Below are 51,752 nucleotides of genomic sequence, written 5' to 3' on the forward strand. Positions count from 1 at the left end.
CAAACACACTTTTACCCTGGAATGCAAATAATTTATAGGAACCCGGAGCAGCGAGGAACAGCTGGTATCCTATACTGTAGGTGCTTTTACATTCAATGAAGCTGCTATCATCAGTGAGTCCTGTTTATTAATTTCATATGGCTTCACATCTGCCTCTTGTGCAAAACTACACAATACTGAGCCAACCTGGATATAAATACAACTGGACAAAAGGACAACTAGCATTTTTTCTTTTGAGTTCAACGGTGAGGGCAAAACTGTGAGGCAACGGGGACTTTTGTCCTTTAAACACGCCATCAGTCTTGTCACAAATGAGCCCTCAGGAAACATGTCCACTAATTTAGGTCTCAACCCACTGAAGAAGCAGAGGGTTATATTAAGCATGTATACTGTGTGGTTGTGTGTGGTGTGTGTGTGTGTGTGTGTTTGTGTGTGGTCAAAGTGTCGAGAGAAAGAGGCAGACAGATGGGTCACACAGTTTTCCCTCTGTGGGTCTGGAGCTGGAACAGCTAATTAAATCTTAATTAAATATGACCTGCCTGTCCCTGCACGTCCCCGCCCAGGAAAGACATGTATGTGTTTATATGTGTGATGAAGACACACTAACAGAGAGGTCGAGGGTGGGTGTAAAGGATATTTTCTTATTTACTGGTTTGAAGTCAAGAGTTGTAGTAGGTTCCATGGCGTTTGTGCTTAAATGATGCATTTCAGTGTCTTTTGAGGCTGCTGTGTGTTTGAGAATGATGGTCTGCCACAGTCAGTGTTAAACTTTGTTCAAATCCTTCCAGTTAATCCAGCTCTTTGTTTCTGAGTCTCTTGGGCATACTTATAATTTAGAGGGTACATGTCAGGGAGCTCTTGCAATTTTTTTTAGAAGTGATCTACTATTATTTGAAAACATATAAATTACAACTTGGATAACAATGATTAGCTAAACTCAAAGGATAACAGTTGACACTGTAAATTAATTTTTTTGAGAGACAAAAAATATAGAATCTCATAAATTATCTACTGCCATAATTTATTTGCAACTATGTCAAACTGTTTGTTTAACTGTTTAAAAGATCTGATTGATCTGGATACTGTAAGGATCTGGACAATACAGGTCCTCCAGAAAACTCTCATTATTTAGTGTAAATTATTGCAATATTGAAAAAGAAAAGCAAACCTACTATGCTCATTCCCAGCTCTGTATTTCTATTGTTGAACGCAACAAGGGCAGTAGTTCAAAATAATTCTTATTTAGTTCATCCACTGTCTGAAACAAGCTCCTCTTTCTCTGATTGGCTGCCCCTTGAAAGCATAATGTTTCAACAGCTAGAGCTGTGTGCCTGAGATGACAGTACCTTACAGTATCATGCGGAGCCAGAGGTGCTGCTTTCCACCAGGTAAGTCAGGCAACAGTTTGGGACCCCAGTCCAGTAGGTGGGGGCTCCAAGGGCTGACAAACTTTAAATTACAGCAGTGGCAATGTGCAAAGTTTGCAGTGACAGCAGAGAGATCTGACCTCCCTAATGGGGTTCCACCTGACTCCACTCACTTTGTTCACAAGTGGCAAATATGGTTCTGTTTAAACAAACCCAATGACAACAGTGAAAGCCACTTAACAAAAATGAAGAGCAGTAAAAAAAACAAAAAAAACCCTACCCACAGAACAAATAAATTAACCTAACCTAACCCATCAGAGTTAGGACACTGGCATCAACTTGTTAGTGTAGCTAGCTTGCTATGCTAACTGGAAAGCTAGTAGTTACAGTATTAAGACTTCACAACTGTGTCAGTATTGTTTAGGCATTGTTACCAAATAAACATGGTCTCTGCCATTTTCTACTGTAATGAGTTACCTGTCAACTGTTATGTTGCTGGTGTCATATTATTTATATAAAATGAGGGTGGTGGGAGGGATCCCCTGTGAATTTTTGCCCAGGGCCCAACAACCCCTAGAATCACCACTGTAGAGCCAAATGCAGAAAAACTGAAGTCTGAAGCCAGAACGTTTGACTCAAGCTTCAGACTTAGGGGTTACAGTGCACAACTCTGACCTCATTATTTAAAACTATGGCCATGTTTAATATTAACATCCACCACTGTAACAGTAAAAAAATAAGGAAAAAACACTTTTTCATGTAAGTAAGTGAAAAAAAAAAGACCTTCAGTGCTTTGGTTATTTCTTTGGGGCCTCTGTCTGGTAATGGCATGCTATTATAAACATATCAAACACATCAGGAATCACTACAGGAATCACTAATAGAGACAATTTAAAGTATAGACAAATAGTTGAAATACCACAAATGTAGAAATTATTGCCAAATTAGTAAAATTTAACTGGTAAAGGTTTTAGCTTAAGCTGAGCTTGATAGCTCCACAATCATCTGTTGTCAGCGCAGTTTGCTTGCATGGTAACTCATACGTGCCAAAAACCAGAACTTGCCATTGTTGGAGCGTAGTGCCCTGGCAGAGATACCATTTGTCCCTATAGGATGATGAACACCAGTACCATCCACTGCTCCTCCCTCCCCGGGCTGCTCAGAAGCTCTGTCAAAGTCCTGGAGGGAAGAAGAAAAACAACATTTACACACTTTGAGAATCCTGCACACAATCTGAAAAACAGACAAACAAATTGTCTAACGAGCTTTCACAAGTGCACTCATGCATAGCCACAAAAAAGGGACGAGGAGAGGAGAAGAGTGTGATATAAGGCAAAGATAAGAGAGAGAGCGAGTGCTGAAACAAAGAGGACCAGAGGGAGAGTGTTTAAAAGATTGCTTAGTTGGGACCGTCAGAAAGATAATAAACAATAGAAAAAAAAAAACAAAACATGTTGATGTGGATAAAATATGAACTGCCATTGTTTAAAAAGAAATAGCACAGCAACCTTTATCTCAATAGTTTTACCTGAGGATAAAGATTATTTACATCAATAAAACAGAAAATGCTCTGAATTAAACTCAAGCTAGTGGAAGTGAGGATAAAAAGGATGAGTCTCTGGTTGTTTGCCAGTTGGGAGCGTCAATCATTTATAAGAAATAAGACAACTTCCCCTCTTGCTGTCTTTTACTGTTTGATGCCTTTGAACAAGTTCTGATGCCGCTTGAAAACTGGAACACAGGCAGGAAAAGGCCTGCAGATTTAACTCTTTAGGAGCACACAGAACTTGCAGCTGTAAACAAGCACTTGGACCGACTATTATATGTGATGCACAGCACGACGTTACTTGAATCTCGAAACTAATTAGTGGCCATGTGGGTGTACTGCTCCTTGGGGTATTCTTTACTTGCTGTAGGGTGCATGTAAAGACTGTGAACAGCACAGCTGATTTGAAAAAAAGAAAAGAAAAACAGAAACAAAACAAACGTCTTGATTCAGCTGTAACAGCTGGGTCTTCATTTATACAAGTGGGTTTTATATTTGAAGGTTATTCTCGGTGGTATGCATACATTTAATTAAAAATGCTGAGCTTAACAAAAGCTGGCTAACCAGATTCTAAATACCTGGTTAGGCAAATATGTAACATGGACACCTGCCAATGAATCTCAAACATACTTAAATTAATGACCTTTACGCATCATAATGTCAGCACAAATTTTACATGTTTAGTTCAGAGTAAGTAAAATGGACCAAACAGGCTGAGAAAGAGAAAGCCAAACTTTTTTGGAGAGGAGATCACAGCAAATGGCAGAGGAAATGGAAGCCAGGCAACATGTTTTTATTATCTGGAATAAACAGTGGATTGACAAACAAAGCCAAATATTCAGTTTGGGGAGAGCGACTGCAGTGAAAGAGGTGCAGCAGACAGAAGGAACTGCAAAGTTAAACGCAGGCTTGGACACGTATGAGTCCCAAACTGCATCACTCCTACACAACCAGGTACATAGATAACTTATTAGCTCATGCATGGTTTCTGCTTAAGTCATACTTGATATCAAACTGATTGTAACACCGCAGTGTGTGTGTGTGTGTGTGTGTGTGTGTACTTTTACTTTGCATTGTTTATCTACTGCAGATGAAGAAATCATTTGCTGTTTTCTGTGATGTGTTGACAGGATTATTTATTTTTAAACTGTGAGGTTTGAAAGTCATGTCTTTATTCTGCAAGACTGCAAAGAACAAAGATTGTTTTTAATACAAACGATGGTTTCAAAACTGCGACCCTTGCCACATGTAATCGCGGGTTAATTGCTAAACTTAAAAACAATGGTGAGAACACCAAAGTCTCATTGCCACTATTTCCTTTTAATAAGGCAAGAGAAGAAAAACACTTGCTGATTATTATATTGACACATATATTTCTACTGTTGACTTCAGTCTATAATTGGTTCTTGCCAGCTTTCTAGTGTTTCTGCACATGATGACAGAAATCACGCCATCAACGTGTCGTTTTTGACAAGGAAATTACAGTAACATAGTCGACAAATCAGCTGTGACCTCAGAGCTGACAGCCATGAATATTTCCTCACTGTTAATCTCACTGTTGAAACCTTTGCACAGCCTCCCAAAATGCATTAAAACAATTGTCTTTTTATTATCCTGCTGTGAAATGGTTGCCTGTGGTCATGAGAGCAGTGAGCATGAAAACATGAACATCAGCACAATATAGTGCAATTAAACACAATACACATGTAAGAGGCAATGAATGTTGCAAGCTTCCGTGTCTTATGGGTCATTCCATCTCAGTTCTTTAAATTTATGCGAAATTTCAGGTTTGCATAAAAAAGAATAAAGAAAAGTTTTATAAGCACTCTTTGTTTGAGCTCAGGCCTTCAAATTCTTTTGGGGTAAATACCTGGATCTATGGCTCTATGATCATGAACTCAACAACACAGAGTGATGGATGCTTGAAGTCCCTGAACTATTTGGATGCTCGCTCTCTGCCAGTGGCTTTAGAGTCCTGGAGAAATATTTTGATTGCAGCTTCTCATATACAAGGCAATCTTCTTTAAAAGTCAACCCAAATGAGGTGCATAGTTTCACAGACATCAACGCTTGAATAATATAAACAAATTAATCTTGTCTATACATGTGCTGTGTGTCTCCGTCTCCTCTCTAGTAGCCTGCACTAGCAACTTACATGTCTAGTTGGATTTCAACAGTACTGTTTCAGGTCAAACACGGCAAATTGTGCACTTATTAGAAACACCATTTGCTGTGATCGCGGTGCTAGCTACTGCACTTTGAGAACCTGCAGTGACTGAAGAAAATCTGCTGCTGTTAGCCAGCTGGCATTGTCAGTGCTGCTGTTGAATCTTTTATCAACTGGATGAAAACTGTTTGCTGCCATCAGAAAGGAAGGAAAGTGAGGACTCGGGGCAGTAAGTGTAGAGTAGCCATCACTCAACTTTATGACTGTTGTGAGTGCTCTTGGAGCACTTGACAGAGGGAACACACTTATGTACTCAAAGCATAAATGTGATTTAAGACACAGCAATAGTCTTTCTTGTGTATTTGACTTGTTTGCTGTGGCTTTGCGTTCCAGTGTTTAAGTATTCCTTTCTGATTTTTATCCTGTTTTTCCTTTTAGATTTAATGTTGTTACATTTTTTGTTGGATTTTGCCATCCTATTCAGCACTACTTCTCTGCCAGCCTTTGCACACCTCTAGTAAGTTTTATTAATTCTGTTTATACATCCTGGTTCAGCATCTGGTGTCCCGGGTTTGGTCCTGAAGTCTTTAGGACTCTTATACTATTAATGTAGAATAAAATTACCTCTGTATATAGTGTAGCTTATTATCTATACAATATTTATCCTAATAGTCTTTGCACTACTTGTAACACAGTCCTTTATGTGCAAAACACACCTTCTGTTATCCAGCGCTTGCCATTATATTACAACTGTATGGATAAAGTATTTATTATTGCCTAAGGTGAAAGTTTGATTATATTATATATTATATACCTTATGAGCACCTTGAGGCGACTGTTTGCTGTGATTTGCCGCTACTTACATAAAACTGAACTGAACTGAATTTCTTTAACTTATAATATCAGTAGTTTTTGGTTTGCTGTCTGTTGGCTGCAGCGAGTCAACATTCATGGCCAGTAATATTGATTCTTGATCTGACTCTGCCATGCAGTGTGTAGCTATGGAACTGATATTCTTCCTGCAACATTCCCTTGAGGAAATACAGAAAATACAACCTTCAGTTTCTGTCTATTTACTTTTTAATCTTAAGCAAACTCTATTGTGCCAAAAATCTTAATTTCACTTAAATGTACCGTATTTTTCGGACTATACGTCGCTCCGGAGTATAGGTCGCACCAGCCAAAAAATGCATAATAAAGAAGAAAAAAACATATATAGGTCGCACTGGACTATAAGTCGCACTTTTTTTGGGGGGGGGGGTTGATAGAATCCGAGACCCAGAGCAGAAATTCCATCTTGAACGGCAATTTAAAATAATAATGGATTAAAGAACAGGACGAACACGGTTACGCCTACGTTATGCTAACGTAGCACATTCAGCTACATGACGCACAACGAACACGTGTTCGGTATGTTAACGTAACATTAAGTTATTCAGATAACCATAGCATAAAGAACATACTAACAAGTTAACCAAACCATCAATCCATTGAATTCTTCATCCTCGGTGTCACTTCTAAACAATTCCGTACACTCCGTAGACGAAGCGCCGCTTCCTCTTCTGTGTCGCGTTAGTCAGACTCGTCGTCAGCTGCAGTTCCAATTATTCCAGCCTTTCTGAATCCCAACAGGATGGTTTGTCACTGAAGCCCATGTTTTCTTGATCCATCCAATGACTTCCAGGAAAGTTGGGTGGCGCATTCTCCCAGTTGCCGTTAAGCTGTGCTCTCCATCCACTGCGCCCACAGGTTACGCAAGACTGCCTTAAAGCTGCAGTTCACGGAGACGTCAAGTGGCTGGAGTATTTTGGTTCATGTGTTATAAATGTCACATATACGTCGCTCCGGAGTATAGGTCGCACCCCCAGCCAAACTATGAAAAAAAGTGCGACTTATACTCCGGAAAATACGGTAATCAAATTAAAATTCACTCATTTGCTTTTGTAGTAAAGAAGAACATGAAACACACAAAAGCGGTGTGTAATGTCATGGCTCAACAGGTTAAACAGAGGACTTGGCCCTTGGACAATATGGTTCAAGTCTTTAGTGAAGCCGAAGTGTAGCACAGGTGTCTTTTAAGAGGCATGTTCTCGTTTAGTGGGAGGGGCTTAGAACAGAGGTGACAGCTGTCAGTTTTTAAATTTGTTGCATTTCAAGATTGCTGCCTACTACACCTTCAAACAGTTATCTGCTGCTCCAGTGGCGCTACATAGCAACAGGCTGAGGTTGTACAAGGCTGCTCCCTTGAATATAATACCATTTTAGCTCTAGTACTTTCCTTTTGAAACTAGCATGGCCAAAACAAATTTAGAAAACAAAAATGTGATTTTCACAGGGATATTAGTAACTAAAAGGACCTGGAAGCATAATAAATGCCCGTAAACTATATCTACAGACTGGATAGCGTATGCCATATACTGTACCCACACATGAATCTCAATTGGCCTTTGATTTTCCGCTTGCTAGCTAATACATTTTCTGCTCCTCATCTCATTAATATGTGTCCACTTCCAATCCATTACTCCATTTGTCTTCCTCTCTTATCCTCCTCTTTCATTCTTGATGGCAATAAAGCAAACTGAAGCAGCCCCCCCCCCCCCCCCCCCCCCCCCCCCTACACACACACATATGCACACATACTGTCTCTTTCTTCGGCCCTGTCCAGAATGCTTAAGAGGGCTACTGTTGAGTATTTGTTGTTCTCTGCATCCTCTATCTCCCTGGAAACATCTTTTCTTTCTTTCTCTTCTCTTCTAATCCTGTCTTATCTCCTCAACTTTCTGGGTCTCTGCCCCCCTCTCCTCCTGTTATCTCTCCCATGTCTTTATTTTCATTGCTACAAGCCTTTTATCTCTCCCTGTATCACGTCCTCAACCCATCGTCTCCATCTTCCTTCCCCTTGCAGCCATCTGATTCTGCTTGTCTTGCACTCTCTCACCGTTGTGTCTGCTCTCTCAGCCTCTCACCCTTTGGCCCACTTTCTTTTCCAGCCTCTTCCCTCTTTCTTCCCCTTTAGTATTCTTAGCCCTTCCTCTCTTGCTTCTCTTCCCTGGGGAAATAGTCAAAAACTATACCAACTTGCATTATTAGCACTGTTGAAATGATACAGAGTGATATGAGGACATCGGAGCTTCATATTCACATTCACAAAATGGCTCAAACAGTGACAGATCTTTGCATTAATGGCACATGTTTTACCTCATGGATCTGCTGGCACACTGACTTTCTCTACATTGTTGTACGAGGTACGTCACAGTTGCATGGCAAAAATATATAGAGAAAATGCTTTAGTTCTGAAAAAAATCATATACCGTGTAAACCTCCTATCAGAAGAGAATCCCCCCAGTCTAAATGCTGAGGGAAATCTGGCCCTTTCATGCTAAGGGGGAAAGTGGTAAGTGTTAACATACTGGACTTCAAACAACACCACACATTGCAGGAAGCAGATGCAGCAAACTGTAGACCTACACACATGACACAGCATTAAGTAGACATGATATAGTGTGCCTGCCTCAGATTGTTTTTCCACAAACTGGACATATAAAGTGACCCATTCTGAAGGTTAAGCCAATATTCTCTATGAAATTTGTGTTTTATTCTGCTAGCATCATGTTGGTGAATGCACCTGTGTTTATATTGTGCTTTTCTAGTTTTACTGACCACTAAAAGTGTTTTACACTACAAGCTACTTTCACAAATGTAAATACACTCATACACAGTGATATAGAACTTTACGGCATGCTTTTATGTATCATGCATACACTTAAACAGTGATGGAAAATTGGAATTGAGTTACAAGCAAGAACAAGCAGGCTGGAGAAGCCACTGAGCTTCGAATTAGTAGACCTGTTACCTCTGTGCTATGTTCATAGTCATCCAGCATGACACTGATGCCTCTGAACTCTCCCCAAAAAACCTTTAATCTAGCCGTATGGTGTTTGTAAAAGGGCTGCCATGGCGGTTTTGGTTTGAACTCCACAGTGTATTTTCTATGTTGTTATATTTAATGCATATAGAATAGAATAGAATAGAATAGAATGCTTTTATTGTCATTATACAGGTTGTACAATGAGATTGGAGGACCACTCCTGTTCAGTGCCATGCAATAGAAAGTCAAACTTTCTAAGATTTTCTAAAATAAAAATAGTCTAATATAATCTAAAAATATACAGAACATAAAACGGTATGTATAAAATATACAGAAAATGTATAAAATATGCACCACTTTGTTAGGTACACCTGTTAAACTGCTCATTAATGCAAATATCTAATCAGCCAATCACATGGCAGCAACTCAGTGCATTTAGGCATGTAGACGTGGTCAAGACAACCTGCTGAAATTCAAACTGAGCATCAGAATGGAGAAGGAAGCTGATTTAGTTGTTGGTGCCAGATGGGCTGGTCTGAGTATTTCAGAAACTGCTGATTTACTTGGATTTTCCCACACAACCAGCATTTCTCTGGTCAAAAATGTTTTGTTGATGCCAGAGGTCAGAGGTATGCTTCCCAGTAAGGCTCATTTCCAGTAAAATTGTTCCTCTGTTACACAAGGTGTTATATAACCTGAATAATGAACAAAAGTTGATGCACATACTGTAGTTTCCCAAACTTATTAAAAAATTCAGCAGAAGGCAGGAAATATCTGCCACCGAGGATTTTATTCCCGTGAGGTTTGGTGGAACTTCTGGAAAACTCCACAGAAACATCTCCGGGCAGTCTGATAGGCTCGGAGCACCACATGCTCAGTTGTGTCCTGAACAAAACTTGCTAAACACTGCAGAGTAAGACAACACCAAATATTACAAGCTACTTCTGTTTTCTCACAAAATTATATTTGATAAAACATAATCAACTTCAAAAACCTTGCAGCCGTGGAGCTGTTCAAACTGATAACAGCGACAAATTAAAAGCCCTTATGAGCCCACCAACTGAGCATGAGTGTGTTTTCCAGTCAAGCAGTTTAATATGTGTGGTAATTGCTTCAAATGGAGTCAGCCATCTACCGTCGTGGAATCCTTTCAGTCGTGCGCAATTAGTGATCATTCAGACGTTTGTAGGGAAAAGGATTAGTCTCTTGAAATTGCGCTGATATTCACGCAGCATGAACCTTCTCAAGGGTGAAACATGTGGCGCTTGATTAGACTGTGTGTTTGACAGTGTGCTTCTTAAGTTTTTTCCCTTTAATTTTATTCACACTAAAGCAGAGACGATAGATAAAACTGTTAAAAGCTTCCTTTTTTTAAATAGAGAAATGTGTAATGTGCTTTTTTATAGGCTGTTGTTCTTCAGAATCAAAAGGACCACAGAAGTCTTGTGTGTTTTTGTATTTGAAAGATTGAGTAGTCATTTCTTATGTTAAGATATTGTTGCTTTTTTTAAAGCTAAACACATGCAGGCGTTAGTATAAGTCATACCAAGAGGCTGATGAGAGGTTTGCACTGAAAGTCATGCCATAATCTGGGTTTTAATTAAATGTGTAATTTTATTAGGTTAACACTTCTGAAACTAAAGTCGTTAATAAAGTAGCACATGGGTGTTAAAAACAACATGAACAACAAAAAAAGCAAACAAACTCTCAAACAGTACTCTTATTTGACCTCACTGGTGGAGAGGACTACTTTTCCTGTCCCTGTGATGTCCATTTCCACTGCAGTAATTACATCAGGAAACAGTTATGAAAGGTGTTCCACTTTGATTTTTACTTGAAACAGCAATAAGCTGCTATTGATTAACATCATCTCATCATCCCGATTTTTTACATTTTGAGATCAGTTCGATAGTGTGTTCTTAAAAAAAATGAGGAAACTGGTTAAGTGGAGAACAAAAGAAGATGTGGCAGGCCTAAAAAAGAAAAAAAATCTGCAGCAGATGAACAGTATCTGAAAGTCATGTCCTTAATAAATAGAAAAAAAAAATCAAGAGCTGGCACAGGACCTAAGAGATGCATCTGGACCTCCAGCTGAGCCATCTACCCTCAGTGAAAGGGTGGCTGTCTTTAAAACGCGGTGGAGGCTCTGCTGTGGTTTGGGGCTGAATTTCAGCCAATGGTGTTGGAGGTCTCAGAATTGATGGAATTATGAAAAAAAAAAGCATCATTTTTGATCCACCATGCAACACCATCTGTAACGCGTCTGATTGGCAACGGCTTCATTTTTCAGCATGACAATGGCTCCCAAACACACTGCCAATGCATTAAAACCAAACCTGGATGGAAAAACACACAATGGAACACTATCAGTCATGGATTGGCCTCCCCAGAGCCCTGACCTCAACTTTATTGAGGCAGTGTGGGATCATCTTGACAGAGAACAGAACAAAAGGCAGAAACATTAGAAGAAGAGCTTTGAATGTCCTTCAAGAAGCCTGGAGAGGTGTTCCTTAAGAAAATGGCAGGAAAGTTGCCTTAGAGCATTCAGACTTTCAAACTCATCAGTTGTACAAAGCCTGTTTTTGCCTTATACTGTATTTTCACATATGTTTACACATATTCAATAAATTATTGCAGCTCTTTCCAGTTTTTCTAAGAATATATAAAGAAATAAGCTGTGGCTGAGGACTATTGTACAAATTCTATCAGCTGTATTGATGGATTTATTGCAGGAATGTGTTACTGAGCATGTGTGTTGTTGTAGTTGACTACATTTCTGTTACCTGGACTTTATTAGTGATAAACATTGATTTGTTCATATTCTCCAATCTTCTTGCTGGTCATAACTACTGGCTTTTATTTGATCACTTAGTGTATGGCTGTTTCCCTGATGTATGTGACACATGCATGTGACACATTTATATTAAGATGTCTGAAAACAGGCAAACATTATATCCATCAAGTGCTGCAGTAGAGCAGCTAAAGGCTATCTTTATGAGCTCTTGTAAGCACTTATTGTTTTGCTGTTGTGACATGAAAGAAAATTCACACGGGTGAGTAAAAGTCCAAAACGATTAAGTCACACCTCACTTGTTTGCACGCTCACGCAGCTGCATGCACGTGTGCATTTGTGATGTCACCTTAACAAGTGGATTGTGATGGAATGCAATTTGCAAATATTAAAGAAAAGAAATATCAAAGACGCACAGTTTCTGTGTGTAATTTGAGCAAAACCACACAGCTCTTGCTTCCAGGAAAACATTGTTTTTCCTCCATGGAGAGGAGAAGGCCAGTTTTGTTTTTTTTTGTTTTTTCATGGTTAAATTGCATATCAAACAGGGCTATGGAGTCAAACACTGTGAAACTAATTCAGTGCATCCGTACAGTTGTGTTTCACAACCTTGCAGTGGCCCGGTCCTGGTTGTGTAACTAAATGTGCACTATTGTTTTCAATTGTCAAAGAGTGTTTGATGCTAAAAATAAAGTGAGAAAAATACCCCACAGTCATGTAATAAGACATTCAGTATTGTTCCACACACACACAAATACACACACAAACACATTTACTCCCCTGGGTCTTTACCACAGCATTTGTAGCTGAATCACTCTTCACTGTCACAGCAGGTTAGTTTATATTACAAGGGCCCCCCATAGATGATTCCAGGGGCAAATAACCTAGCATGAAACTGAGCATGGAGCCGAAACCCTGCTGTTTCTAACGACTGTATGGTGTATAATCGTGTGTGATGGTGCTTGCCACCTACAGTTGTGCCACCCAACTAACCTACACAAACACTGACTGTGTCCACGCACATGCACACGCAGGCAGACGCAAACACACATGCATAGCTGCCAGTCTCCCACGTACAGTTGTGCCTAGGGGGAGTTAATTGATGCCACATAGGAGTGACTCATCCCTAATTCTCATGGGTGGTAATTTAGCGAGGTTACAGTAGGCGGGAATTGTTAGCAAAAAAAAATAAAAAAATCTTCCAGGGTGCAGAAAGGAAACTTTAAAACTTAAAAAAAATAGAGGATTTGCTCACATTTATGACCCCATGTGAGGTCTGTTTTTTTTTTCTTTTATATATAACTCATTATTAATTAAAACCTCAAAACTAAACAAACAAATCGCTTCTTAATCTTGGCCTCATGACTCAATAAGCTGGTTTGTTTTTATATTCAGGAACACGACTTCACTAGCAATATGATTACAGTACACATGATTTTCACTCTACTTCACATTTGTTTCAGTTTTTTTCAGCAGCTGATTGTTATGTTAATTAAAGTTCAAAGTGATTGTTTCAAAACTGCTGCCTTTGAATGGGCTGTTTAAAGCAGCAAAGTGCAAAATGAAACCTTTGAAAGTAACAGGAGAAGGCAGAAATTTAGATTTAGTGGAATTCAAACCTAGCTCTGTGTGTGTGTGTGTGTGTGTGTGTGTGTGTGTGTGTGTGTGTGTGTGTGTGTGTGTGTGTGTGTGTGTGTGTGTGTGTGTGTGTGTGTGTTTCTGCAAGCGCACTATTTGAATTTATCTGCCTCTTCATCTCTTCTTCCTTCTTTTTGTCTTGTAGTGTTTTGAAATGACAGAGTCAACACTTGAAGTCTCTTTTCATCAGTTCTTCACAGCACTTTATCCCACTACTGCTGTCAGAGGAAGACAAAACACACACACATGCACGCACACGCACACACAGACACACGTGCACACACACACAGAGGACAAGATCCCCCACATAAATGCCACTGTAGTGGGATAAATGGTAGCATGCATCATATCGCAGGGGTGTTTGATACCCCAGTACCTTTGACACATAGACAGCCATGCACAGATACATGTATACAGCAGACGTGCAACTATGCCATAGCTGCCAGATAGTGCGCCATTGTAGGCTTGGTACAGAGCCTGGATCTGTCTCCCACCCTGCTATATTCCTATTAGAGCTGACAGCTGCCAAATAATGTCCCTTGGCATGGCTGAGTGCCTGATGTGCCAGGGCCTGTTTGCATTCATGCACACTCTCTCATCCACTTACATGAGTGTGTGTGTAGATTTGGATGACCTCACACTGGTCATTGGTCCACTTAGGTTTTTGTATGTATGGGTATCATTTTTTGAATAGAAAATCCATCTAATCAAGAATTCAGTTTGTTCGGGGAGCCACAGTGTGGAGATGCACACGCCAGCTTCAGATGTTGTTCTTCAGCTGAACAAATAGATTTAAACTTTCTGAATGAAGAGCTGAAGTGAGAGGTAAAGAAGTGAGCTGACTGAAATGACCCCTTAAACCAGCATCTTACTTCAATATGAGCTTCACTTCTAGTTAACAAAGCTTAGGGCAGTCTTATAGTCAGATATATCATCAGACTATTAAATCTCAGCAACAAATGATAAAGCTAATCCTGTTATCGGAGACAGAACTCGTAACACAGCATGGTCCCCCCTCTCAGCTCACCATATGGCGTGTGCTGGACAGAACCTGGTGGCTTCAGAATATTAGTGTCATTTGTCAATGTGCAGGTTCATCTGTCAGAGTTCAGTAGGAGTCCCTGAATGCTTGAAACAGATGTGATGAGCCCGCGTGCAATCTATCCATCCATCCATCCATCCATCCTGCTTTCATATGGCAGGATAGACTGCCAGTCTATTACAGGGAACACTCAAATTAAAAAGCTTTTAGCAAAAAAAAAAAAACTATCATTCCAAAATGTGTGAGACTTTATTTGAAATGTAAATTCTTCTTGTTTCTGAAGATGTGCAAAGACCAACCCTAACCCTAAATGACTTGCTAGTGTCCTGGTGGATGTTCAGAAGTTAATGTCTAATTTAGTACCTAAACCTATCCAAACAGTTACAGAAGAGAAAACATAGAGTCAAAGTAAAATGAGTAAAATAAAGTGCAAATAAAAGAGGCTCCAGAAAGAACTGGAACTCCTGTTTTCTCGTTTAAAAAATCTGGGCATGCCTCTACTGTTCTCACCCAATTTGATGTCCTTGTATGAGGTGCTTTTTAATTGCAACTTGATTCAAAAAGTGCTGCAATGACTTCAAATAAAGCTGCTTCATATCATCACCTTTCGGTTCTCTGAAAATTCCACAGTGATACATAGATATTCCTGGTAGCTACATATGAATGAATTTAATGTGTTGACATAGTTGGATAAGGCAACAAAAAGAAACTGTGAAAAAAGTGAAAACTGTGAAAAAAAGAAAGTGGGAAAAAAAAAAAAAAATCAAAGCCAGTATGCTGGAAGCTGCATGAACCAATTGCTGGCAGGATCTCAATCCTGAGACTGTGGTGTTGCTAAAGATGATGTCACAGAAAATACCATATGTCAGCCTCTGAGTCACTGCCTGCACTCATTATTTTGGGCCATCTTTATTTTAGAAACAACAAAACGCACACATGCACACACACATACATACACACACACATGCACACACACACACACACACACACACACACACACACACACACACACACACACACACACACACACACACACACACACGTACATATACACGCATGCACGCACAAAGATTCATTCTCCTCAAGGGATTTGTTCTCAAACATTCATCAGTGTGACGCACACATAACCCACGCATGAATACACCTCCACACACAGACGCACGTTTGTCAGCAGAACACCTATCATCCTGTGAAGCTTTAATATTATTGACGATATACAGGTACTTAGTGCGCTATCAACTCAACACCAGCCATCTTTACATGGAAATAGACATATTGATCTTTTCTACCACATTTCTGTCTGAACATCTTGAACCTCTCATTGCAGGAGCCTCTAACATATGCATTCATTACTGGATTTTTTTTTTTTTTGTCTCTTATATAATATTTAGACTTGCATGCATATACTAGAGGTTCAGTTATGCGTCTCGCTTTGAGGAGTTTTTCAGAACGCGTTTTAGGACTCGTGATGTGAATACTGTTTTGGGGATGAAATGTAATAGTACATTTTTCCTGCAGCTGTACAAAACTGCCACTTGAGTTCTCTATCCACCCTTTAAATTTGGACAAAGGGATAAATTCACTTCTTTATCCATTCTTTTAACGCAACCCCCCATCTGTTCATGTCATGTACTGTAAATATGACATGGCTAAGGCAGCACTGATGAATTAGAACTGCTATAGCATGCCCTCATCTATTCACAATGGCAGGATGTAGTAAATGCTGATAGTGGCATGTGAATTGTGGAGCTAAGTGACCTTGGATTACAACCTCAGGCACAGACACATGGCACTGGCATGGCCAGTTTGCCCAGAGCGCTGTAGGCTTTGTTCAGGAAGGTGAGATACACACAATTCAAAGAACACAACAGGACGGATGGATGAATGGCAAATCTTAACTCTGCTCATTTTTGAATGCACTTTGCATGAGCAATGAGATGTAGCAGCACTGTGCCTCCCAGATGGGCGCTATTTGTGGGTGAGGGGATGCAGCTGGTTAGCCAGCAATGTGAACTATCAATGGGCATGCACACAGCACACTCTAATCAACATGCTTGATGCTTGGATCCAGATATACAGAGGCTTCTTCCAGATTCATGCCCTCTCACAAATGCTTCAGTTACTGCTTATGCTTTTTCAATTAACAATAATTAAGAAATCTTTCAACTAAAGTTTGACACAATGCTACTGCCAGAACAGCACGGTCGCGAGGCAGTTTGTGAAGTTATCATAAAGTTTAATCTATTGATCTGTTTTCATGGATATGGAATTTCCTTTTTTCCACATGTGCAAGCACATGAACAATGCCTGCTGCACAGTCTGAGGGCGGTATGTGAAATAACCACAAAATCTCGAAGCCATCTGCAGCAGATGTGGCTGAGAGCTGCCTGCTAGGCTTCACCTCCCCTAACTTGACTCACTGAACTAGTCCTCTTGACTATTTTTGTGCTTTTGGTGCCTTTTGAAGCATTTGTAATGGAATTATCTCACAAATATCATTGCCTAATGTGAAATATAGCGCATCCTGTAGGTTTGTGCTTCAGGTTTGGTGATTGAAATTCTAGTATTTTAATAGTCTTTTCTTTTTTTTAGCAGAAACCAGCATCTGTTCATTGGACCCATGCTGTTATCACTTATGGACTAAGCTTTGTACACCCTAGAAAACATTAAGTGTACACCAGAAGCCTCACCAGTAATCTGGTTATAACACCTTTATGAACCACTTTTTCCTGTTTTGTTGCCTTCATTCTCCAGAGACTAAATTAACCTTGTCTGTTCACTGCAGCCATGTTGCTCACACAGTGAAAAACAAGCTCCGTGCTCTATTGATGCAGTTCAATATATTTGATGCAATTCGATGTAATACACTAGAAATCAACACTGCGAAAAAAGCTTTGCAATGCAGCACAACAAAAGTAGGAGTCAGCAGTCAACCTGTTTTTTTTTTTTTTGCTCATAACATATTCACACACACAGATATTTCCTTCACAACTCAAAGTTCAGCCTTGTACACACACACTTCAAAGCCACGCGCAATACATAGTTAGTCACAGGCTTTACGCACACACCTACAAAGAGTGCAAGGACACTCTGACAGTGTTGTATAATATATGAAAATGGATAAGCAAGTCTCACAGCCAGTACTTGCCCCTAATTTGTCATTAATCAAACATCCACTTACACATACACACACACACATACATGCACAACAAACATGTCTGTAAATCTGATCTTGACTTTTCCCTTCACATGACTGAGTGCGTACCTACAGGGTGGGTCACATCAATGACTCTAATCTATCAACCTGTCTAGCTTGACTGCTTTTAATTCCATCCACACACATCTTCCTCTGTCTCTGCACCACTGTACTCTACCTGTCTTTGTCTCAGGTGTTGAGGCATTCCCATTTCTGCTGTTTCTGTTTTTCTCTTTTGAGCCATCAGCATTTAACCCGGCACTATTCTTCTCTTCCGTCCACCTTTTTTAGTTTTTCCTCCCCCCTCTCATATTATGGAAGATAAGACATCAACCTGCTTCTACAACACCACTTTGCCTCAGTTCTCATGGTTTTACAAAATTGTTTCAAAAATACAATTTCAAATTGAACAAAGCCCCAAACAATGTCTGATTGTATTTCTGGCAGCGAGCAACTTGAAACATTTTTACCTTGAAATACTGAATATTCTGTAACCTTCATTACATGATTAAAGCTTCTCAGCATGTATTTATAACTCAAAACTTTTCTGCCTTTATTTCTCATTAAAAACTTGCTGATTAAAAATCATATTATTTCTTGCCATTTAATAAATCTGTTCCTACATTTACAATAGCACAAATAAGGGGAAGTGGAGAGAAGAAAAGAGGAAAACATTAAAATGGAGAGGTAGGGAGCTATATTAATGGAGCAAGGCTATGAAAAATTAACTCACCCAGTTATTTCTTTTGAAAAAAATGCCAATTAACCAATCTCTTTCACCAGTTAATCTCAATTCTGGCCTCTTCCAGTTTTTCTGATTTGCTCCAATTCACTCTCCCTCACTCACTTTCTCTGCCTGCTCACTGTTTTTCTGCCTGTTTCTCTTTTTAATGGCTCTCTAACTCTGATGACTATCACCCCATTCCTCTATTTCTCACACTTACTTTATGTCATCCCTCTTTCCTCATCTCCCACACTCTCGGTCCAGTTCTCCATTTATTTGGCTGTTGGACTTTCCTTTCATTTTCTTGCTGTCTCTCTCTCTCTCTCTCTCTGCGCTTAGCTTCACCTGTCAGCTTGGATCAAGGCTCTGGAGCAGCAACATGAAAAACTGCCCTCTGATTCACTTATACAAACACACAGATACACACACATACACACACACAGAGGCACAAACATATAAGCGCACACACTTGTAGCGTCTTCTCAGAGCCCCACCCCACTCTAACCACCTACTATCTCTCTCTCTCTCTCTGCCTTGTGATGATGCACAGACGTAGCTTCATATGGCTGTGGGATCAACAAACATACACACAATAAAATTGTTGCACATAATTCCCAGCTTATTTTTGGTGTCCACTTCAGAAAGTGGTCTTGAGAAATTTCTATGTTTACTGCTCCTGAATCAGTGAACTGAAACATGTGCCCTTGTAGTAGTCTTGTACTGCTGTGCTGCCAAAAAATGTACTTTATTTAGTAGGCTGAGGTCACATAGTCACGTGTTCTAAAACTGAAATCTGTCCTTCACAGTGGATATAAGTATACAAAAAAGATTGTTTTCGTGTTATTCCTGTTTTGGAGCTGGTTTGTGTGTTGTATAGTTTCACACACATCGCAATTCATTCATTAATCTGCATGTTTTTAAATCACTCATCTTTTTCCTTTCATTTTAATCTCCCCATCTTAGTTGATATTAGAATAAAATCTTTCAAATCCTTGTTCAGCCTTTGGAACAATTTTCATTTAATGAATCAGTGTGTTCATTAAACAATCGTTTATTCAGGAAACAGCTTACATTGAATTTAGATCATTTTTCTCAAGTCAACATTTATGGCTGTATATGGTACTGTGCTGTGCTCACCTCATTAAAGGTTGCTCCTCTCTTTTGAAAAATCAGCTATATACTGTATATGCAGGGGATTGATTAAAAGTCGTAGTAAAGGTCCTATAGATGTCAGAGCAAAGGACGGACATAAATCTGCTTAATGGCTGAAGCTATTAGCATGAACTAATGCTTATCTCTTAAACAGAAGTAGTGATGGATTAAGGGAGATAGATTAGATAGACAGAGAAACACCTTTATGAAGATCCTCACTAATGTAAATGAATTTTCCTTACCCTAACATCAACCATCAGCTACAGTGAAAAAGTATTTGCCCCTTTCCTGATTTCTTTTCTTTTTTTTTTGCATATTTGTCACACTTACATGTTTCAGATTATCATTATTTCAGGCCATCATTTAATATTAGACAAAGATAACATGAGTAAATACAAAAGACAGTTTATCAATAATCATTTCAAATTATGGAAAAACCTTATCCAAACCTGCCTTGTGTGAAAAAGTAATTGCTCCCGGGTGCCTGGGTGGCTTAGTGGTGAAGCCGATGACCACATACATAAGCCGCGTTGCGGTGCGGGTGGTGCAGGTGGCGCGGGTTCGCATCCCGGCCCGTTGCCAGTTTGCCCATGTGTCTTCCCCTGTATCTTTCCCCCATTTCCTGTCTCTCTCCACTGTCACAAAAAAAAAGCTGCTGTGGCCAAAAATGCAAAAGAAAAAAAAAAGTAATTGCTCCCTCATCCCTCAGATGCTCAGCGGGTACTAAGGGGCCAAAAGGGTGCCAAGAAATTATTCCCATATCTTTACACCACCACCAACCTGAATTGTTGATATGAGGTAAACTATATGCATTCATGTTGTTTGCACCAAATTCTGACCCTACCATCTGAATGTTGCAGCAGAAATCAGGCAACATTTTCCCAATCCTCTGCTGTCCAATTTTTGTGAGCCTGTGGGAATTGTAGCCTCATTTCCCTCATGTTCTTAGCTGACAGCAGTGGCACCCAGTGTGGTCTTCTGCTGCTGTAGCCCATCTGCTTCAAAGTTTGATACATTGTGTGTTCAGAGATGCTCTTCTGTATACCTTAGTTGTAATGAAAGGTTACAGTATATGAGTTATTGTTGCCTTCCTTTCAGCTTGAAGCAGTCTGGCCATTCTCCTCTGACCTCTGACAAGGCATTTTCATACAAAACCCTAGAGATGGTTGTGTGGGAAAATCTCAGCAGATCAGCAGTTTCTGAAATAGTCTGATCTGCACATTTGGCACCAAGAACCACGCCCTGTTCAAAGTCACTTAAATCACCTTTCCTCCACGTCATGTCTACGCATCTAATTGTGTTGCTGCCCTGATTGGATGTTTGCATTAACAAGCAGGTGAACAGTAGTGTTGTAGTCAAGACCACCTAACCCGAGACCGAGACAAGACCAAGACCAGAGGGTATCGAGACCGAGACAAGACCAAGACTTTTAGGGTCCGAGACCAGTCGAGACCAAGACCGAGGGGGGGCGAGACCGAGACAAGACCAAGACCAGTGCCTGACACTACATGACACAATAAAATGTGAAACATGATCAAAATCACTTCTCAAATTGATCTGAAAGATCCGCATTCCCATAAAATTACCCTGATATTAAACACTCACAGCTCAAATAAATATAACCATCTTTATTTAATACTCCTGGGTGACTTCCATCATTTATCACAGAATGTAAAACAATTATTCATAGTTCATCACAATAGTCTTAACTTTTCTCTGCCTTTCATAAACAATACATAAAGTTGTGTTGTTTTTAAACCAACAACCTTTGTAAAAATGGGTGCTTTTTCAAAACCACATAGCTAAATGTGTAAAACTGAAAAAATGGCAAACACTCATCAACAGTAAGAACTAAAGCCTTTAATCTTATACAGATTAAGCTGCAGGATGTAACTTTTATAAAAAATCTGGTTTTTACATATTTGTTAAAACTGTCACCATGTCAGACAGTATGAGACCGATAATCTGCGAAAAAAATGGAGCTCCTCCACCTCCTCCCTGAACCGCTCCCAGTCAAAAACAACCAGTCAGAGCCAGGAGGAGGGTCTTAGCACTGTCAATCACTCCTGGTGTATGCTGCTCAATGTAGTTGTGTGCAACACTTCATAATTTGGTATCGATCCTATGCCACAGGGCCATTATCACCGATACTGATACCAATACTTTTTAATAATTATGAAGAATTTCCATGAAGTTTAACTGGTTTGAGATTTTTTTCCTTTGGATCATTAATTAGTTAAAACCCAGGATAGAATTGGGCAAAGTTTATATGTAAGTAGAAAATACTTTATCAAAATAAAAGTTATTGTTCTGAAACAATAGAACAAAACAATTTTCCCCATACATTGATGTCTGGAATTTTTTTTCATAAATTAAGTGTACAAAATCATCACTCAAGAACAAATGCAAACTTTTTTCCAGGTAGATTTTTCAGAAAGTATAATAAAAAAATTTAATAAAAATGTTCCTTCATTCACTAATTTTCTACAAATTTACATTTAAATTTGATTTAAATGTTTCATAGCAAAATCCTTTTTTTTTCCCAAATAAAATATGTTATGCATCACATGACAGTATAACAAAACACTGTGGGGAGGGGAGGAGCAAAGTGCTCTGTGCTGTGACAGGAGCGACACTTAGACAGTCAGCTCGCATCTTTGATGAAACCGCAGCACTGCATACAGGAGAGAAACTGAAGCCAAAGTATCGATCTCATTAGACTGATATTGATCAATACCAATACAACGTTGGCATCCATATTATCGATATTAGGATCAATCTGCCCACCACTAGCTCAATGTACTAATGGCGGAGAAACAACTTACTTACTTCTCTGCTGTTACCATTGGTGGTGGCCATGGTAACTTCCGGGTTCTAGCAAGAAATATTTCTCACCCCAGCACTAATGCTAATGCTAATTAGTAAGCTAATACTAACCACCAAATGCCGCTCCCACTTGTTAATTGAGTGATGGGGCCTAAGACATAACCAGAAAGCAGTAATCAGTTTTTTTGGACGTGTAGTTACATTTCTCGAGGTGCATGTCAGGTTTGCTTCAGAGAGGATTTTCAGTTATACACAAAGGATCAATGCAGAACTCTAAATCAGGCCTTATCAGATCGATAGAATGATCATTTTTGCATATAATCCAGAAAAGTTACATTTATACATCAAGCATTTAATGTGTCCCAGAGTGCCGTTTCCTTCCACTGTGTTTGCAGAAATCACATAAAAAAATACACAACAAAAACATAATCCAGATTCCTCAGCTGCTAATAGCATTTCCTACATTTGAATATCAGCCACCATATTGTGAGCATAAACTATCACGTTTTTAATGCAACAATAGGAAGTGACATCATCTTGCTGGGAACTGTAGTATTTTATTCTTGAAGGCCTCTCATAGCTCTACTGGTGCTGAAAACTAATGTTTGACTATGGCTTTCTGAATAAAAGTAGGGCTGCAACTATCAATTATTTTAGTAATCAAGTATTTAATTGATTACTCCGTCAATTAATCAAGTAATTGGATAAGAAATAATTTTTCATTTTAACAATTCATCAGCATATTTTAACTTCCGTACTGCAGATGTTTCTCTGTGTGAAACAAACAGGGTGGATGGAGCAGCTACAAAGTTCTCTGTTCTTCATGTTGCTGATCAGGTGGTTGATAAAAACATTTTGAAGGAGCCCCTCTGTACTGAAGGGGGTGGAGGGGGCACCGAACGATTGCTAGTGCTAATGGCAGCCCCCCTTTCCCCAGTACACTGTGGTTATAGATCTGTTCTGGTGGCTACAGCTGACGTAAAGAAAAAAATAACAGCTGACATCCTCTGCACAACACGCGCGCACATTCAAACATGCGCACTCACAGCACAGAGAAGTAGGGGCGTGAAAAAACATCTCAGCCATCCACTCGTGTTAAAGGGTCGTTTTTGTTTTTTTGGAAATGCTCCGCTTACACGGAGACACCTGAGCTGCAGAGCTGAAACCAAACATCAAAGCAACAAATTTGTGTCGAGGATTTTTAATAATCGAATTGCGTTATTCCAAGAATCGTTGCAGCCCTAAAACTTGCATTAAATTTTAGTTTGTGTATCAAAATACATGAAGGTTGGTATTTACCTTTCATGCTGGGATTTTTTTGTTGAATCGGAAGCCTGAAATTTTCCTTTGATCTTCATTTTCCCTCTTACTTCTCCTCATGTTCATGCCGGTTGTTATTTCGATTTATGCAGCACACGCGTGACCATAGTGAGATCAAACGTACACACTGTGAATGAAACTGTCCGTGCTCTGTGGTAGATTGCAAACTGCTGTGAAATGATACAGGCGTAAGCAGCGATAATAGCAGCGACCTAGCCGGGGCGGAGTCTGTGAGGTGCGCTCCTTTGAGAGGCAGAGGAGCGCAATCTTTGTGGGATTTGAATCAGTACGTTTTGCATCCAATAAAAGCAAAGATGTTAACAAATAAATTGGACAGTATTCTGACAATTTAGTGATATTTCCACAGCTGTGGTCTTGACTGGTCTTGAAATAAAATCCCGAGTCCGCAAGGTCCGAGTCCATGACAAGACCGAGACCAAATGCGGTCGAGTCCATGACAAGCCCGAGACCATCAAAAAGCGGTCTCGAGACCGGTCTCGAGACCAAGACCAATCTCGAGTACTACAACACTAGTGAACAGGTGTACTTAATGTAGTGGATGGCTCCACTGGACTTGAGGTGTCATGACTAAGATCTAGAAAAAAAAGTCTTGTAGCTGCACAAGCGTGCTAGAGGTGAATAGAGAGAGAGAGATCAGATTGGGTGCACCATAATACAGAAAAAGACCACCATGAAAATATAATATGGGTAAAAGCTACAAATCTCTGATTAATTATTGCTTTTGTCATTTGTTTTTATTTTGTTCTGTATTTAGGTTTTTTTTCACCCTGACAGTTTATAATGTTTGCGTGTTGTGCAGCATGCTGGCTGCTCTGCTCTTTTCCCTTCCAAGCTCTTGGAAGTATTGGAGGGTTGTCAACGGGGTGGAAGAGCCTTTGAAATTGCCTTTTTTAAAGTATCTCCCACTGCCGGAGATGGAAGAAAGAAGAGTGAAGAGGAAAAGGCAAGTCAGTGAGGCAGGGAGGCGACAGATCCATTCATACTGTAGCCTAACTAGCAAGTGACCAGGCACTTTTTTTTTAGGGGAGGTTGTGTAACGCACACAAAATCAATAACTCAAATACCTAAATGAACAGTAAATGCAGAGGAAAGAAAATCAATCCAGGATAACTTAATTCAGTCTGAGAGAATATTTATATTTTGACCCCATAAAGGTGGCAGTTTTTCATCTTTGTCTCCACTTAAAAATCCAAAAAAGCTTTCTACTACCTTTTTTTCCCCCCTTTTCACCGCAATACCTATGCAGCACACATATTGCACCTCTTTTCTCTTAAGATTTATTGCACTCATTTGTTCCAAAGTAAGGAAGAGTGGGAACATGCAGCTGGAATGTAAATGTCTCAACACATTTCACGCTGACAAACGCTGAGTAACCAGGGGGTTACAAAAGTGGTGAATAGAGGAGAAAAGTCACATGAGGCTGACTGTTCATCAAAGATCATGAGAGCAAGAGAGGATCTAGCCCAAAAATAATCTGTCCATCTATCTATCTATCTATCTATCTATCTATCTATCTATCTATCTATCTATCTATCTATCTATCTATCTATCTATCTATCTATCTATCTATCTATCTATCTATCTATCTATCTATCTATCTATCTATAGATAGATAGATAGATAGATAGATAGATAGATAGATAGATAGATAGATATTTTGATCTAACTTTGTTATCATTTTTGCCTTGGTTATGATTAGTGGACGTGTATTTATATAGCACTTTTCTACACTAACATAGAACTCAAAGCACTTTTTACTACAAGCCTCATTCACCCATTTGTGCATCACTTTATTCTATGCCTTTAAGTGCTTTCTATCTATCGTGCACATGCTCGCGCTCACGCCCCAATGGATTCATCGGGGGCAGTGTGGGGTTTAGTATCTTGCCTTCTGATTAGTAGATGACTTCGACTTCTTCTTGAGCCACATGCACCTCATATTAACTTGCCTTTTTTTAAAAAATTTTTATTAGAGCAGGAATCTGTTCAGGATGTATCAGCTCAATCAAACTCTTTTTGATTGGTAAAAACAAAACAAAAGACCTGATTTGTCAAAATGACGGCTTGTTGGGCAAATGTCATAAATATACATTGCACACACATGCAACCTTAAATTTACAATTAATTAAAAAGAACACACACACACACACACTACACGTTTTTCAAATGGTGATCCTTTTTTTTCTCAGCATGTGCCTCTCACTCTGCATCTACTTTTCTTTTCTTTCTATGCTCCTCTCTATATTAGCTTATGTCTGTCACTTCTACTAACCAGCTCCCTCGTTCTCACATTCTCCTCCCACTGATATCATGGCTCTGTTGCTCTCTTTTCCCTATAAAGCTCCCTGTTTTTGTTTTCTCCAAAGTCTCACACTCTCTTACACCCTTGTTGCCTGTCCTGGGTTATGTAACTGCGTTTCTTCACCTTTGTGCTCCACTTCCATCAAGATTGCAACGACCCGGTACATTTAAACAATGAAGCTGACTACTCGGAGACAGGGGAGGCTTTATTGGTTATGGGGACTAGCATTATATTTATTCCTTCCCTGAAGACAAAGGAGTCTGTATAAAGTGTCTTTGTTTGCTGGAGCATTGCAGTTGCACTCAAGAGTGCTTTTTACACATTAGTTTCTGCAAAACCCAATAGACAGTCATAGTATTAAGGGCTTTTTCGTAGATTTCATACCTTTGTGGATCTAATATCTGCCAAGATTCCTACCACAGTAGAGTGCCATTAGAAGTTTAATAGTTAAATTGTGAGTGATGCACTGGTGCTTCATATTTTTGCTCATAGTGAATGGAAAATAAAAAGGAGAGTAAACTATTAATTATTTCACCAACATGCAGTTGTGCCAATTTTTGTGTTTTTGGATCCATCATGTAGAGAATTTCAGTTTTTTAAATTATTATTATTAGAGATAGCATCCCCTTGGACAAATATTTTCCTCTCTGCTTGCCAGTTCCTTTCAAATGACTTAACACACAGCAGCCTGAGTATGTCCCAGACATGCTTTTTAGGAGTATGCACCTCATTCTGTCCTCCAGCGTTTTGGATGTTACCAGGACCTGGAACAGAGAAAGCATTTCAAATCTCTGTTTCCAGCCCTCAGCAGAGGCTGCCAGAGAGCCTGCAGCCACTAATGCTTGTTAATGATCTGATAAAAGTGTTTTTTCTATTCAGCAGGTGCTTCATTTTAGTTAGCTATATACAGCTGCAATATACACTCAATGGCCACTTTGTTAGGTATGCCTGCTCAGCTGCTTGTTAATGCAAACATCTAATCAGCCAATCACATGGCAGCAACTCAATGCATTTAGACATTTAGACATGGTCAATACAAGCAGCTGAAGTTCAAATTGATCATCAGAATAGGGAAGAAAGATAATTTAAGTGACTTTGAACATGGTTGTTGGTGCCAAATGGGCTGGTCTGATCTGCTGGGATTTTTCCACACAACCATGTTTAGGGTTTACAGAGAACCAGGGTTATTATAGTTAACGAAAACGAACGAAATAACGAAAACTGAAATTGAAAAAACATTGTCGTTAACTGAAATAAATAAAAACTATAATTAAAAGGAAAAAACGATAACTAATTAAAACTGAATTGTGAGTTTACAAAACTAACTAAAACTAACTGAAATAATCGATAAACTTACTTTCATTTACTTGTTTTTTTGGGGGGTTTTTTAAGCCTTGTGGATTGATATAAAATCATTGTTTCCGCTCTCCGAGTTTAAGCTGGGAGCGCCACAGGACAACTGTGTGAGTGCGCATGTGCGTGCGCTCACCGCGCTGGTCCGCAAAGTAATGGCTGCGGTCTGCCGAGAAAGCGGCAGAGTCCCGTATGGAGGTTCTTTGAGTACAAACACCTGCACACGACCACAAGGTAATTAACACACACAATCCAGCTACACAAGCATAAATGCGGACATGAGGTCGGCAACTTCTGTAGGTTGTGTACAGAGGCCGCAAAGACCCTGCAGGTTTAATTAGCGAGCATCTAACCAAGCTAGCTCCAAAACAGAAGCAGCTTCAGGTGGTGAGAACATCAGGATGCAGCTGGATTTGAGCTTTGACTCCTTCAAAGAGTTTGTTTTTGTTTAACACCACATGTAGGCGTTATTAATCTGCTGCACTGATGCTGAAGTTTATTGTGGAGTTTATTGTAGAATTTATTGAGTTTGGGAGTTCATGTTTTTCTTTGTTTCTCCCTGATTATGCTCATGTGTGTCCTTAATATTACACAAATTTAGCATGTCTTGTGAACAGTTGGTTGTTGACTATATTTCTTTAAACTGTATCTTTTGTCAAGTTTTCATTACACAATAGTCACTTTTGCGCCTTGAATCTTGCACCTGATTAGGTATGAAAATACTAAAACTAATACTGAAACTAACTGAAACTAAGCATGAAACCAAAAATAAAAACTAATAAAAACGAGCAAAACCACTCTGAAAACTAATTAAAACTAACTGAATTAGAGAAAAAAAAGTAAAAACTAACTAAAACTAAACTATAATGTAAAATCCAAAACTATTATAACCCTGCAGAGAACAAGTCGAAAAGGAGAAAATATCCCGCAAGCAGTGGCTCTCTGGGTGAAAATGCCTTGTTTATTTAAGAGGAGAATGGCCAGGAGACAGGAAGGCAACAGTAACTCAAATAATTCAATTCAATTCAGTTCAATTGTCCATCCCTTTATGACCACAGTGCACCCATCTTTTGATGGCTGCTTTCAGTCGAATAATGTGCCACATCCCAAAGCTCAAATCATCTCAAACTGGTTCCTTGAATATTACATTGAGCTCACTGTACTCAAATGGCCTCCACAGTCACCAGTTCTCAATCCAATAGCGCACCTTTGGGATGTAGTGGAATGGGAGATTCACACCATGGATGTGCAGCAGACAAATCTGCAGCAACTGTCTGATAAATATATGTGCAAATATTGTCCTTATTTATATTAAATTAGTGCTTTTATGCATATTTGGTTCACCTAACAATTTGTGCTTATTTTTATGAATATGGAAGAATTCCCATTAGAAACTGCAAAGATTCATTAATGTTTAAGCTTTGATTCTTGTGGCTGTGTGATGTCTTGAGTGTATGGCTGAGAACAATGTTTAGGGTTAAGGAAAAATATCCACTGTGTTACAGGTAAGTTTTCAACAGGCCACCATGACTGAGAATCCTGTACAGATGAATGACTTCACATTCAGTGCTGTGTAAAGGTTAATAACAGGAGTGCTCCAATGGCTTAACTTAAGGCTAAATTTACTGTATGTGTATTAACTGCATTAAGTATATATACTGCTAAAAAAAAAATAAAGGAACATTTTTTTAATCACAGTATAGCATCAAGTCAGTTAAACTTCTGTGGTATTGATCTGGTCAGTTAAGTAGCAGAGGAGGTTGTTAATCAGTTTCAGCTGCTTTGGTGTTAATGAAATTAACAACAGGTGCACCAGTGCACCAACAATGAGACAACCCCTAAAACAGAAATAGTTTTACAGGTGGAGGTCACTGACATTTTCCCTCCTAATCTGTTTTTTCAGTAGTTTTGCATTCGGCTAAAGTCAGTGTCACTACTGGTAGCATGAGGCTATACCTGGACCCTACAGAGGTTACACAGGTTTGTCCAATCCCTCCAGGATGACACATCAATACGTGCCATTGCCTGAAGGGTTGCTGTGTCTCCCAGTACAGTCTCAAGAGCATGGAGGAGATTCCAGGAGACAGGCAATCACTCTAGGAGAGCTGGATAGGGCCGTAGGAGGTCCTTAAACCATCAGCAGGACCAGTACCTGCTCCTTTGTTCAAAGAGGAACAGGATGAGCACTGCCAGAGCCCTACAAAAAAGCCACTCGTGTGAATATCTCTGACCAAATAATCAGAAGCACACTTCATCTGGGTGGCCTGAAGGCCCAATGTCCTCTAGTGGGCCCTGTGCTCACTGCCCAGCACCGTGGAGCCCAATTGGCATTTACCATAGAATACCAGAATTTGCAGGTCCATTGGTGCCCTGTGCTTTTCACAACAGGGTCACTCATGTGACAGATGCTAGTGAAGCCGTGGAGAACGTTGCCTGCAACACTGGCTTGGTGGTGGGTCAGTGATGGTCTGGGAAGGAATGTGTATGGAGGGACACACAGACATCTACAGTAGGGTTTAATCCCGGGATCCGGGATTCCCGGGAAATACGATCAGAACCATTTCCCGTTTCCCGGGAAACGTTAGACGGGAAACCGGGAAAAAAGTCGCGCGCGTCGATTTGACTTTCAGAAAGAAAAGAAAGCTTCAGAAAGTTAAATTTAAGGAAGTATTGAGAGAAGGGTTCGTTTAATGCGAAAAGCTTTACTCTTCATTTCAGGCACGTTCAGCCTCCGTTTAAGGCTTCAGCTTCATCTCAAGCGTTTTAATAGAGGTATTACACAGTTGTACTTTTTTCCTCTTTAATTTGTTGAAATCGTAGGCAATGTGTTTACCCTAAGGTATTTTGTATTATATAATTTTATATTATTATATATTGTTATATTGCATTATATAGCCTATAAAATATGCCTGCCCTGAACAATAAAGAAATATCTGTTTAACTTCGAGTGTTTCTTTTCCTCGTTTGCAGCCGCTTACTAACAATCATGAATTAGGATACGGGCCTAATGTGTGAAGAAATTATCATGAAATAGATTGCTTTAACATATTTCGCTTTTAAAATGGAGTTGAGTAAAATGTATATTTTTTTAGGCTATAAGGATTGGCCAGTTTTTCAAAAGACGATTCACAGCGAACCTACTTTAACCCTCAGACACGGTGTTATAAATTTGCTGTTGCCAGAATGGCAATGACCAAGTCGTAGTGCATTACTCAAGGCCCTGTGTTATGTCATATTATAGTGTAGTACGGTAGTTAACTTTTCAATGACTATTACAGCGTTCCACTGGTGGAGATATAGCGCAACAGATGTCGCCACGACAGCGTGGCTGAGCCTTTATCAATGCTGTGGAGATGAACCGTATTGTTTTGTACCAGCAGTTGTAAAATATCTTGGTATAATTCCATGTACAATGGAGGAATATTCGAATTATATTTGTTAAGGGAGTGTTGAGGAACGATACAACACCGCATAGCTCGAGCACTCGAATGTCGAGATGTAGGTTTTATTGCGTTAATCAAGACGACGTTGCCCCCTACTGGGCATAACAGGACATAGCTGGAAAGCTACCTCTACAATATCACAATAGGTTAAGGCCGACACAGGCTACAGAAGGCCTAATTAAAATAAAAAAATAAATAAACTTTTTCCCGGGATTCCCGGGAAATGGCTCGTCATTTCCCGGGATTTGATCCATGTCATTTTCGGGAAAAATATTAAACCCTAATCTACAGGCTAGGAAATGGCACCCTGATATCTAATGGCACTCAGGGTGCCATTAGATATCAGGATAAAATCCTTGGGCCCAGTGTCAGCCCCTACACTGGTGCAGGTGGTCCTGGGTTCCTCCTGGTGCACAACAATGCTCAGCCTCATGTGATGAGAGTATGCAGGCAGTTCCTGGAGGAATTGATACCACTGACTGGCCCCCACACTCTCCTGACCCAAACCCAATAGACCACCTCTGGGACATTATGTTTCAGTCCATCCAACATTGCCAGCTTGCACCTCAGACTGTCCAGGAGCTCAGTGATGCCCTGGTCCAGATTGGTCATCTCATTAGGAGCATGCTCCGACATTGTCAGGCGTGCATACAAGCATCTGGGGGGGCCATACAAACTACTGAACACAATTTTAAGTTGCTGCAATTAAATTTCAGCTAAATGTTCTAGCCGGTCGCATCATTTTTTCACTTTAATTTTTGTGGTGTCTTTAAATTCAGCCCTCTGTAGGTTGATAATTTTCATTGCCATCAAACAATGTGGAATCCTTTTATTCCCAACACATAACCCAGTCCATATCAGTATAGATATCCAGCATGATTTTTTTTTTTTTCCCATTGAGATCTGATACGTTTTCAAAGTGTTCCTTTAATTTTTTCTGAGCAGTATCTTTTATTCGGTGATTGTACTACTATTATTACTGCAACTTATGTTAACTGTACTTGATATATCCGAGGTAATTAATCGGCATCTTTTTAATTAAAATCAACTGTTTATGTTTTACACTGTGGAAAATTCTCTTTATTTTGGCATTTAAGACAAAACATATTAAAACATAACGACACTGTACGGTCACCGACTTTGAGGCGCAGCTGCAGCTGTAGATTTAAAGATTACCGATCATTATACGAGTTCAGTGTTGACATTCTAGTAAGCAGACACCTGAGAGGGCAGACAGTTTATGAGAAAGATAACGGGGGGTGGGGGGGTGAAAAAGCATAAAATAGGGAAGAAGGTGATGAATTGAAAAATAGATGACTGAAGAAAGGATTTGAGGGATTGATAAGGTGAATTATATTTTGACCATCAAGGCTGTCATGTAGAGACGAGAATTCTCAGTTACCCTGTCATTTTCCATTGACTCTGTGTTATTTCACTGTTGCCCATGGGGAGTATTATATTGTTTTCACTCCAGCTCAAGGGCAAGACATCCTAATCTCTTTTCCTCTCTCATTCTTCCCTTATCTATCTAAATGCCAATATGCACTCTTTTCTTTCTTTCTTTCTTTCTTTCTTTCTTTCTTTCTTTCTTTCTTTCTTTCTTTCTTTCTTTCTTTCTTTCTTTCTTTCTTTCTTTCTTTCTTTCTTTCTTTCTTTCTTTCTTTCTTCTTTCCACTGTACTCTACTCCCCACTCTATTCACAGTGCCAGGTTTCCCTTGGCCAGCAGCACCAGTGTTGCATCATGCTGACATTGAAATGTTGATACAACATCAGTATAATTAGAACACGTATATCAATTGTTTCACCGTTGCCAAATATGACTGTGCAATTGTATGCTTTTTACATGTCTGCAAAACAGTCATGTTCACGCTAACATAAGTTTTTGACTCGTCTTGATGCAGCACTTTTGAAGGCAGTCATTTGGTTAAGCAATAAATTCATCACACTTTTAAGCTTTTCACAAGCTTGGCTATCATTGGGACCAAAATAGAAATAAAATGGGGGATGGAGTTTTAGAGAACCGGGCATGTCTCCAGTGATGATGGGAGACTTCCAAATAGCCAGGTAACATACTGAATTTAATATGTGGCTCGTTAGACAGAGCAGAGACACGACAGCGCCTGCACACAGTGGCTCTTGTGGATTATGACAGTGTCGTCATGTGCTGTAACTGCAGGGCACAGTCCTGATTGATTTTCATTATAGCTCAGTGTTGTTATTCCTGAGTGCAAAGAACACATGCAGTCCTGGTCAGTAGAGTGTAGAGATGCTGCGCTTCTGCTTTCTCACACTTGTTATGCGAAGTGCTTTTGATGTCTTATGAAAAAACATATATCTCTGTTGGTTGAACACTTTTGTGTCTTTTTTGGTTGAAAATGCAGCATAAACCGAACCAGTGTTCTTCCTGGGAAGTGCGCTTTAGTGCGTTTGTGTATGCATGTGTGACAGAAGTGGGGCGTAACAAACAATGAGAGGCGGGGTAGACGGAGCAGGCATATTATTCTTTTGAGGGAAAAACAAGGGCTTGTTAAAACAAATTCAGTTTTAAGGCATATTGAAAGGCTGAGCATACTTGTGTGTCTGTGTGTCTTAGAGAGGCAGAGGAGGCATGTGAGCAAGGAAAAGAGGTTGAGTGTGTTAATCAGATACATGTTTGTTAGTTTCCAAAGGCATCAATTCCCTGGAAAACAGCTTGTATTCTTCCAGTCTGTTTTTTGAACAAAGTGCTGCCTTTAGTAAACAGGAAACTTCTATTTGGAGACAGCAACTGTGCAAATGGTAAACACACAGCTCTGCGCTGTCTGTGTTACTGTTGATCTGATTTGTTCAACACTGTATTGTTTTCTTATGAGTATGTGTGAATGGGTATGAGGAAGAAGGGAGTGGAGGCTGGGGTGGTTAAAGGGAGTGAGCAGAAGACAAAATTGATGTAGGAGTGGTATCGACTGTAAGCTTCGAAACTCTGTGGACTCATCAATCACATGACATGTTACACCTCCAATATACAGAGTAAACCATACAAAAATAACATGCCGTATAAAGAAAAACCAGCCTGAACAGGACTCGTGTGATTCTGATACTGTTATGATTAAGTGTCTCTTTACTTCTTCTTTTCTATCAATGAATGGTTATTTAACACACCAATGACCTCTAGCTGAATTCTTATTAAGCTACTTAAAGATAATTGAACAGATCCATAACCTTTGCCGATGAAGAGGAAGCTTCATATCTGAATAATACATTGATTATTATGTATCATGTATATTTATGTATACGGTTCATTTTATAGCTGATTTCAACCCCCTAAGCACTCCTTTTAAAGAAAAATATCAGGGCGCAGGTGTTGCTCTGGCAAGGTTTCACCTTTATTAACAGACAAAGCTGGAAGACCTTTCCTTTAGGATCAGCGCTAACAAGGCTTCCTGTTTCGGGGAACCGATAATGTTCTGAAAATATTATGAGAGCCCCACAGCACCTCAGGTGGCAGACAGGTCACTCGCAGTACCCTGTGTTGTTTCCTTTCTTTGGATTTCACTTCATCATTAAAGTTTTCACGGCTTTTAAAGGTCTTGAAGATGTTCTTCGTGAGATATTTTAAGAAAGCGATGTCACACTCCCCTACCGCCAAAGATCCAATCAGCAGCAGACTCTGGAAATGTATGAAGTTGCATTGATGCATGTGCACAGCAGAGATTCATGAGCAGTGTAGTGGCATGTGTGTCTACTTCTTATCACTGTAAAGATGTAGGTGGGTGTAGTTTGTGCTTTTGTTTGTTTTGTGTGTGTATATAGAAGTATAACATGCAGTGAAAGAAGCTTTTCTAACCGTTTTTTTTAATCTGGTGATTCTTCATAGCTTTTATGTGACCATTCAAATTAAACTAATGGCTCTCTCTGTTGCAATAACTGCATGGATCTGTTACCAAGATTGGTTCCAGGTGGAGAGACTTGCTTCTACAAGGATTCAGCATAACAATTTTTCTTTCTAAAGCTGATTCTGCCCTCATTTTTAGATATCCAACCATCTAGCTTCATACAAACTCATGAACAACAATCCAAAGTACACCAACATTAGGCATCTTGCACAAAAATGTGCTTAAAAAAAGCAGACTGAGGCGTGTCATTATTTTTGTGGGACACAGTCTCGGTCAGCACTTTCAGTTAATTCGTTTCTGCATTCTAGGCCAGTTCTTCGTGATTTAGGAAGCCGCAATGTTTTGTTTCTGATTACAGCAACGAAGCAGCCTGAATTGGATATTACACAGATTTATTCATATCTTCCTGATAGTTACAGCATGTTTTCTTGAGCTGCAGTAAATACCAGGAAACTGCAGCACTGGAAAAACGTAGGAACTTTCCACTTTTACCCTACCTCTTTCTCTCTCTGTCTGAGTGTATTTGAGGCACTATGGGAGGAAGATGGATGACCCTGCTTTTCAGCAAAAAACATGAAATACGACTGGTAAGATTGGTCACAACTCTTACTGGCACAGGACTCTACAGCCTGTAACAACATGTTTGTGTCTGTTATTGTGCATGCAAGTGCACCTGTATAACTCGTGCTGTGGAAAATAAATCTGTTTGCATGCTCACTTTGTGGTAGACCAAAGCAAGTTTACAGAAAAGAAATAATAAAATTATAAAGGTTGGGACTGGCCAAGTGTGTAAGTGTTTGCTACTGCTGGTAAGAAATGATAAAGCACATCCATTAACCTTAAAACACATTAAAAAACAACACACTCTGCAATACTGCTCTCTAGACCAAGGCATAATAGTTCAGTAAGACTAATTTCAATGTGTTTTGATTCTGCTAAAATGTTAAGATAATCACTATTAAATGATGACTGCACTGACGTCTTATTTGCTCTGACATCATACATTATACGTGTGTTATTGTATCATACCAAAAAAAAAAAAAAATGGCAAAAGAAATGACGTGAATGAGGAAGAAGAAAAAATAAAAAAGTAAAAAGCAACAAGACTGCGATGAACAGAGCACAGTGGAATGAAACGAGAACGTCCATACAAACGAAGAGCAAACAGAACATGAACAAGAAGGGGATGAATGTAGAGAATAAAGTAAAGAGGTGAATTCCTCCCTGCTGCGTTATCCCATTCCTCCTTTTGAGGTTCCCCTCCGTGGCAGTCATCTTCCTCTTATTTCCTCTCTGTTCCTGTACGATGCTGAAACTGCATGATGATTAGGAGTAAGGTATTTTATGGACTATGAAGCAAAGAGATCGATATAGATGGAAAAGTGGAAGCTTTATGTAGGAGAATGATGAATTCCATAGAGGATGGGTCTTTCTCACTTTTTTTTTTTATCCTGTGTAACGTTTAAGCTTTCTTGTAGGATTGATGATGTTTGTAGATAAGAGCTGAAAGTTGACTACTGAGAAGGCCATGGGCCTTCAAAGCGAGGAAGATAGAATGGGAAAGAAAGGCACCCACACCAACCTGCTAGAACTGAGTATTTTGTAAAGTATTCAATAAAAAGAAACTTATAGATTTTCTTACAGTGAAAATATTCACAGCCAATGTTATTCAGTCAGTTTTATTCCTTATGAGTAATAGCTAATGATAAATAAATCTTTGACCTGAGATTTATATTGCCTTATTCATATTAGTAAATTAGCAATTACTTACACAGCACATTGGAGTCAATACACAATTTATTAACAGCATTTGATCCCTAATGTTATCCAAATTAAGTTAGGATTTTCCTCTCTCTGGTCTGGATGTCCCTGCCTCTTCTCACTTATTTGGATCCCCAGGATAACAAACATCTTCAAACAGCCTGAACAACAGTAACAGAAACTGAATTCACTTTCAGCAGTCATAATCCTGTTACAGTAGAGATGAGCGAGAGATCCATATCTCTTCTTTTCATAAGCCACTATGCACCACTGTTTAAAAGTGAAAACTACTGTTAACTAAATAAATAAGAAATTAATTGTATATATAATTAACTATAAATGTTACTTTAACAGCAGTAATAAATACTCAAACAGGCTTCAGAGTTTATTGGACTATTACATTTTACAAACCACATCATACATTCATTCATTCATTCATTCATTCATTCATAGATAGATAGATAGATAGATAGAGTACAGGGTGCAGTGATTAATGCTTGCTATTTTGTGCGCTTCAGCCAACAACTACACGTAAGCAGTTGATTTTCTGTCAGGTGACTTGGAGCCAGCGTCAGTCTACACTGTGATAAGACCATTACTAGGATCACTGGAGTGAAAATAGAGCCCATGCTGGATGATGTTCTCAAACTCCATGTAGAATGTACACAGACAATACCCATACAAATTTACACACTCAAAAAAACAGGTCACAGACACACAATGTGACTCACACAGTCGATAGAGTTTAACTGGAGATAGCAGAGTACTGTTAGACAAAATATAGACGTAAATATATCCACACACTTTAACAATTGTGCCTCCACAAACCTCCTACAGAGCCTCCAAATTACAAAGTCAAAAGTGACACAGATTGTTGTTAACAGCCCACAGCTAGGCTCAAAAATAAACCTCTCATTATGAAGCGATCACACTTCATTTATTTGTATGTGTTTTCTCTTTGAACATACAGTCGACTGCGGTGCTTTAGCTCCTTATGGTAAACATGCTGTAAAACCTAGTAATTTGGGTGAGCTTATTTTAATGACAATCTGATTTGCAAATTAAGTAGGATGATGAGAAGGAATATTTTTAAGCAGTTATGACTATTTGGCAGCTAACAAAAAGTAAGAGCGGAGAGGAGAGCAGAGATTTGACATTTAAGTCACTGTGAAGATAGGGAAGCTGTAGGAAAGGTTAAAAAATATGTAATCTATGAAATATCACTGATTACCTTTACAGTGAGCAGTGACGACTGCACAGTGACACATGAAGTCTGTAAGACTGAAGCTTTCTTAGCAGGTATTTACTCAAACATAGATAAATTGGTATTCCTTTTTTATCAACCACCAACCTTGACCAATAAGAAAGAGCACAGAGTGCACAACCTAAAACTCAATGCCCGGGGGGGGGGCTGCCAGGGACTCGCCACACCACTAAGCTTAAAGAGCTTAGAGTAAAAATAACTGAGTGCAGCTGAAATTAGTATATCAACATTTTATCATCTTATATCCTCTGTGCTGGTCAGTAAGAAAATAATGTTTAGAGAAGCTTAGGAGACATGAACATCAACCTAAAGTAAAAGGTAGAAATCATACCTTTTAACATGCACAAGTCTTGCATATCATCCTCTTATCTCTCCCACATATATTGGTTGTAATATATTAAATGATGTTATGCTGCATGTGTCATCTTACACCACATTTTTTAAAACATATTTGTTAAAATGATCTAACCTGTTCTTTCATCAGTTTCACTGCTCTGACAGTGTGCATGATGTACCCACTGGTACTGTATATCGATTATCGTGCACATTTCTCTACTCAGTTTTTTGAGAAGAGACAGGAAGGGGGTTTAAGATTCGGAAAAAGTCTAAAAATCAGATGATGTGGCTCGGAGCCACTGCAGCAACAGTTGAGCTTAGGAACTTCAGTGCTCTGCAGCAATCTGTCTCACTGCTGCACTGAGGTGTGGTGTGGAGTTACAATCACAATACAACTGATAGAGCCAGCTCTGTGTATGCAACGCTTCACACCATATAAGCAGAAATGCAAAGTATTTATACGCATGTCCAGAAAGATGCATTGAACAAGAGTAGCAGTGATTAAACAAACTAATATTAATGTGTCAGTCTAGTTTATGGATGAAACACGTGGAGCTGACATCCTACAGAGCAGTACAATATCTCTGTTTATAGAAATATTTTTAAGCTTTACTTACGTGCATTTCTATCACTAAAATACATGAAAGAAAACTTCAAGCCTGGCACATAAAAGTCAGCAGTCAGCTAAGAGCAAAGTGTGTTTAGTGCTATTTATGTATATGTGTTTTACTGCTTTTAGAGTTCCAGCTGCTAGAGATCACTTTGGCATTGTTGTGCATTTTAAACAGTGGATTTAGAGGCAAAGAGAAGACCAGAAACATAAAGTGAAAGTAATGAACAGTGATGGCACAAGCAAGACTAAGGTTGAAAATATCAGCAGTTATAACATCTCCTTAAATGCACAAAGAAGCCGATAAAAGGGATAAACAATACTTCCTTGCTGATTTGAGATAGCTGTGCACTTTGGGAAAGGCAAAGTCTATTTTTCATACTGCAGCATCAAAGAATTTATTTTCAGATTAAGCTTTGAGGGAGACGTGTGTTTAACAAGGCAACTGAGTCTTGCCGATTTTATGTTAATGAACGGTGAGAATAGCAACAGCGTTAACAACAGAGGCGATATTAGCATTAGAGCCTAAAAACGTGCTTTGCATCAGTGATGAGGTTTTCAGACAAGTCAATTTGAAGAATCTGCTTTTAATTTCTTTATTTTTTTTAGTTTTGTCACAACACATCTCCATGCCACCTCCTTTATAACATTTCTTATCCTTTTTTTTTTTTTTAATTTTGTTGTTTTCCCCTATTGCTGTGCTGAGTGGCAGCCTGTTGCAGCAGGTTTTATTGTTGTTGTTTGCACTTTAGTGACTTTATCATGGTGCATCATGAAGTGTCATGGAGTGTTGCAGTGAGACATTGTGCTCACGTTTGTTGAGGGAATTTGTCATTGCTGTTAAATCCAGTGAATCAACACACTGTTCGGATTTCTCCATCAGCCGATGCAGAGATCACTGAAAATGACTGTAACTGTGGTGAATGGCTATAGATAATTAATGGATCCCAACCAACCCTACAGCACTTACCTGACTTGCAGCTGAACATTTTACAGATTTTTCAAAACACTTTTTACAGCTACAGAAACCTTTACCATCTCATTGCACAAAACTTGCATTAATTTCAGATTTAGCTTCATTGAGCACTTCACTTTTTAAAATTTTCTATTAATTGAGTACCTTCTTAGTGTATTTTTACCTTTCTGAGCTGTTTTGTTCTGTGATATTTTATTTATTGAGTGAAATTTCTTTTCTTATCTTTAAAACACTTCTAGGTCTAATCATCAGGTCACATCACCCTGCAGTCTTAGGAACAAACTAATTACATGCATAAAAAAATTAATAAAAAAAAATTTAATTTGCACTCACCAACCCACTAAGTGTTCATGGCCACTGCTATAACTATTTCAGGAAAAGCAGGGGAAAATTGGAGCTGTGTGCACATATTTATCTATTGACTCTAAACACCTGCCAGGCGGTGATGAAAAGTGGCATGGTGCCTGAACAATAAATGAAATTGAAAGCACTGTTGATGAAACACAATACTGTAAAGGAGTAGAATGGCCGAAGGAAACATTTGTTTTGATCCCCAGTGTGTCATTCAATCACCCGTAACCTTGAACACACGGCCCTCCAGTGGAACAACTTCTGATAAGTGGCATATTGTGCATTGTATGTATGTGTAAGCACATCCAGCATCCTTCAAATCTGGGTTCAAGATGTTTCTACTTTTTTTTATTGCACTTGTCAAAAAATTCATGTCTGCACCTCAAGCACTCTTGTGTCATCATAGGGTTGAGGTTAAAAATGAGACAACACTTGATTCATTTTTATGATATTCACCAAAATAGATGAGCAAAAGTTTGATTATTAATTTCAAAAGCATTGATTGGTTGTAGCCAATCATATCTCACATCATTTTTTGTGACAAAACAGCTCTAAGAGACAATGTAATATTTATATTTTAAAAAAAACAGACGTTTTGCCAAATAGCTGTTAATGTTTGAACTTGAATCAAATAACCCCTGTCTCCCAAGGCTGAGCCAACCTAATTAATGCAACTTGGACTTTGGCACAGATGATCTTCCTCACAAGTTATAAGCAAGTGCTGAAAATGTACATATCCTACGGTACCATAATGGCCTATTTATTTTTTATAAACATAATCTGTAAAACATTATTAATTGTTATGAGAGTCCACAAGTTTCAGTAGACTTTCTTTGACCTGTTTTCATGCTGTGTTTATCCTGCTAACTCTGGCATTAATTCACAACATGCACGAAGATTCTTTATGCTGTTGCTTGTTAACTATTGTTTTATGATAATTGCTTAATGCACCACTGTGTTTTGATTAATGCTATACAAATAAACTGACTACAATATGCAAGGTGGGCTTACAATGATCCCATTACAAGTGCATGCTAATTTTTGGCACTATCAGCATGTTAGCCAAGATGATTTCTTCATTTATTTCTTCTTTATTTGGGGACTTTCTGATAGACTGCCATCTTTAGGCTTCTTTGGTATGTGAACTTGTGCAAGCCTATGAACAGCCATTATGTACAGCTACTTTTGTTTTCCTCCAACACCTTCAGTGTTGCTCCAGTCCATAAAAATCACAAGCTGAGTTATCATTAATGTGGTATATTAATTCTCTCAGATGAATCACGTATCAAAAGATATAATTCATTTTTAATTTTGCTTTGCAGCAGTTCCCACACAGCAGGTGCAGACACAGACAGACTGAGGGCATAACAAAAATATCAAAAGTCACTTGGGAGGTAAGAAGTTGTGCAATAGAGGATGGAAGAGATGGGGGGAGAGGGGAGGGGTGATCACTGTGAGGTCGTAATGAGAGGTTGGTGTGCGTGCATGCCCAGGCGAACATGTGTGTTTTATGCTCTATCATTGCACCACTGGCTGTTGTGATTGCTTGACCCAGGGTTTCAGCGCATTACCACCTTGACAGCTTTGTGGCTGGATTTATTCGTTGACTGCACACACATGCAACTCATGTACGCACATAGATTTGCCGCCTACAACTAGGTGAAGGTGCCTCTGAGTCAAATGCATGCAGGTTGAATATGAATTTGAGTTCTGATGGCCATGCAATCAATGTGATAAACAGTTTGACTGAAGCTCATGCTTTTGGGCAGAAAAGAGTCTTTACACAAAATGGACACTACACTCACTGGCTACTTCATTAGGTATACCTGTTGAACTGCAATTAAAGCAAATATCTACATGCACCTATGTATGCAGGTGATTTTGAATGTACTGTAACATGGTTGGTCTGAGTATTTCAGATCCACTTGCATTTTTAAACACAACCATCTCTAGGTTTACAGAGAATTCTAAGGGTAAGTGGTAGTTCTATGGGCTGAATGCCTTGTTAATGCCCAAGATTAGAAGCCAGATGGGTTTACACTGATATAAGGGCAACAGAGTGGTTAAAAATTGGACAATTGAAGATTGCAAAAACTTTTACTAGTCTGATGAGTCTCGATTTCTGCTGCAATATTCAGATTGTAGGGTCAGAATTTGGCATGAAAACACAGACCCAGTCTGCCTTGTGTCAGGGGTTCAGGCTTCTGGTGGTGGTATAATGGTATGGGTGATTGCACATTTGGCAGACTTTGGGCCACTTAGTGCTAAGTGAGCATTGCTTAAATGCCATAGCCTACCTGAGTATTATTTCAATGTCAATTACTTTATGAATGCAGTTTACCCATTTGATGGCTGCATCCAGCAAGGTAATACACTGTGTCACAAAACTCGATCATCTCAAACTGGTTTCTTGAACATGACGTTGAGTTCACTGTGCTCAAATGGCCTACAGGGTCACCAGATCTCAATCCAAAACAGCATATTTTGGATGTGGTTTAATGGATTCACATCATGGCTGTGCAGTCATCAAATCTGCAACAACTGTGCGATGCTTTCATGTCAATATGGACCAAAATCTTTAGAGAAATGTTTCCAGTGCCACTAATGAAGTGGCCACAACTGTGAGTTGCAACAGGATTACTAATCTCTTCCCACTCAGAATTGTCACATACTTAAGCTTGGTCAGTTTGGTCTGTCTGCTTCACACTGTAACACAGTGGGTTCCCTTTTAGTGTCATTTTGTTTCAGCGTGCAGGGCAGTCCAATAGAGTTCAATAGGAGTCCCTCAACATCTGACTGCTGGGGAAAGTGGTGTGCTGGTGTCATCAATAAGCAATGTGTAACAGTGGTAACCAAAGAGCACTGTGGTAAACAAGTTAATGTTAGAAAAGCAAACAGTGACAGAAATGGTAGAACTGAAAACATTTGTAAGTCTGTGTGTGATTGCACCAGCTGCCACCTCATGTTGGAAGTTGGTGTTAAAGAGGTAACCATGTGTTAAAATATGGCAAGGCAGGGTTTCTGATCCTGCCAAATACTGCAAATGTCTGTATGTGGCACATCCAGAGTGAAAATGTGGAATGGAATTACTCTAGCTTAATTATTCACTCATTGCAACTGCTTTCTCTCTTCAATTACATTCTCTTGACATCATCCATCCATCCATCCATCCATCCATCCATCCATCCATCATGCTACTACAGGTTGTCCTTTCATGGACTCTTTCATCATTGGCCTTTGGTCACATCAATGAAGTGGCTAGATCAGATCTCTGTTTCCTCTCTTCCTCTAATGTACACACACACACACACACACTTTGGCAGATATGAAGTAAACAGCTGTGTTTAGCAGTGGGGTCGTGAAATGAGCGAGTCCCCAGTGTGACTTAATTTCATCCCTCTGATCCCTCTGGAATTCTTTATAGTTCTCCCTCCTGGTTTTGTTCCTGTCCTGCCATGTGGTCATCACTCTGTCTCTGACCCTTTTACCCTCCTGTGAGACAATAAAAACCTTCCTTGGACACATTTGCTACGATTCAGCTTTTATCATTTTATTCATTTTGTGCTTACATTAAAGGCGAGTTAGTTCAAGATTTCTTTTTCACTCACATCTTTTCACTCTCTCTTTGTTTATGCATAACTCTGCATTTATTCATTAGTTATTATTAATCTCTGGCTCTCTTCCACAGTCTTTTGTCCTGTCTCCCTCCCCTCACCCAAACCCGGTCGTGAGGTTTCTACTTGGTAAAAGAGGAGTTTTTCCTTCACACTATCGCAAAGTGCTTGTTCATAGGGGGTAGTTTTGAGTGTTGCTTTTTCTCTGTATTTATTATAGGGTCTTTACCTTACAATATAAAGCACTTTGAGGTGACAGTGAAACTTTAAAACTATTTAATCTGTCAAAGAAAGCGAATCAAATGTTCACCTTGTATCGCTCATGGAAATTGTACTTCCAGACTGATAGCGCTGTCCAAGATTTGAAATTCATGTGAAATATAAATATCTTTTCCTGTCTTTTATTAATTTTGTCTTCAATCATGGTGTCTTTATACATCTTGGATCATAAAACATAAACTTACAACCAAACAGCAAGCCGTCATTCCAAAATGCAAAGATACAAGTACTGTAGTATCACCCTTTTTTACAGCAGACGTTATAGCAAAAAGATATAGCTGATTACAGATTCTATTAGTTGGTTAAAAAAAACCTTAAAGGACATGAGGTAATGTTACTGTAGTTCTAAAATCTTCATTTAGTGGTGCATGTCACAATGCATATATATGTAGTATTGACCAAACACTGGTATTGGCTGTTTGGCTTTGTTGACTGAAATCAGCCTAAAATAAAATGGCACTTACTGCTGGCAGTTGATGATGTTTATCTGTTGTGTTGCATTCATTCATCTCTGGCTAATGTGATGAAAAGTAGAAATACTTTAAAACTGCTAAATTACTTTTATAATGAACATTTCTGTCTCCTGGCATAACATAGGAAAAAAAATAACAAAACCAAACAAATAAAATCAGATATTTTTATTTTGATCTTTGGAATAGCACACTAATCGGTGCTTCTCTGATTTATTTTTTTTTTTCACATTTTCCTTTTTTTTTTTGGTGTCATGGGTAAGGGCAGGCTGTGTGGTACTGTAGGTGGGAGTGTCTGTTTCCAGGTGATCCGGTGGGAAGACTGTTGTATTCCCGCTTTTGTGACTGCGCCAAGGTGCACACCTGTGGCTGATTCTCATCAAGGCCGGGAATATTTAGGAGTGGCTGAGACGCAGACTCACTGCCAGATTGTTCAACCTCCATGTTGGTAACCAAGCTGACTAGTTTTTTGCATACTGATCTCATTTGTCATCTCCTGCTTCTCCAGTCCACTCCGTTTTGCTGCATGATACTCTCGGATTTACGAACCAGCTCAGCCTCGCCTCAGAGCCAGCCTTCTCGGCCACCTACTCTCCTGCTTATGCCTGCCAGCCCCAGATGGTATTTTTTTGTTTGCAAAGTTAATAAAATATACTTAAAATTTAGAATTTTTAGTCTTTTAATCAATATTTGCTTCAAACTTATAAGTTTGAATTAATCGTTTTTTTAAACTAGTGTTTATATTGCATTAAAAGTTTGCACTTTAATGTGAATTTGTTTGCTTGATTATAAGATAGACATGCAATTACCAACAATTACCTGTCACTTATTTGCATCATAATTAAAAACATGCTTCCTTTCTCTCCAGGGAGGTCAAAGTGAATAGTCAGAGTTTCAGTGTCTTCCTTCAGGACCCTACAGCAGAACCATTGCTGCTTTATGCTTGCTAACATCTGTCCTGCTGATTGGAGGCATACACATATCACCTCTGGGAAACTTCAAAACAAATGCTGAAGATTTCTTTTCACAGTATGACCTGAATGTGGTGAAGACAATTGGCCAGATCTCAGAAGGATTTCTCAAATAATCCTTGGACCGATGACTTTCAATTCACTTGCTTGATTTGGAGAATAAAATGTGGCAAGGGACGCCAGCTTTCATTGTGTTACTGGTGGCACAGTGCAGTTTAACATTAACAAGTTCTGATGTCTACTGTTTTTTTCTCCTCCTCCTCTTCTCCTATTCATCATGCTTTGGGGAGGTTGAGAGGAAATGCGTTGATGACAGGATTTTAAAGAAGCTCTTACTCTTAACACCCAAGAGGCTGACCAGTCAAACCAAACACTCTCTCTGTTTCTCTATCTTACGCGCCCCCCACCACCCCACCACCCCACCCCCACACACACACACTCGCACACACATACACCACCAACACCACCCACCCATTCTCTGTACTAGAATTAGCCACTGGCTGCATTCCAGTCAGATCCGCTCAATATTCCACCCTTCCCAAAAAAAAAAAAAAAAAAAAACACCCTCTCTCTTCTCATTGCTCTCTGGAGGCCACACATTGCCACAGTCATAGTTGTGTCACAGCAATCAATCACCCATCAATGTGAAAAAGCTATACTGATACTGTACAGAGAAAACACAATGCAACTGTACTGTCATTTCCTCCAAACCCATGCCTTATTATCACTTGACATCTGTCTTTTGGAATCTCCATCCTTCTGACTGACCTCCATCTGGTGCTATCTCTGTCTTTCACTCTTTTCCACTTTATCACCATATCCATTTCTCCCTCTCGGTTGCAAATTTCACACCCATTATCACCTCACTGTGATTCAGTCACTTTATTCATTGCTAGGCTGGTGACCTTCTCAACCACGTGTTTTCCCATTTCACATATGTTGAGAATAAATATTTGAACATTTAGACAAGAACTTGGAAACTGGGATGTCATGTTATGGTTGTGAATTGAAATGAATTTCTAAGACATGTATGCAAATAAACAGAATTATTATCTGGGAACAGATTTTTTCTTTCTTTCTGTGAAACAGATCCATAGTTTGAAATTGTGGGAAAATATTATGACCCCACCCACCTTCAAATCTTTTGTTTGCGAGGGCCAACCAATCAGGAGACAGTCAGCTTAAAAGGAGGGCTATATAAAAAGCAGCAGAGCTAAAAGAGCTTGTTTTGGATAAACTAGAAGGGTTGCACCACTACCCAGTCATGCAAAGTTACTCTACTAGAATCTGAGGATAACAATATGGAGTTTGAAATTATCAAAATCCATCCCAAAAAACTTGCTTTTGTTAGACATGTTTGTTAAAACATGTTCTCTTAACTCTTTAAGTCTTTAATCCATACCCAGTATCATTCATTTATTTATTTATCCATCACTTTATTCATCCTTTCACTGTTCTCAGTTCCTACCTAGAGTTGGTCATGTCAGTCTGTCCTCCTTGACTCTTCTCCAGCCCAAGTTTGGTGAAAATTCCCACCAGCACCATGATGGCCACCACTCCACAGATAATATACACAATCATGTGGGTCCGATCTCGGTCCGGTTCCTCCTGGGCTTCTGTGACAGGTGCCGCCGGTCGTCCCGTGTTTGCCCACACAGGTGTGTCATAATTTGAACAGGATGTCTGGTCCAAACTGTGGATTTTGAACTGACAGCAGAAGGTAGGAAGCAGGAACCACAACAGAACAGGTAGATACCTGCATTGCAGTTGAAAGGTGGGTCCCACTGGCCCATCACATCATAGTAACCCCAACAGCGGTTATCCCCAGTTGGACCCGTTTGGTCTTCTGAATCTGGTGTTGGGGTTACCAGCGCTGCTTCTGGTATTGTAGAGGGTTCTGTTGTCTGGTTGTTGGAAGAGACCTGTGCCAAAGCCTGACCTGATGGCTGAAAGTTCAGTCCACCCAGAGAGGTCAAACCCAGGAGAATGGCCAATGATAAGTTCACCAAGAGTGGATGGATGATGGCAGCCATCTTGGACTCACTCCAGTATTTTGTGATGTTAGTCCTGATGTGTAAGAGTTAATGAAAGTTCCAACTAAAAGTGCCTAGGTTTAAAAATAAAAGAAATAGAGAGTTAAATATCCTCCTTGCACAGAGCCTTTAATTATAGTAAATAAATGAATTTCTGTGCTGTTCAGGCAGTGCAACTTAATACAGTATTAGTGAAACAGGAAAAAAAGAGGATAGATGGAGAGTTTTTCCCCATAGTGATAATTTAAAGAACATAGCTTCATTCACAAAAGCATTCATTAACCATTGTGGTAGTTATTAACGGACAAATTTACAGAAAGCTAAGCTGTCACCATGGGACAGAACAAGTGAGGGAAAGAAATTTCCCATTTCAACATGCTCCTAATAGAAGTAAATGCGGGCACTTGTGAGCGGAAACTCACATGCAGAGACACACGATAGTCCTTGGCAGTTATATGTGTGTAGGTGTGTGTGTGTCAAAGCACATTTTAAAATTTCTGTCACCTTTTACAAAGCCATATGTCATCAGCAGACAGCAGAGGCGGTTGTAGACAAATCCAAATGTGGTGGCTTGGAGGGAATCCAGTTTAGGAGGCCATGTTACCTTCGAATGAACTCGCCCCTGGCATTTTCAACAATAAGCTCCCCACAGAGTGAATAAATAATCCGTAAAAAGTGAGGAGTCTGGGGTCCTGATGGCGTTAGCAGGAAAGGCTGACTTCTCTCAAACTTGCAGACAGTCATGGGCTCCCACATAAAATGCTTTTCACTCCAGAGATGGACTCATGTTCCTGTGTGGAAAACATCTCTAATGCTCAGCACTGGAGCCAAGTCAGTTTTGATATCCTTGAATAAAAAGAAAGAACTAAAGAAAGAAAACTCTGATCAAATTTTTTTTCCACTTAAATTGTCTTTGTCAGCCACTACTCCCTCTTACAATTTAACTTGCTTCTATCATCCTCTTATTCTCAGTGTCAGTGTTCACAGAAAGCTTTTTTTATTTTTGTAGTAGGCATCTTTTTGCTGCCACTTTAGTCCACTTTGGTGAGTGTTACTTCCTCTCCTTGAAGTGCGGCTCCAGTCTTTCAGCCACTGAAGTTTTTGTGATGTTAAATATTCAGCTTTTATTTAGGAAAGATAATATTGAATAGTTCCTTTGTATTTCCAGCCAGAGCCAACAGGTAACAACAGCTGTTCAGTGTTTTTTAGAAGTTACTCCAGGCTTTCGTCAAGCCGAAATCCTATGGTGATTACAGTCCAAAAGCGTCCCTCTTGCACCTGAGGCGTGTTTTCGCTCACACTCGCACACACATAATCTCACATTCACTTTATGCACACATACAGCTCAAATCCCCCTGGAGATAGTACACTGTCAGTGTCAGTCGTTTTTAAGCGACCCACAAGAGTCCAATGGCTTTTCGTGCTCTTCGGGTGCAGGGCTCCTGTTGCTGTTGCTCCGTGGGTACTCCTCTGAAACCCCTCCTCTCCATGGATCCCAGGGTCTCTAGCAGACCCAGGACACCAGCTGGTACTCTGTCTATCAGCCTGCTCAGTCCTGCCCTTCAAGTGCTAAAGCGTGGGGAGATGAGAGAAGGGGAAGAGAAAGGGGAGGGCCGATGCTGTGATCTTAATGTCTGGGTGCTGCTGCAGCCGAGATTCAGGAGAAGCAGTGAGAAAGATAAACCTGTCGGCAATACTTGACCAGAGTGGAGTGGCTTGTTCTTTAATGGTTATGTCTGTTCCTGTGTTTGGCTCAGTCTTTTTTTTTCTTCTTTACACTCTGATATCCATCTGTTCTCTCTCGTTTCTTCCACAACTTACCTTACCGTTTCCCCACAGCCTCAGTAAGGCTGTTGCTGTTGCTGAGGAAATATCACTGTGAGGTCAGAGAGCCTGTGGACTGCCCTTTGCACTTTCAGCAGCGCACTTGCACAAGCCTTGCTGGAATAATATTCCCGCAGCCCAGCTGGATGACAAAGACTAGTGGAGATGCGACAGCCAAACAGCAGTATGGCACCGAGGGCAGATCAAAAAATATCCTGTTTTCAAAAGAAGCCCCTTTGGAAATACAGAACTGTGTGCAGCAGAAGATCTTTGTTGTTGCTGGTTCAACTACTCAGTTGTCAGGTTTTTCAATTTTTCCACTAGCGTCAATGTATGTTCTTTTTCTTTTTTTTTTTTTTTTGGTTTGTTTTTTCCCCCACTGAGCAAAAAAAAAGAAAAGAAAAAAAAAGAAATGAACAAAAAACCTCAAAGCATTAATATGCAACAGTTTTTAAGCAAATGCTGCATATTATCCCCCAATTTTTCATGCATTTTGTTGTCAATTAAGTCCTTGTCCAGCTGCAGCTTCTTTGAAAACAGGCATAATTTGATATATATGTATAGGTATTTTATATATATCATATGTATGTGTTTTCACTGGTGCTCTGCTTGTGGGATGCTCCAAACAGAAGTGAAGAGCAAGGAGATGCAATAAATGCTCTTTTATTCCACGTTTCCCCGTTGTTGCTGTCTTCATCAGCGTGTATTCCATTATTTTCCTTGTCGCCTCACTCTGCTCAGTGCGCGTGTATCCCGTCCGCTGGTGATGCTCGCACTGCTGTTGCTGCCGCCTCTCTCTGCCAGGACTGGATGACAATATCTCGCACACTCTCTCTCTCTCTCTTGCTTTCTCTCACTCCTCCCTCTCCCAAGTCACTCCTCCCTCTTTCACTCACTCCTCCCCTCCTTGGTATCTTTCTCTCTCGCACGCATCCACACTCACTCATATCTTTTGTGCGCAAATGAATACAGCTCTCATTTGCTGACTCTCCCTTTCACTCTCCTCCTCCCTCCCTCATTATGTGTCATTGACACCCCCCCACCCCCAGTTTCTCCTGTGTTTTGTTTGCCCCTGTCAAGTCTCACTCATTGTCCCTTTTGTTTCAGGTTACCTCTATTCCTGTCCTTTTCATCTCCATTTACCTTTTGTCTTCCTAACCTTTTCATTTTTTTTAATATGCATCCAGTGCCCCATGCCTTTCTTTTCTCATTCTTCCATCGTTGTTAAGCTTTTATCCACTCTCTTTTCACATTTTCCATGATTCTTCCTCCTCTATGCTGCTTTCCTTTCCCGAAATGGCTCAGTTCAACATATAAGAAAATTGATGCTGACTGAGCAGCAGGTTGGGATGTGCAAAGAATGCTTGCGTGTTTAAGTGCGATGCGTGTTTGCGTGTGGAGATGTGTGGGGAGTGTTTGTGCCTCAGCGTAATTACTGCGCTAATACCTCTGCACATTCTCGTCATTGTGTGAGTATGTCTGGACCATGTGTGGCACTGCAGTCTATTAGGGCTGATTTAGGGAAAGAGCAAGAGATGTGTAAAGCAAGAAAGAGAAGTAAGGAGGGAGGGAAGGAAGGAAGGAAGAAAAGAAGGAAGGGGAAACAAGACTGAGATAAACAGAGAGGAAGGGGGAGGCAGGGGGAGACAGAAAAGAGGGGAGGAGAGAAGAAGACAGCGGCTGCCATAGAAAGAGGGGGGGCTTGACAGAAAGGAGCAGGGGAGGGAGGAAAGAGGAGAGGAATTATCATGGGGAAGGGAGGGGGATTAAGAAACATGGAGAAAGCTATTGGAATAGGAACTGACAGAGAGATAGTGGGAGGGAATGAGGGAGAGATATAGATAGAAAGGGAGCAGACAGGTAGGAGGAAAACCATCTCAAGGGAAGGTGACATTGGACCTAGGGAGAAAGAGATGGGGAACATTGTACAGAAAGAAATGCAGAAGAGGAATAGCGACTGTCAGCATCCAAGAAAATTCCCAGGATAAACTGAAAAGGGAGATGGTGAAGATCATTATGAATTTTGAATTTTTACAGATTTAATGCAGAATGTGAACTAGATTTTGAAGAAGTAAAAGAAGTGGCGCCTGTGGGTCTGGCCACGAAGGGGGCAAGCCTCATCATTTTTGCATCAAAGCTTAAAAGCTTCCTATAATTTCCCTCTCACCTCTCTCTGTTTTATCTTTCTTTATCTTCTTATCATCCATTTTCTTTTCCTCTCTCACACATTCACTACAGACGCTGCATTTGAGTCACGCTATCTTTTGTTTTTTCCCTCCAAGCCCAAGGCTCATCTTTTCTTGCTGTGTGTACCCTGTCCAAACCTCTCGGCCTAAATTCGCTTAAAATCTTTGGCAAAGTGCGTCAGGAGTTATGTCAAAAAAAACCCCTCACACATATGCACACTTCAAAGATACACAAAAACATTCATGCCGATGCATACACTCTAGTGACTTCACACCATGGCTCTGTGGCACAAATCAGCTAATCCTCCTCCTCCTTCCTCCTGTCTGGCATTAAAGTGTCCTCAGCATATTTTCTCTAATTTAAAACAGGTCATTAATTTAAAAAAAAGGGGGAGGGGGGTGTAAAGTTAGTGTGATTGAAAGCTTGGTCTGCTTTCAGATAGGC

General features: G+C 39.7%; 1 protein-coding gene across 1 annotated transcript; it reads right to left on the bottom strand.

Annotated features, from left to right (window-relative positions):
- Nucleotides 1–2,410: 2,410 nt before the first annotated feature.
- On the bottom strand, nt 2,411–47,297 carry LOC115775456 (protein shisa-8-like; the record flags this gene model as incomplete). Its single annotated transcript, XM_030722992.1, is given in 4 exon segments — nt 2,411–2,527; nt 2,530–2,546; nt 46,733–46,988; nt 46,991–47,297. Coding segments are annotated over 4 exon segments (697 nt in total), but the record flags the coding sequence as incomplete, so codon positions are not given.
- Nucleotides 47,298–51,752: the final 4,455 nt, after the last annotated feature.

The sequence above is a fragment of the Archocentrus centrarchus genome, unplaced genomic scaffold (assembly GCF_007364275.1).
Source record: "Archocentrus centrarchus isolate MPI-CPG fArcCen1 unplaced genomic scaffold, fArcCen1 scaffold_140_ctg1, whole genome shotgun sequence".
NCBI lineage: Eukaryota > Metazoa > Chordata > Actinopteri > Cichliformes > Cichlidae > Archocentrus > Archocentrus centrarchus.